This window comes from Leptosomus discolor, chromosome 21 (assembly GCF_034619465.1).
Source record: "Leptosomus discolor isolate bLepDis1 chromosome 21, bLepDis1.hap2, whole genome shotgun sequence".
NCBI classification, from domain to species: Eukaryota; Metazoa; Chordata; class Aves; order Leptosomiformes; family Leptosomidae; genus Leptosomus; species Leptosomus discolor.
The window spans coordinates 944,050-1,014,705 of NC_141411.1; the positions used below are offsets into that span (position 1 = coordinate 944,050).

Consider the following 70,656-nt stretch of genomic DNA (forward strand, 5'->3'; position numbering starts at 1 on the left):
AAGCAGGTTTTTTTTTTGTTTGAAGTGGGCAGAAATAGTGGGAAGTTTTCTTGGGTCTAGTCCGGGCTCCAGAAAAGCGGAGCCCTTGCTGCCGGGGAGGGGCTCCCACGGGCACTAACCCTGCGGCGGGCGCCGGGCGGCCCTTGGTGCTGGCACAGCCCCTGCCGAGCTCCGCGGGGGCGATTCGGGCTGATGTGAGCGTCAGAACGGGACGAGCTCCACAGGCAGAGTGACCTGCCCATGCCAGACCTCCCCACGGTGCTGGCGTTCACCCACCTGGGGCTTCCAGCGGTTCGGTTGCCTTTAGTAGCTGATAACGTGCCCGATTTCTTTAACTGCTTGTTGGGCAAAGTCAGCCCACATTTCGAACCGAAGTGCACCCAGAGCCCTTTGTTGCTGGCAGTGGAAATGTGGAGCAGCTGCTTTAATGAGGCATTGTTTTCCGAGTTGCACAGTTCGGTTGCCTGAAACAACAAGCGCTGGTGGCTGTTGGTGGTGGAACTGGCGTCATCCTCTGCCTGCCCAGTTGCTGCGCTGGCTGTTTGCATCAGGCTCACTCCTTGGCCTTAGAAAGCGAACTGGGGGGGGGGGGGTGCTGACGTGAGGCTGATGGTGCTGGTGGGAGCCAGGGTCTCTCCCGTCCCGCTCCTGTGCCGTGACATCCTGGGGATCACGGCTGTGCATGCTCCCCCGCCGTCTTCTGCCTCGCAGCCACAGGCGCTGGCACTGATTTATCGCCAGACGCGCTGGCAAGGGGTGAGCTGTGTCTGCCTACATTTAATCTCCATTTTGATGTTTCAGGGAGAACCTGATGTTAGTTCAGCTAATTGTCTACTAAAGACTCTGCTCCTTCCCTGCTTTCGTGCTGGACTCACCTTTTTTGCTTTCCTTTCCACAATGCCCTCAGGTAAAAGACAAGTTGCAACGTATAAAAAATGACCCCAGTCGCTTAATTTGAACCAGAGAAGATAATAACAGCCTGGATGTAGAGCTGGATTTATGCTTTTCTCTCCGAAGGAGCCCCCTCCTCCAATGACGGCCGTCGAACGGCGCGAGCAGCATCTGAAGCAAATTGCGGGTAACCTTTCGTACCGCACGGATCTTCCAGCAGGGCTTGCCGGTCCCGGGGACATCTGCAGGCCGCATGTTGGATTTTGGCAGCCGCCGAGCCCATTGTCAGCCAGTTCCATTGCATTAGCTGGTAACGGATGGCGCCGTCTGCCAAGTCGGCCCAGGCACGCGGAGCCACGTGTGGCCGGGAGCATCCCCGGCTCTGCCCACGGCAGCGGGTGTGGGACGGGGCTCCGGCAGCTCCCTGCCGGTGTGAAGCGTGCCTGCCTTCGGGCCTTCTCGGATGCTTTCGCAGCCTGTGTATCCCCCCCAACTGCAGCGCCTGTTCCTGTCTCACCTGTCGAGCTGCTGCTGGGCTGAGCAGGTCCCTGGGCAGCCATGTGGAGCTGACACAGGGGGGGAGCTGGGAAAGCAATTAGAACCTCTCCCTGCCTGCTAATTCAAAGGGACTTTTTTTCCCCCCTTTTTTTTTTTTTTTTTTTCATGTCCAACAACATGGAAAAATGTGAATGATGCAGATCAAAAAGAGGAACCGGGAAGCTTAACCTCTGGCTCGCAAGCTGTTGGAGCAGCAGCTCAGGGATGAGAAGCCAAATGCCAGACACATGATGCCTGCACTGCGCTTCGGGGTTTAGGGGGTTGTTAATTAGTTTTTCCAAGTTTTGAGATGTTTGTGCATCAGTAACGGCCGGGTCACTCTGACAAGCTCCCTCTTACAACTGGTCCGTGGTCCCAGGGGCGAGGACAGAGCGTCCCTGCTCCAGCGCCGGGTGCCAGGGCTGCAGGTTCCTCTCCGGCAGGACGGAGGCTGCAGGCGGAGAGGAGAGGCAGAGTCCGAGCGCCGGCCACGCCGTCGCCTGGGAGCAGGCAGCCCTGGGCCTCCGCTCCTGCGTGGCCGCCGCAGTTGGGAGGATCCGGTCCAGCCTGTTGCAATCAGCTCTTGGCCAGCTCTGCGGCGGCTGCGCCGGTCCCCGGTAAACACTGACCGGCGGCTGCTCCTTCCAGGGAGCCCTTGCGAGGCAGCGTGCTGCAGCCCTGAATCAGACCATAAATCACGGATTTCAATGTGGTTTCATTTTGATCCCTTGATGTTCGTTTCTCTTCTCTGGCCAACATTCCCTCGCCGCTCCCCAGGTGCCAGGGCCCGGCTGGCTGGTTCGTCCCACCTGCTCGCCCAGCCGTCACCGCGCCGGTGCCGTGGAGCTGCCACGGGTGATGGAGCCGCTGTGCTTGGTGCGTTCCTGCAGCTCTCTGTGCTGCACAGGGTCCCCCTGAAACACGGGGTGTGCAGCCCTGGGGGACGTGTTAGGGGGGTACCCTCCGCCCGGCAGTCCCTGCTCCCCCATCTGTGCCTTCACCCTCGCTGCATAATCTGCATATCATCAAAACAGTGCTGCATATTGAACAAGCAGCATCAGGCACGGTGGGGCTGCTGCCGGCGAGGCCGTGGGGCTGCTGAGCTGCAGAGAGCACCGGCACGTCGGGGGCGATTCCCTCCCACTTGGGACTAACAGTCCCTGTGGTGTTTCCCAAAGCGTGGCTGTCACAGCTGCAGAACCCCTGGCACAAGCAAGCGCTGAAGAAAACCTGCTGATATCCGTGTCGATCCGTTGTCCTCCTGGCCATCCCCTTCCCTTCGGTTCTCCAGCTCCAGCTCGTTTTCTGATTCATGATCAAAATCATGCAGTGACCGAGGAGCGCAATCAGGACACTTTATAAAACATTTAATTGCATTTCATAACCTCTTTCCATAAACCATCCGCGACATGTTTATAAACTTCCCATCTCTTGTTTCCTGGCTCTCGCAGCAAACGCCCGCAGAGCCGCGGCTGCTGTACCTGGGGCAGCACCGGCCGTTGCTGTGGCCATGGGAAAGCCTGGGCTGCTCCGCTGCGCCGGGACCTGGGCCGGGCTCTCCTGGGGGCAGGAGGGGCTTCAGGAGCTTGGATGACAAATTAACAAGATCCTCTAAGTCTTAATTCCTGTTTTCCAAAGATACAGATGAAGATGAAATAACCCCTTGGGAGCTGCAGAGGCATCAGCATCATTGCAGCCAAGTGGTGCTGCCAGGAGGGTTTTGAGAGCACCGATGCGGGCGAGTGCGATGCACCCATAGCCCGGCAGCGCGGAGGTGGCACGAGGGGTGCTCGGCAGGACGGGGGTGAGCACTTCCCTGGCTTCGCCAGCTGAAAATGACTCTGAGCAGGAACCTGCTGTCTTAGCGCTCGGGCAGTCAGTCCTGTCGGCTTTGCAGACCTTTCCGCGGAGCAACGCAGCCGTCCCGCGGCCTCGGTGCAGAGCCGTGCCCCGCGTCCCGCTCGGCAGCCTCGCGGAAGTTGTGCTGCGTCCCGTGCTGAGGCCCTGACAAATCCACGCTCCTTTTTTAGCTTAGCAGATGGCTGCAGCTCTCCAGTGCCTTTCAGGGTTGGTTTGTTTGTTTTTAGCACAATATAAGCAAACTGGAGATTGCAGTGTCCTCAGCAAAGCGCCTGACTCCTACGGAGGAGTTTTTCCACACAAAAAGTAATGACAAAGTAACGGTTTCATTCCTCGGAATGTGAAATGTGCACAGATAAGTTTTATCCAGAAGGTCAACAACTTTTAACTTTCAGCCATTCAAATCCAAGCTGCTTTCCCAGAAAGTTCAGCTGCAGGCAGCTCAGGAGGCTGCAAGCCCTTTGGCCAGGGAGCTGCAAGAGGCTGCTCCATGCTCCATGCTCCATCCTCCATGCTGCATTACTTCATCCTCCATGCTCAATTGCTCAATGCTCCATGCCCCATCGTCCATGCCCCATCCTCCATCCTCCATCCTCCATGCTCCATCCTCCATGCTCCATGCTCCATCCCCATTGCTCCCTGCTCCACTGCTGCCTGCCCACGGCTGCAGGGCTGATGCAACCAATGGGGCTGGGACCCCCTGGGTGCTGCACCCAGTGCTGCTGCTGCTGCTCTTGCTCCCTGCTCGGCAAGTGTCCCCTGCGCTGCCGGCTTCCCTGCAGCAGCCCCGGCTCAGGGCAGCGAGGACGGGTCGGTGGGATGGCCGGAGGGAGGGCAGCAGAAGCCTCAGCCCTGGGGGTCCGGGTGCTGGCGGTGGGTGCTGGTAAGGAGATGGCTTGCCCGGCTCAGCCTGAGCGCAGCGCGGTGCTGACGGCGCTGCAGTAACGCTGTAACTTTAGCAGCAGCAAATGGCCCTCAGTGTGTCGCTTATAGGAAGCAGAAAAACAAACAAACCCTGAATAATAGCCAAAACATCTTTTGTGGGACTTGCAGCTTTCGAACTTTATTTAAAAAAAGAAAGAAAAAAAAGTAAATTTTCCCTGTCAGAGAATTGCTATCATCACGCAATGGCACTTAGGAATATTATAAACAACAGTGTCAGTTTATAGGGCTGAAGACGTTTTCCCGTGGCTCGCACCGCTCTGCTCTCCTCGGCGGGCTGCGAGCCTGGCAGGGTGGCCAGGCTGCGCCATCCGCCCGCGCCTGGGGAAGAAGGGATCAGCGGAGGGGTTTGGGCAGACATCGGGGCTTTCCATCGGTGCCTCGATCCCCCCCAGAGCTCTTCGTGCAGTTGCCCTCTGCCCCCCTCCTCGGCCATGGGCATCGCTCTCCCCGGCTGGTGCACGCAGCCGGGGTGGGACGGCTCCTCACGCAGCTCTGAAACCTCCCCGGCAAAGTTCCCCTCCTCTCCCCCGTCTGGTCCTCATTTTCTCCCCGATCAGCACTTCCTCTGCCTGTAGCCCTGTCGGCTGGCAGGCTGTAAATCAGAGCCCAGGCCTCGCACCGCCAGGGCAGCCGTGGAAGACGTTGGTTTGGAGGGGTGGGGGGGAGTTAGCTCAGCAGCGAAGGAAAGCGCCCGGGTGCGTGCGGCTCTTGTCGTTGGCCCTCGCCGCACGCTCAGTCACGGTTTCCCGCACAGGCACGGCCACCGCGTGAAGGGTTTCCCCCTGCGGCAGAGCATCGCCGCGCCGGGCACCGCCGGCTCGGAGCCGTGTGTGCAACGTCGGAAGGTGGATGCCAGGGCGTCTGCCCCTCTTGCTCCTGTTGTGCTCAGGAAGGAACGGGTCTGCTCCAGGCCTGCTACACAATGCAAAAAAAAATAAATAACAATACCTACTTTAGTCTGCATGTCCGGGGCTGCAAAACACGTGCTCTGGCTGGATTGCTGGCGCTCGCTTCTGCCCCTGCGGTCCCTTACCTGGCAGATGGAGCGTGTAAGACACACCCTGCAATGCTCTCGCACCGCGCTGCGGCAGATTTATAAGATCAGTACGTGACTGACAGATAAGGGACTCCCACAGAGCAAAGACGAGAGCAGGGGAACCAGAAAGCTGTATGCTTGGACCCGATTCAAGGAATTTGCAGCCCCTCTTGTTCAGGCAGGTTCTAATAGAAAATTTGCCAATTCAACCTCACACCATAAAAACATTTCTCAAGGAAGGGTTGGGGCAGAGATGGGTTCATAAAAAACACCCACCAAAAGCCCTGTGTCCCACCCTGGTATTTATGAGATGCACACGGAGGGTGTTGATAGCAGAGACAGTTTTGTAAGTCAATAAAACGGAAAAAGAGATTCCACTTGGTTAGGAGGGTGGTGACTTTGAACACATCGAGGGCAATGAAGGAGATCATTCCATTGTTTTAAGATTTCCATAACTCACTGTGCTTAAGCACATAAAAATGTAGACATTTTGGCAATAAAGTTTGGGTAATTTTTGAGTATGAATCAAAAATCTCTCCCTCGTGCTCCTCTCCCCCTTCTGCCTTTTGTTGTTGCTGCAGGCAGCTGCCCCCCCCGCTCCGCCCGCTCCACCCCATGGCCTCATGAACGGAAAAATGTCTTCAACAGAAACCTCCCAGCTTTTAATTTTCTAATCTGCAGCATCTGTGCCCAGCCCAGGCGCTCCTGCGGGCTGCCACGGCGCGTCCTTCCCTGGGAGCTCACGCCCGCGGGCCCGTGCGGGTTGAGCCTCTCTTGCCGGGCCGCCCGGCCGGCGGAGGCGGCACCGGCACCCTCAGCCTCGCCGCGTTGCCGCGGTGCCACCCGTCACCTCCGTGCACGTGGCTCCCACCGCCGCGTGCCGTGCCTGGGCGAGGGCTTCGGCCGGTGGCTGGAGGCAGGGTGACGGTCGCCGAGGCCGACAGTGGAGCCGGGCATCCCGTCGCCAGCGCTGCTTGTCACAACCCAGGCACCTGCCCGCGGTTTGGTGTCCTTAACCGCACACCGAATTCCTGCCAGGGAGACCCGCTTTGGGCGGTACCGGTCGGTGTGTGTAACGCAAAACAGCGAGGTTTTAAAAACACGTGTGACTGAGAACAAACACCACCTCCACCCACCTCGCTGGCCCCAACACCACCCGAAAATGCTGGCGTGTGTTTGTTAGCGCTCACCAGGAGAAGCAGAGGGTGGCAGAGCCGGGAGTGCGCTGCCCATTAGTCACTTCGGACAATTAGTCACCAGCTTCAGCACCGTGAGGCCTCCCGAGATGAGCCCGGAGCGGCAGCACCTGCGCCCCTGGCAGGAAAACTGCAGGAACCCGGGCTGGACGCGAGGCAGGAGGGCCACGGGTGACAGAGGCGCATGGTGTGGCCGTTGCTCTGTCTTGCGCTGTGCTTCTATCCTGCTCCAGGGGTGAAACACCGCAGAGACGTCAGCTGCGGTGCAGGGCTGCCGCCGGCGGTGGCGGAGCCGTTGTGCCCGGCGCTGGGCATGTGGCAGTGACGGTGCGGAGCTGGGGCTCTCGTGGTGCTCCACGGCTGAATCACCCCGCTCCTGCCCGAGTGCTGGCAGCTCCCAGCAGGCCCTACCACTGCTCTGCTTGCGCTTTTTTCTTTTTCTTTCTTTCCCTTTTTCCTCCTTATTTTTTTTTTTTGCCGCGATGAACAACTTTATTTCCCACTTTGACGTTTTCCAGACCCACCTGGGAGCCTGCCTGCCAGAAGGAGAAATGGCACAAGAGGAAATACATCTTCACAGCCTCGAGAGAGGAGAGGGCTGGAATCCGAGTCCGTAAACAGCGTTGCTGCGCAGTGAGCAAAGGCAGAGCAGGTTGTGCTCTGGAGAGTGTAACACCCCCCTCCGCCACTCCTCTTCCGAGTGAAAAAGCGAGTAAGAGACGCAGAGCCTGTTTGTTTGCTGCTCTCTCACTGGGGAGCAAGCGCACCACCCCTGAAAGCCGGGGAGGAACCGCTGGGCTGCAAACCCGCCCCCCCTTTCACCGACTGTTTGGGGAGCTTTTGTCTTGTGAACACCTCGGGGACACATGCTGGCTCTGGCCTGGCTGGCTGGGACCCACTGGGGACCCGCTCGCCCAGTGGTACCTCGTGGTGCTGATCGCCGCGGCCTCCCGACAGCCAGGGAGCTGGCACTCACGGCTCCCAAAGGCCACCGTGGCGGGCACAGGGACAGCACTCTGTGGCAGGGAGGCGTCTGGGAAGAGCAAATCCGCAGGCAGGAGAGGGGGACCCGCTCCCTGGACTCCCAGCACCCTGCGGGGCGAGCAGGTCCCTGAGGCGAGGGCGCGCAGGATGCACAGGACCCGGCGCAGGTGCCTTGGAGCAAACCAGCTCCGGGAGCCGTGCCAGGACACGCATTTCGCTGCAGAGCCCCGTGCAAACGCCTGGTGGCCAAGGCGGCCATCTGCCCGGGAGGGGCTCTGCCGTCGGTGACATCCCGGCCACCAGCCGGCCAGCTGAGACCCAGCAGCTCACCGCCCAGCGCAGGGTGGGACGCGGGGCTCCTTGGGGGCTGGGGAGCTGCCTCCAGCGAGGACCCACAAGCAATGCCCATTTCTGCCCCAAACCATTGTCCCGACACCTTCCACCACCCTGAGCGTGGCCACCAGTGAGAGACCCCCGTGGCCCCCGGTTGTGAGCCGTGTTTTCCCCCTGCTGCCCGCACTGCTGCTGCCCTGGGTCGGCACCGCGCTGCCCTTTCGGCTGCCCACCAGCGCGGAGGTTTGCCTGAACAGGAGCAGCGCTGCAGCGGGGGTTTTCCTGTGACTGAGAGGGGTTTCCTCTGGCTTTGAAGAAGGCCGGTTAGAGCACTGGTTACCAGCGGATGGCAGGGAGCTGTCAAGAAGCGGCTCCCTTCAATGCATTTCCCTGGAGCTGTGTCCCCTCGGATCTCTCTGTTCGCCTCCCCCAGGCTCGCTGGGTCACTCTCCCGTGCATCAGGAGTGAACTTTCCGCGCTGGGGAAAACCACTTGAGGACAGGCTGGGCAACAACGTGTGCCTCCCCCACCCATCACATCAGGGGTGGTGGGGACGCTCCTCCATCCTGGGCCAGCACCCGCCCTTGGGGTGCCATCCCCAGAGCTGTGCCCGCAGGCAGGGTGGGCTGCGCTGCCCCGTCCCCTGTGGGATCCTCCAGCGCTCAGGGAGGTCTGCGCCATCCTGGGGACCCTGCACACGGGCACGGTGCTCCCACCATGGAGCTTTGTCACAGCATCATCCGAACTCATAGCCCAGAAAATGTGAAAACCCACCCTGCAAACACACTGGTGTTTTAGTTTATAATGGTCAAAGCCTGATCTTGATTAAAGCCCCTTCCCAGCGTTGCTGGTGCCGGCACCCGGTAACCCAGGGCTGTCCCCGCTGGTGAATCACACAGGTATGGAGCACAACTTACTCTCCCCACATCTTCACCTGCCAGAGCACAGCAGCATTTTCCTGTGCCTGAAATTGCCAGGATAACCCGTGCGTTTGTCACAGCCAGCACTGAAAAGATCAATGTGACACAGCCAGGGGGGAAGCGCTGGGGGGGCTCCTCGCAGCCAGACCCCACAGCCTGCGCCGTCCTGCCCCACTGCAACTTTTATCCCTTCACCTTTTTTTTCCGACTCACTGAGCAACAACTGTCATGTTTATACTCTCTCCCCCCCCCAGTCCTGCTCTACCTCAAGGATTAAGCTTTCATCCTTCATTATGAGCTTCTCCCCCAGGCAACATTTTCCACGAAGAAAAAGGAATTTCTGGGATTTTGCTTTTAAGAGATTATGTTACTAAGCATGTGTGTGTTTGTGCCGCAGCGAGGAGCTTGCCCCCACACACGGGCGATTTGTCACATCCTGGGGCAACACGGCGAGCGGGGCGGCTCTGCCGGCGGGGCGGTTTGGGGAGATGGGTCCCCGGGTGCCCATGGCCCATCCACTCCTTGCGTCCTCCTCTCCCCCCAGGGCAGTGCTGGCTGCAGGACACCCATGAGGCCATCCGTGGCCCCACGCTGGTGAGAGGGTCTGGCCCCGCAGCCCCAGGGATCAGGGTGGGGTCCCCACTGCTGCAGTGGTGTGGGGCCACCCCTCTGGGATGGGGATACAGGGTTGGGCATCGCTGGGGAGGTGGGAAAGGAGGGGGCTCAGCCTTGTTCACTGTTTTGGGGGTCACTGCTGTGGCTCCACCATTTGAGTCAGAACCACCAAATATCGGTGCTCTCCACCTGAGGCTGAGCTGCAGCATCTTCATGGCTTTCCCCAGTCCCAGCACTGTTGCGATGCTCCTGGGGGGGCTCATGCCCCGGCAGAGCTCGGAGCCCCCCCCTGCTCCTGCGGGGCAAGCACTGACCTCGCTGCGCTCTCGCCTGTCCTTACACGAAACCTCAGCTACTTACAAGGAGCTTACACCACGCCTGGAGGCTTGGCGTCAAAAATATTTGGCTGTACAGTAACTGTTGAACAAGGTTGTGCTTTCATTGGCAGCAGCTCTTGCTATTAAATCCTTTTCGGGAGCTCATCTGAACCCAACAAATTAACATAAGGGAAACACGATAGCTAATGTCAACCTACCAAAATAATCCAAACCTGTAGTTACAACAGGGAAGACATAAACACGGTCTAGGAAGAATAACTGCCGCATGTTTAGCTTTAGCATCTGGGCTGCTGCTGCTTAGAAAGCAGCCCTGTTTTGCTAGGAAATCACTAGGGGAAGGTCAGGTGCAGCCCGTGAAAGCTGGCAGCCCCTGCCAAACCCTCGGGCACCCAGGGGACGTCAACCCAGGGCTGCTCTGGGGACACCCCGGGACATGGGCACAGGGGGAGGAGAAAGAGAACCCCCGGAGAGCCCTGGTATCCCCACTCCTGCTCGCATCCCCGGGGCGCAGGCTGGGAGCCCCGGCGGGGCTGCAGCCCCGGGGGAGCACGGGGCAGAGCCCGCTCCGGCCGCCCGTGCCTCCCCGCCCAGCGCCGTGGAGCCTGGACCGGCCGCCGGCCGGCGAGCAACGGCTTCGCCCGGTGAGTCACAGCCTGAGTCAGACCCGGCTCAGCCTCTGCGCACGGAATAGCGCTCGGTGTACGTGTTCTGGGGGACAACACGGAGATCGTTCCTGCAGAGATAAGCAGCTTTCCTGTTGCTTCGACTGCAGCCACTACATGCAATAATTAAGCTGCGGTAATTGGCGATGGGTTACTCTGGAGGTTTGAGCGTGGCCAGCGCGCTGCCCGGCTGCCGGAGCAGCTGCCACGACCCTGCTGTTGGGAAATTAAACGGTTACCAGCTTGCCACTGCTTTTTGACAGGTTGTTTTCGATTTTCCTCTGGAAGTCCATAAATAAACCCAGTAGACTCTGCAGAGCTCAAACACAAACGGGAAGGCACGTTGACAAAAGGCTCCTAAATGCACAGGCAGCCCGAGCACACGCAACCCGCAGACCCCCCCTCGTCTCCCAAAACAGCGTAACAGTAGGTCTGTATCACACATGCAGACACACACTATTGTGGGTATTAAAGAGCCTAAATCTGATTAAAGCCTTTCTATCCCCACCAGTGGTCAATTCCAGAAACCAGCTCACCCAGGAGGCCAAATTCATTTCATCCCCAAAGTCTAATTAAAGCCATTAGTGTATTCCTTGTCTTTCTGATAAGATCAAAGCATTCCAAGAGGCAGTCATTACCTTATTTTCAAGACAATTATACAACGTATAGCATCGATTTATTCTGCCTCCAGCTGCATGCATTTATCTCTGTCTATCATCGGGTAATCGGTACCATCAGACACAGCCCAGCCCGGGCTCTCAGCTGACAAGGGCCCGTGCTTGCTGTCCTGGGTGTCTTTTCCACCCAAATTAGCATCCGAGGCAGCGCTGGGTGTCCAGACCCCAGTGCCCATGGCCACGGCGGGACAGGGGGCATATCCAGGCTATGGTGGCGGTGTTTAGGCAGCCAGAAATGACCGCTGCTACAGCACACGCTGGCGCCATGGAGAAGTGGGGATACCCACTCCCCCCCAAAATGCTCCCCCCAGGTCCCCCCGTCCCCACTGCCCCCGCACAGCCCCAGCTTCGGGCAGGGGGCTGTGGCTCTGCAGAGCCCCCGAGGCTGTCCTTGCAACAGGGACCCGTTACGAGCCGAAGGCGCTTTGCCCAGCCCCACGCCGCCGCGGCTCACCGGGAGCACAGGCTCAGCACCGGTGGGGGCCGGGCGGCGTGCACAGGGGTGCTTTCCCCTCGCATAAACACATCTCCAGCAGCTCACGGCCCCGGCAAGAGCAGAGCTGTGAATTTTCATCTCTCAGCTAATCAACTCGCCTGCTAGTCCAAACTTGTCAGGAGCTTTATCCCTGCCCTGCCAGCCTCCTCCCGGCCCACGAGTGACAGAAGACGTTCCCATCCCTCCCTGAGACACATCCAGCTGCTACAAAAACAAACATCCTCCCGATGGCGATTCCTCCTCGTCAGACAGCCCTGACCCCGGTCCCCGCGGGCAGCCCCTACAATAACATCTGCGCTGCGCCCGTGCCCGGCACTCGGCACATCCCGAGTCACCGTCAGTAAAAGGGCGATGTTTACGGCGGGGACGGCAGAGCCGTGTTACCGCTAAGCCGGGGGTTTATTAATCGCTGGTTCTCCCTCTTCCTCTGTGACAAAAGATTAATCACCCGGCCGAGGCTGCGCTGCCCGCGAGGCTCCTGCAGACGAGAGGCAGCTGTGGCAGAGCCGGGCTCCCACACCAGCCCAGCCGCCAGCCCCTCGCTGTGCCCGTGGAGGACGGGCTGCCCCCGTGCCGCGTTGGGCCATGATTTTGGGAGGCTCGGCAGGGTCTGGGCAGGTTGCACATCCAGGGGCTCCCGGAAACCTGCCTGGGAAGCTGATGTGGGCTGTAGGGGAGAAAGGGCGGCCAGTCCTGCCCCATGCTCACTCGTGACCAGGCCATGTGTCTGTCTTGGTCCATTTTGTCACCTTTATGGCACCACTAAATGCCCTGAGCGCTGTGCTCCTGCTTGGCCCAAAGCGTGGCCGTGGGCAGCTGTGGCTCCAGGTCCAGGATGCTCTGGAGACCCTGTTTGCCATCATCCAAGCCACCAGGATTTATTTGGGGCTTGCTGTAGGTGCTGGCGGCAGCAGATCCACCTCTGGCCCGGGGCAGGGGGCAGGTGGGGAGCACTGGGCGCTGCTGGGCAGCACAGGGGCTCCGAGGGGTCTCTGCCCATGGTGTGCGAATGCAAGGCGAGCTTGTGTCCAGGCCCAGCGAATGTGCTGCTCCTAAAGCTCTTCAGGAGCAGCACATGGAGCTGCTTCATTGACATGTAAACAGCTCTTGGACTCCACACAAAACAAATTCCCCCTCTTGCGTTCAGAGCAGGATGAAAACCATCAGAATCAGCTCTTCAGCTGGATTCCCTCTTCCTCGCAGCACTCAAGTGCCCTTCACCCCGTGGGAGGGCGGCACAGGGGACTGGAGCCTGTGACGGGGCGCTTAGCAGCCCCCTGCCCGGGGCCGAGCCCTGCCTGGCCTGAGCCCTGCCTGGCCCAGGAGCGAGCTGGGACCAGAGCAGCCAGCCCGGGCTTCACCTTCCAAAACCTCACCCAGGCGCGTCCAGCGTGGCTCTCCACAGGGCTCAGCAACCTGCCCAATCCACCACACGGGCATGCTTGGCGCAGAGCTGGCCCCTCGCCACCCCTTGCAGCCACGGGTCTTCCAGTCAGATCCCCGAGCAGACCCGAGGCAGGTGGTACGTGGGCATAGTGGCCCAGCAGAACTGAAATCATGCAGCCATGGGAGGACGTGGTTTCAGCTGGACACCCACCGATTCCTAATTATCTGAACCACTTTGGGCTGCAGTTACACCTCTACAAACACCGCTCCAGCCACGCACACCGATTTTACGAAGGCAGTTTGCAACCCTGCAGCTCAGGGCGGGAGCTGCCTGTGAGCACAGAGCAGGGACAGACACACAGGGCTGGGCAGAGGATCCAGCACAGGGCAGCACTGGGGGACACACACCAGCACGATGCACAGACTGGCAGCAGAGGACTGAAACTCAGGCATGTGGCATTTCCACCTCCGAATCTAGCCCTGCGTTTGCTGCTTTCTCTGTCCTCACCCCAAAAGAGAGGATTGCCCCAAAACTGATTTTCCCAGACACTTTAACCTGCTGCTCCGACTGCCGTGGGGGGTTGTTGCCCACGGCTGGCAGCTGGTGGGTGACGAGGCCGTGGTGGTGACGAGGCCGTGGCGGTGACTGCGGCGCCTGGACGGCGCCCAGGGGTTATCAGCAGTGGTGGCCGAGGCTGAAATAGCAGGGCAGGCAAGCGGGGTAAGCAGACCTCAGCTTCTTGGCATGTTTGCTTGTGCTAAACCTGCAGCATGAAAACTTTTCACAACAACACTCAGCGCTTGAAGCCTTCCTTGGCTGCGTGCGCCCCGGCGGAGGGCGAGAGCCAGGTTTGGCTCGTGGGCTGGATTGTGCAAACAAACCGTGTCCGCAGGCACCGCGGCTGGGACGGCCTGAAGCCCATGCTACAGGGTGAATGCACACCAAAGCAAAAGCTCTTTCTCCTGGCAGAATGGCAGGTCACAGCGTCTGGGGGACAGCCACGCTTCCCAAAGGATGCTCCTGGGATGTGCTCACCCCGGCCCTGCTCTCACCACCACCCAGCAGACCCTCACCAGCACCCTGTGTCTCCCACCACCCCGCCGCAGGCCCCCGGCAGGTTTCTCTCCCCAGCAGAGCGGTTCCTTGCCTCACTGTTGCTCCAGGGTTTTGCTCCCCCCTGGGCATTTCTCACCCCTAAGCTGCTCTGGAGCAGTGTGCTGAGCACCGCACACGCCTGTACGCTGGGGCTAGTGACCCACCCCGCAGGGCGAGCCCCAGCCCTGGGGAGAGGTGTGGACACAGAGCTGCCCCGAGCATCAGTGAGCTGGGCCCAAACAAATCCATCCCTCTTTTGCCAATTAATTTAGCAAACCTCCTGGCACTTGATGGGAGGACTGGATGGGTTTTGCTGAGCCAATTTAGTTACAGTTTCTCGTGGCGCTTCGGTGATTCTGATAACAGCAGGGCTGATGGGCTCAGCTGGGCGGCCATCACCCATCTTCCTTGGAGGAAAACTGCCAAGCGCAAGGCCGGTAGCGGCGCACAGCAGCTCTGCTGCCCTGGTAGCCCAGCCGGCATCGCTGCTCCCTGCCAAGCGGCCCGGAGCCATCCTGCCCCCACTGCCAGGCAGCCGTGGCCCTGCCAGCACTCGGCATCGCGGTGGTCCTGCAGCCCGTGCCCCCAGCCCTGCTCTCGGGCTCGTCCCGCGCTGTCTCAGCTGTGCTTGCAGGAGCAGCCCGGGCTGGGAGGGTGGGAGCTGGGACAGGAACCAGCGCCTCGGCAGGACTCACCGGGGCAGCCAGGAGCAGCCCTGGGGAGCCGGCACGTTTTCTTGGGCCAATGGCTGGGTGCTGGAGTCTCCCTCCAGGGCTGGGATCCTGCTGGGGATGGAGCTGGGAATACTGGGAAGAGCTGCCACGTCGTGACAGCACATTAAATTTATGGCTGTCCTGGCGAGATGGCCTGAGACAGGGCATGCCCTGCAATGGGGGTACCGTGTGATAGGGGTGTCCTGAGATGGGGTGTACCCTATGACAGGGGGTGCCTTGTGAGGGGGGGTGCCCTGTGACGGGGGTTGCCTTGGGGGGGGGGGGGGGGGGGCGTAGTGCCCTATGATGGGGGTGCCCTGCGATGGGGGTGCCCTGCGGCACGACCCGTTCCCCCTCCCCGGGCACGGCGCTGCCGCCGTCGAGCGGTGACTCGGGGCGGAGCGGCCGGACGCCGCCGGGCGGGAGGGAGCGTGTCCCGGCGCCTCCCGCCCGCTCCCGGCCCGTTCCCGGGCGCAGGCCTCCCTCTAGCGGCCCCGTCCCGCCGCGCCGCGCCCCGCGCCCGCTCCTCCCGCCGCCCCCGGAGCGCTGGGCCGGGGCTCCGGCGCCGCCCGCCCCCGCGGGGGACAACCCGCCGTTCGCGCCGCCCCGCTGCGGGGGTCGCTGGCGGAGGAGGCTCCGCGGCCCGGCTCTGCCCGGGTCCCGCAACGCCTGGCTGCGGGGCGGAGCGGGGCTGGGGCGGGCGGGCCCGCCCCGGGCCGGGCGCGGTGGCCGCGGCGCGGGGATGCTCTGCACGGCGCGGGGATGCTCTGCACGGCGCGGGGATGCTCTGCACGGCGCGGGGATGCTCTGCACGGCGCGGGGATGCTCTGCACGGCGCGGGGATGCTCTGCACGGCGCAGCGCTCCCCTGAGGAGCGCCGTGAAGGAGAGATGTCAAAAACCCCCGCAGCCCCCCTTCTCCGCCCCCACGGCCCCCACCTCAGCCCCTGCGCCCCGCTCACTGCCCCGCCATCCTGCAGTGACAGGTTTTGGGGGGCTGCCCGCCTCGTGCCCGGGGCCCTGCTCGCCCTCCCCTGCGCAGATGAGGGCTGGGAGCAGGGACAGGGGTCAGGTCACAGCCCTATAACTGGGCTTAAGCCTCACCCCCAGCTGGAGCTGGGATAACACCCGCATTCACCGCGCCCAGCCTGGTGCATCAGAGGGAAGAGAAAGGCGGGTGCTGTTCGGAACAGGCACTGCAGAGTGGGGCAAGGACCTTCCACCTCTGATGCTGTGAAAAGCAAGCAGGGCTGTGGCCGAGACACACACCAGTTCCAGTTCCCACCTGGGCTGAGCAGCTGGGCTTTGGCCTCGCTGGAGAAGATGGTGACAGGACAGAGGCAGCGCTTGCTCGGTGGCTGCTGCTGGCACTGAAGCAGGTGCCGTCGCTCCTCCGAAACGACATCAAGCCTGAAGAGATGAACAAAGAGCTTCTTCCCTGGTTGTTGCAAAACCTGTTCAACCAAACCACTGGAAAGATAAGAAAATCAGGTCACTATGGAGGCAGATGCCGGGGAGACAAAGTGGCTGTGGACTTTCCCCCAGCATTGGGCTGAGAGGCACCTGGAGCAGCCCCCAGCTCTCCAGGGAAGAGACATGCTGGTCCTCGCATGGGCATGCTGCGCCCCTCACCAAGGGGGCTTTTCTGCAGCCAGTGCCTTCACGGGTCACGCTCAGCTGTACCCTGTGACAGAACTGAGTCCTGCTCCTCCATGGCAGAGGAATCTCCATGAGAAAGCCTTCATGCTGCTCGAAAAAAATCAGCAGGGTGCTAGCACACCTAGCGTTTGCTAGTGTAATACCCCCAAAGTATTACCAGTTTAATAGTAGAACACTGGCAAAGAGGTACTCCAGGAAAACTGTTTTTCCTTGGCAATGCCTAAAAGCCACAGCTGCACGGAGCTGGCTGTGCCATGTCACCCAGAACCTCCCACGCGCCAGCACCGCCAGCGTGGGACGGGGGAGATGGACGAGCAGCACAGCCCCGCCTGCAGCCAGCCACGACTGCTCGTCACCTCCGGACCTTTCAGAGCCCACACTAAAGCTGCGGTTTCCACACGAACACGGTGCCCAGCTATCGCCTCCCGGGCTGCTTCCCCGCAGGCAGCCTCAGTCCACACACAGCCCTGACTCCAAACATTTTCTTAAGCAATTTGCACAACGTAAAAATAAAATCCTTTATTGATAATATGAATGTTTAACATGTTTAATGCCATCAGCTATAAAAACGATTAAAGACTTCAGCTTGGTACATTTGGCTTTACAAATTTACAAGTGTTAATGAATTAATACTAGTGTTGTACATTTTGCACTTCATTATACTCCATTAGCCAGTGACAAACTCTGCAACAATGTCTGCTTAGAACAGATGTGTTATAGAAGTATTTAGTTGCTTCCACACAGAATCTACATCAACAGTTAAATACTAACTCTACATGTCTTACTGCATTAGTTGGATCCATTTTAATATCTTGTGCTTAGTTTCTCTCAGAAGATAGGCTACTAGCAAAAATACATTCTTTTGCATACCCCCTTCCCATATTATATTTTAGAAGAAACAGTACTCAGTGCATTTCCTAATAGACTTCATCATAGTATCTCTCTCTCTCTAGAGCTATCAATAAAGAAAGGGGATAATACCATTTAGATTAATGTAAAAGCAAAGAAACACGTTAAAGCAGTGTATACAAAAGCCTCACTTTTGAATCGGGAGTCATACATGGGCCAAAATCCATCTGCCCATAAGGTTTTACCATTACTCCCATCAAGAGGAAAAATCTGCTGTGGATACTTAAAAATAAAGTCATAAATGTGCTTGCAAAAGAGTCACTGCCCGTTTATCTCCGGGCTGCCTCTGTCTCCCTACTGTTAGCACACAGCCCGTTCCACCGGATTAGGAACAATAGCGCTTCATACCACAATGTAAAAGGCTACTAAAAGGTCTGTAAAAACCTCTTGTTCTAATTAAATACCTGCCACGGCTGTGCGGGACAGAACAGCAGGGTCGCTTCAGACAACAGCCACTTCACAGCAGCACGAGAGCTCTGATGTCCTGCGAAACGAGACTCAAAGCCCGAAGGAGCCCATCGGGCCGTGTACAGCAGTGCGCCCTCCCAGCTGCCGCAGGGACCTTCCTGCAACGAAGGTGGATGTGTTTTGTCTAATTAAATACTGAAAGATGACAAAGGAGAATGTGTCTCCGGCAGCGGGAAGCTGTGCTCTGCCCAAACGCGGCTCTGCTGCAGAGGGAAATGCTCTCATCGAGCCGCGCCGAGCAGCCAGGCCAGTTTCTAAATTTAGGATCCGTTCACATCCAACACCCGAGATAACGAGCTCAGGGTCGTGCGCTCAGCCTCTGCGCCCACCCGGGGGGGTTTCTCTCGGACCTCGCGCCGCGGTGACTCAGGAAGGCGACCGCGCTGCGCGGCCGAGCGACGGGCAGCACCTGCAGCGCCTCCGCAGCGAGGACCGCGCTTCTTGGGGCAAACCCTTCTGCGCAGGAACCGGCTGCTTCTCCCCCTCCTGGGCCCGAATAACTTTTCACACAGGATTTGCCTCCAACTTAGGCAATGCCTCACTAAGTGATTTTTTTTTTTTTAATCTTGAATTCCCACATTTTCTTCGTATTAGGCAGAACATCAAGAGCAGATAAAAATTTTCCTAATACATTGCGTATTCAGTATATATGTGTGTGAAGCTACTCGCACATATACACATACCCAGTGACACCACAGTAATGATTTGGTTCCGTGTTGCAGCCAAGGAAAGCCAGCAAGATCCCACAGCTAACCAGTGGGCAAAATCCAGGTCAGCCGGGCACAGAGATGAGGAACAAAATTATTGCTTTCGTTTATAGTAGAAGATCCCATGCTACTGCTGCAAAAAACCTGTATCATATGGACTAGTGATTTTTTTCAAGTAATAGCGAGATCTTTGTCAAGTAACAGCAAGATCCTTTTCTCAGAAGTTCTACACACAACAGTAGAATGCTTGAAGAGCTCGAAAACTCGAGGTGACACACCAGAACCCAGAGTTTAGCCATTTTCAGCACGCAGGCACCCCTGCAGAACGTGTTACAGGAAAGCAAAAGGAACTACATGGACAATGAATACCGAGAAAAGGAATCTGGGTTGTATTCCTGCTCAGTTTTACTCCAAGAAACCCACGTGTGCTTCCTCAGGTAGCCAGGAGCCGCGTCCTGAAGGGCACAGTCCGGCTGGCTGCGTCAGCCTGGTGGTCACCTTACAGAATCTGCAGCACATTTGCTAACTTACTTTAGCAAATGGGAAGAATTAAAACCAGTGTTGGTTTCAACATTCAGGACTCACAGAAGAATTTGTTTCTGAAGCTAGATGGTCCCCGTCCTCACCTTTTTCAGAGAATCACATTCATATTGCAGGCTTAGTTCAGGCACTTTTTATAAAATGTTCATCTGGAGTACAAAGTCTGCAAAAGTTATTTCTGCATCATTTAAAAGTAGCGTTTCAGTTCCATTAGAGTTTGATAGTTAGGTCCCACCACGTGATTATGGTTCTTGTTATCTCTAATGATCTGACTGTTGCCATGAGACATTGAGGCTACTGTATAGCTGTAGTTAAGGTTTCTTCATAAACAAAAATATTTTCCTACCTATTAAAAAAGAAAAAAAAATATACTAAATGCTTTATACAGACAGAACCTGCTACTATGGAAATAAATAACATGGAGTGGAAAAACAGTGTCTCAGCTCTAGGATGCCAAGCCATGGAATGTCACATTCACATTTTCTGGAGACTAGCTGCTAGTTGGCAGGAGTATCTCAAGGTCTTTGCCATTGGACACTACAGCGTTGTTAGAGCAGCTACTCCCCACGTCCATGGGGGCACCCAGAGGGGATGCCTGGGAAGAGGTTTTGGTTAGTGGGGCAGGAGCAGCAGGCGACTGAGCGAGGCCGGGTTTCTTTGGAGGAATGGGTGGAGGGTTCCCTCTTTCTGCTCTAGGAATAGTTGGTGACTTAATTCCAGGAGACAATGGGCTTAGTGGACTGGAAACCTTGCCAGGGCTTGGAGAGTGACCAGATTCGCTTTTGGGGCTCGCAGCATTTGCCAGATTCCGATAGTCCGTGCCAAAAGGCGAGCTGTTAGGGGAGACGGGCTTAATGGGTCCCTGCTGGCTGGTAAATCTGGAAAGGACCTGAGTGACTGTATTGCGGGCCAACTGCTTGGCGGCAGAGTTGTCTGCTAGAGTAGGAGACAAATCCCGTGACGGCGGGCTCTGCAGCCCGCTTGACTGATGGTCCTGTTCAGCTTGAGACTGAAACTTGTGCCGAGCTGCATGGAAGCGCTGGTTGATCCCCACCTGGTAGGACGACTGGTAACCAGGGCTGCTCGCTGAAGCTCCCACTAAGCGTTTAGTCAGAACCGGCGAGGAGCAGGGAGAAGGTGTCAGAGAGGAGGCCGCTGTGCTGCTGGGAGACAGGGACACCCCACTAGAAGGGAGCTGGGACATCAGGTGCACCGGTGACTCTGTTCTCACAGGAGAGCTTCCGTTCTCAACCGCATTTTCTGAGGCCGCACCAGCGCATTTCTCCTTCTGAACCTGGTTCTCTGCTGCGCTTGTCGGCAGCAGCTCTCCGCCCGCCTGCACGTCGGAGTCACAATGACCGTTGGATTTTGCATAGGAGTGAGTAGGTGCAGTGGGGCTGGGGAACGTGGTGTGTGCGGCTCTGCTGGCGCTGGCAGCACCCGCGCGGTCTGCCTGCAGACACTCCGTCTGGCAAGACACCGACTTCACGGCGTGACTGTCGGTTGCGACACCTCTGGACACCACCGCGGGGCTCGGCTGCGAAGGCTCGGTAGGACTGTGCTCCTGGCAAGAAGCCTCCAGCTCTTTCAGGGCTTTCTTCAGACATTCCACCTCTTCTTTGAGTGCTTTTGTACGGTTTTCTTCTCTGTTCAGCTTGGCTTTCAGCTGTTCTCTTTCAATGTCAAACTCCGAGAGCTGCTTTTCTACTTGTGCTTCCATCTGCAAACCCCGCTTCCTCTTGGACGCCAGCTCCTCTTCCAGTTTACTCACCTTACTCTTCTCTTTTTCCAATTTCAAGCTCAATTCTGCTGTCTTCTGCCCCTCTTCAGCTGCTTTGGCAGTGGCTTTCTTGCACTCCACCACAAGCATGGAAGACAGTTGCTTGTGGCGTGCCCTTTCCTCCTCCAACTGGCTTGACAGCTTCTTCTGTTCTTTTTCAAACTTTTTCACTTGGGATTTTTCAAACTCCAGCTACAATATAAGACAAAAAGAAGACTGTAAGGGAACCACAAAGCCTTCTGAAAGTAAATGAAGTACAATGCCCCAAAAGGGAACGGGGTTACTGTGCATCTTGGAGAAATTACACGGTGAAAGATGGCAATGGCTAAGAAACCTGGGGCAAGAACCTCTATCTGCAAGGCGGTCTCGTATGACTCGGGTTACATGAATTAAGAATTATTACTTACCAGTAGTTTTATCACGTATAAAATTCAATTGCCTTTCATGAGATAGACACCCAGTCGGCCACGCACTGATTGAACAAGTGATCTGGAGCAAAGCTTCCTTCCACCTCATTTACTACTTTGTCGGTTTGCCTTTTAAAGGCATTTAGACTTTAAAATGCTGATGTGTTATGTATGTTTAATGAAGTCTACAGTGCTGGAGTAACAGAAAACAGTAGCCTAAATATTTATTATCATCTCTGAATAACCCCCGCAGGAGATTTTTCGTGACTTATTCTGAGTTTTGAGTACCAGAGAGCCCTGTCATTTGTACGTGCAGCCCTGTTGTTGGGAACTTTCCAGATTTCAGGCTGAAGTAACATTTCAAAGCATTTGATTGCCTATTGATAGCTTTTAGCACCGCTCAGCGACCAAAACACCCTGAAAAACTAACGTTCTTTTTCACATCGAAATGAGAAAAGCCGGGAACACCTTCCAGCGGAGGGAGGTCCCTGCCGCTCTTTCAACACAAGGTGCAATTAGGCATCACTACCGAGCTCCCCACCCAGGAGCCCGGGTTCCCGCGGGTTGGGTGATCACCTGCTGGGTGAGCCGCTCCCGCTCCTTCTCCAGCATGTAGGTGACATCATCCCCCTCCGCCGTGTCCTGGGCGTGCCGCTGCCTCTCCTCCTCCAGGTCCAGTATCACCTGCCAAAAACACACCCGTCACTGCGGTGCCCTGGCACACTTACAAGCCGGCGTGGCACAGGGAGAGATCAGCGCCTTCGCACACGGTCCAAAGCCAGACACAGGAGAGCAACCCCTGCAGCCTCAGACACCCGAATTCAGCCCCAAACCCCATACAAGGAGCTTTTGGACAGGTTACAGTACTACGTTATGACGGGGCATAGTCGAGTCAGTTTGCAAAAGAAGTCAGGGAAACCTCGCACTGGATGTACCTTCATTTTGTTATTAAATAGCTAAATTGCATGCTTGTCCTCCAGACTGCAGAACAGCCTTGAGAAGTTCACGTTATTCATCCTTGGTTGTACGGTGCCCTCAGCGGAGCTTCCCGGCAGGGCCACGAATACAAACCCCAGCAGGAGCGGAGGGGCTGCCCCAGAGCTGCACGTCCAGGAGCCACGGGGCGCCAACCATGACAAGACGACGATCCTCGCTACCGTTTCAGCAGTAATTCGCACACAGGCTTCTCCCTCAGGACTGCAGTGCAAAGTTTATTTTAAAGAACACTAATTTCTTCCACTTAAGAACAAGATGAGCTCTTGAAATGAAACTGCTTGCCATAAGGACCTAGTGAAGGAGCTCCTTCAGCTTTAACACTGAATTACATGAATAATTGAAATTCTATTAACTCAACAAAAAAGCCGGAATACAAACTTCCCAAGAGAGCCTGCCGTATCCCATCACCAAAACTCTAGGCTCTCCCAACACGTGCTCATCATGAATTTAGCAGCTCCTCAGTCTTCCTGAAATTTAAGCTTCCAAACAATGCTTAAATATCTTTAAGGACACAAGAGGAGACAGGAAGGACAGAGGACAAGGGGAAAAAACATCTGATGGCAATAGCATGATTTAGCTAGATACTTGGCTGACAAGTGAGACACACAGCCCTGCTGTTACTTCCAGTGACTCAGAGGACAACCCAAAAGCTAAAGACACCTCCAGCTGCCCACCCCAAGCACGGTGTCTGGGATGTTAAGCATCAAGCTGGCTGGTTGCTTGTGTCATAGTAAGGCTTCTGCAACAGAAATGCTTCAGGTTATTCACAGACTGAAAGGAACTTGCTCTGCCTTATGCTCATCAGAACAGATTATGGAAAATAAACTTTAACCCGCATGCTGATGAGCAACGAAACAGAGGTCTCAACTTTGAACCTTTTGATTAGAAACAGAACGCAACTGCTTGCACTTGAGGTCTTTGCACATGATTTAGTAAGTTTTAATCAAAGCAAGAGTGACAAACCTGAAAAAACACAGGATGGCATTGGCCCAGGCACTAGTCAAACGTACGCCGAGATCTGACATGGCAAAAGAGCTTCTAGACAGCAGTGTAACAGCACCACCTCACAGTCTGCCACTGGCTCAAGCAGAAGCAAAAATCCCAGCTATTTTTAAGATGGGAAAGGAGCATGTGAAGAGGTTAACATACAGTGCTGCAATGCAGGTGACTGCAGGGATGCTCCAGGGAGCTCCTCCCAGTCACAGATTTCAGTGATGTACTCTTGAGCAACGATTCTCTGTCCTGACTACACAGCAGGGACAAACACTTTAATCGTTTTGACTTGTTTAAATTTACAGCAGGACAAAACAAACATGTAAACATGGTGTTTTTTTTAAAAGCTAACTAGTCGCATAAAGAGACTATGTTGTAGCAAGACTCCAAGAAGCAGAGTTCAGTAGACTCCTGCTTTCAGACCTGCGTGCAGCTTCATGCTCCCCCAGTAAGCTACTGCTTGCCAGAGGAGCAAACCTCTGCAGAATTACTGTCCGACACGTGGACCAAGCACTTCATTGGTGTCAGCATATGTTAAAGCTACATGTGAAGAATAACAGGTGCTTTATTAAAGAGGCCAAATAGCACGAAAAATAGTTTTGGTCACACCATACTTTCTTCGAAAGCACGAGGAGGTGCACTCCCGTACGTACCTGGTACCGGCTCTTTGATAATCACTAAGAACAAGTCACAAGCAGAACAGTGACACGTCTGCTGAGAATTCAATCTTCCAGAAATCCTTTCTAACATTCTGATAAGCACTATACCTCCCAGCTGTGAATAAGCTAGTTCCTTTTTTGTGTGTCCTAACAAAAACATCTTGCATATATTTCAGATTTGGGAATGAAATTAATAAGCTTACCAGCTGCACCGTATTGAGTGAGAAGTTTAAACAAAGGTGCAAAGTCCTTCCTGTCACCAAAACTCAAGGCATTCAAGTGTTTTTGTTGAAGTTAACATATTATCAAAGTGCAACTATTAACTTCTGCACATCTTATTTGAAGCAAAACCCACCTTTCTGTGTCTGCTTTCTGCAGCAGCTAGTTGGGATAACATTCTTTCCTGCATATTCTTGCAGTGTTTCATCACCACTTTCAAAATAGATAAGGGATTGGAGCATACTGGTTGCTTTTCACCATGATTTCCCTCTTTCAGCGTCTCAAAATCTCTCTGCAAAGCCATTAATGGATCACTGATGTTGTACTTCCCATAGCGTTCTTCAATGAACGTGTCTCTATGCTGGGCCTGCAATACAAAAAACAAATTTGCATTTCAATATACTTAAAATACAAAAGTAGCTAAAGCAGAAAGTAATTTGCAGTTAGTATTCCTCTTCCCCAGTTTTCCACTTGGAAGTAAAGATATTAACACAGTCTGATTCATGTCCTGTTATCTGCTGTAAGAGTATTCAGATAGGAAAACACACGAGCGTGTCATGTTGGGGTCCTTGGTCAACAGACAACAGACAAGAAAGAGACTCTCGTTCGTAAGACAAGCTGGCCAAGGGACCTACCTGCCGCACAGCAGGGCAGTCCATGCCACCCAGGTGGCCTCCAAAGCCTGTCTGGACCTTGCCATTTCTGATCAGGCCCACAACAAGGGGACAGGCACTGTGTTTTTCATACACTCTTCCTCTAATGGCAGACTCTGATTAAGTAAGTTAGATGTATGCTGAGGACAATAATCCTTCTACCATCAGAAGGGAGTTTTGAACTGTTCATGTTTAAGGTTCCAGCTAAGCTCCAAGCTCATAAAACCGCTCATGAATACATTTAAAATGGGCGAAAGTGGACGGTCCCATTAATACAGACAATAAAATCCAGCTGGCTGTCCCCTTGCTCCACAACTGCTCCTACAGCCACCCGCTCTCCAGGTTAGACAAGCGAGTCTTGAAAAAAATTCGCAAAACCCACTTGTGTTTCCACAGCTGGAACAGAAGTGAATACAGACTGTTCACAGGCAGCCCGAAATAAGCAGGTGGGAGGTTATATGAGGCATGTGCTTGCTTGATTTCTCACTGTCCCTCCAGTTGAACAGTGTCTTTCAACCCTGCAGCCCCAAACGAACCAGAAAGGAAAGCCTTACTGAAAAACACAGCATCTCCACAACACATTCAGTCCACTAACATCCTCGTACCACAGCTACCTGCTGTCTACGTCCATGACTTACATTCCACAACGGTGCAAAAGGATAGAAGGTAAATATCAATTCTTGCTCAACAGAAGATTTAATCATTTACTGTTGTATCAGTGGGAGAGCAGTTGGGTGGTTTCCTTGACTATGTCACCATCAAAGAATTTCATGAGAGTTTTATTCTCGCAATAGCCTATAAATCCGTAAGTTGTTAATAAAAACCTCAATGTTCTCATCCAGACTAAACACAGTTTAGTTTCTGAAGCAGCAAGATAAGGATGATTAGGTTTCTTTTGGTGACATGTAAGAATTAAGGAAACTCACATGTACTAGGCTTTACATTTACAACATCAGCCATTCCAGCTGGCAATCTGTTTGTTAGGATACCAACAGCCTTATCCTACTGAATAACTACTAAAAAACAAAAACAAAACAAAACTTAATAAACACACAGATATTGAAATATTATCTACATGTTTACTGCCATGATAAGAAACCATATGAAAACAGATATCCATGAAATAAGAGGAAAAACCAGACCTAGACTCAGAAGAGCCCTCAGAGCTGATTATCTCAGCTCCAAGAAATTTAATCATTGATTTCAACTGAAACAGTTACAGGCTAAATGCGATGCAGTTGTGGAAACCCGTGACGGTGTCTCATTCCAGCGCCTATCACCGACAGCACAATCCCGTGCACGGCAGAGCTGATGCACCCTGCCAAGAAATAACACCTTCCAAATCTGAGGTTTAAATTTGATTCTTCTTGATTCACTATAGTCATGGTAACCAGCCCTTACAAGGTAACTCATACCTTTGCTTTCCTAGAGCATGGAAGCGATTACGGACCGCTCTGCACAGGCACGTTCTTAGCGAGGCCATAGAGACAGACGTGGGCTTTCCTCTGCCCCAGCCACCCACCCCACCTTCCTCTGCAGTGCAAGAGCCTCGGGACCTTTAACCACCACCACATTCTTCTTCCCCAGGGCGCTACCACCTTTAACGCAGCCTAGCGTAAAGCACACCTCAGCACCTTTAACTAGCGAAGCGCTGTGTCACCTACGGAGGGAAGCCCCTGTCAGAGCACACACACGACGAGCTTTTGCTCCAAAAACCGCTGCCCGCACACGGCCAGGCGTGCTCCGGCGTCCTGCGGCCGCGCTGCTCACCCCAGGCACCCCGTGAGCACCGGGGAAGCTGCCCCCCCGTCAGACACGGCAGCGCTTCGGAGCGGCGAAGGGCTCTTGGCACAAAGCCCCGGCTCCGCTGACGCTGTGAAATGGCTCTCGGCTGTCGCGGGGTGGAAAAGGAGCGACCTGCTCCGAATGCAGAGCGGAACCCTGCCAGCCTCGCTGCACGCCTCGGCCAAAACCCTGCCAGCTACCCCGAACGGCTGACTGCGGATGGCAAACGGTTCCCCACTTCTTACGGGTCTCCTGAGGACGTCTTTTAGACAGGAAAGACTGAGTCTGACTCAAGCGAAAGGACAACTCAGAAGCCAGTATTTATTGGAACGGCTCTTTTCTGACGGCCCAGTCAACGGTATCGAAAACGCAAACTCCTCCCTGAAGCACCAGCGATGCTCCAGACACCCCTCCACGCACTGCTTGGTACAGACACGCTGGCGCAGAAAAGCAAACTGCTCTAACTGAGCTGCATGGGTCAGAGGACTGAGATAAACCATAAAACTTTCCTTTATTCAAATAGCTGATGAGATTCGCTGGTCCCGCCTATGTTCCAAGATGCAATCATGTGATTAGCATGAAAAAAATTAATAAGAGTCAAATCTCTGCTCTCAGAGGGAGAAGTGTATGCATTACTTTGACAACAGGCATAAAAACCCCAAAAGGAAATACTTTTCCTTCCATGTCTGCTCCATGACCAAACCCAATTAGGGACACTCGTCCTATGACACTGGTGTGGAGCTGTATTTTAACCCCTGCAGTAAACACACACAGAGGAACAGCTCACACTCACAAACGCCCCCCCCCTCTTTATCAGTAATACCCACCAGGAACAGTGGATACCTCTGATCAGAACTTAAGATACTGTTCTAACTTTACATAAAAAAAAAAAAAAAAAGAAGAGGAAGGAAGAGATCAGCCCTGGAAATGGGAGGGTGGCCCTGGATAATGAGCCACCCCTGGTCTAATGAATCACAGGAAAAACTACAGCCTTTTTTTTTTTTGAGGGGCAGGAAATCTTCAGTTATTCTGAAGAATTTATAAAAATGACTCAACCAAACCTCCCTACAAGCGTGTAAGGAGCTCGTAAGTGACTCAAGCATTAAAAAGCCTGTAAATACAGATTGGGACATTCATCCAGCCTGACTGCTTTGACAGATGAGCTGCTCTTCCCTTAAACCCACCCCACCCCAGTGCCGGTCACTCGACAGCCACACACAGACCCTGGAGAAACCCTTCAGCAGGGCACCAGTGCTGTAACGGTGTAAGCAGACGGATGGACGTCTGCAAAGTTTACTTCTGGGCAAGGTCTTTCTAATAAAAGCTTCAAGAACGGGGACCAAGGTCCCACCCACTACCCATAACCTCCGATGTTTTGCAATGCTGAAGGTGTGACAAGAGCCGTGCTCTTCCTCTGCTCCTCACAACATCGGGCTCTGAGCTCTGTTGAATTTAGTGGGGTGGTTTGTTTCCTGCCTGGGAAAGAACAAGAAGTTCTTCCTTTCTACTTGGAGCAATTAAGTATTTTCCTGAACTAGCATGACAAACAGATGAGACTATCACAACATCAACAGCTCTCTGAAGTCCAGCTATTCTTCTTTAGTAGCCAGCAGAGCACAAACATTTAATTAAAGGTGTCTAGACTTGGAAAAGTCCCAAGCAGGTCCTCGTACACCGGCCACATCTAGTTTACAGAAACGAACCCGGTGTTTTGGCGTACGGGCCACCATGTGCTTGGAAATGCAAATACAGATTTCTCAGTCTGCTGCCCGTGACACCTCTGTGCTACGGGTCCCACTGAGCAGCACCTCAGTCACCAAAATCCTTGGGACAGCTCTTCTAAAATCAAGTCACAGTGCCATAACCTACACAGGTTATTTTATACAGGTATTGAACTGTCACACACAAGTGACTTCTCCTACGGCTTACGCTCCTCACTGAGGCAGCTCTTCAGCTCAACTTCTACCGTTGCTGGAGGTCACAAAAACATCTCCAATAGTTTTACTTTTGTCCTGTCTGAACTGGAATACAGTCTTAAACAGCTTTTGTTCAACTTCCAAAACAGAAGCAACTTGATGATAAGAAAGAAATATTCTATTAGTGAGCTCAAAGTGGAAAAATCAACTTAGATCTCAGATCCCAGATTCAACCTTTTACAACACCTAAAGTCCACAGGAAACCAAGCTTCAGTAATAAGGAAGTGAGGTTACAAAAAGCAGTGTTAACTTTGGAGTAGCAAATTTAATCTGGAAAACCAGAGGACATACATACTTCCAACAACATCAACTGCGCTTTGAAAGAAGATGTAATCTTCTGCAATCAGAAGATCTTCTGATTTAGTTCCTCCACCTGTACCACCTCAAATACGCAGACTTACGAATTTCCTATCAAAACATTCCAACTCCAAAAGCAACCAAATGGACTATTCCACAGTTCCAAAGACTATTAAATTGCCCTCCCCCAACAGGAAAAAAGATAACATTTAAGCTTGGGCTGCTCTTAAAAAAAAGGAAGCAGCTACTCACGTTAGCTACTCTCAAAAATCAAACTCCTGACGATCAGAAGAATTCGGCATATGCAGAGGGGGTACCCCTTTAAACTGGCTGGCTTTTAGCTCCAGTTCGGGTAATTGACCACTGCTGGTCCTTTGAAAAGGGACAATTCTGATTTTATGGAGCAGAAGCAATATCTGACAACACTGAAGAGATGTTTCCTGTGCAGGCAGGCAAAGCAAAGGCTTCGCTTTGTCAGGGAAAAGCTACTGTTTCCTCTTGGGATTTCTAGACTGTTTGGTCTATTTGTGTAATTTTTTATTTTTTATTTTTTTTTTTTTAGAAAAGATTTCCTTTTACTGAAACCTTGTTTATGTGACAGCATCTTCTCTCCGCCTTCAAGAATCTTTACAACTTGTTTTACTGGAACATGAAACAGGGAATTTCCAAGACTTGTTTCAAGTATTTTTTTGGACACAAAGTACAGCGTTACTCCGGCCTGTAATTTTCGAGTTTAGGTTTGAACCCTCGGCACAACACAAACACACTGGTAATTAACTGTAGCTACTGCGTATGCAGTTCCCCAGTAATAATGCGCACAGAAGTTCCTCCTTTATGTTGCAGAGTGGTATAATCTTTAAATAGCTTCTTACTGCCCTGAACTTCCTTATTAGCTTCTCTCCCCAGAGACAGATATTGGGAATAAAGACAAGCTGAGGTCACAGCAATTGCTGACAGGGAGAAGGGAAATGGGGGTGGGGACCACTTGCTCTGCACAAAAATAAATGTCAAAATGCTGGAGTGGGATTCTGAGTCTTGCTTTAGCTCCAGCTCCGAAGCAATGCCTAGCAGGGAGGCACACAGCAGAAATGAAATGGCTCAAATACTGCATCTGTCTTAATTGCCGTCATTACGTCAAGCGAACAAACCAGACTAACGACAGCTACTCAGATTTGCCCACGTAAGACCTGTTACCAGCTTTGAAAAATGTCAAGAAATTTTCTTAGGAAGCGTCAAGCAGCACAAAAGTGCAAGTTCTTTCCCTGGGAACTCCTGGCCCGCGGCGCAGGCAGTACAAACGCCAGCAGGAGCCCAGCAGTGCCCAGCACACTCGCGACGACGGCGCGGGGACTGTAGGTGCTCACGCGCTGCACTTCGGTCACGTTAGCACAGGGAGCCTGACCTCACCCGACGGCTGAAATCCAGAGCTGGAGCCATTCCAGCCTGGAAGCTGTTCCCACACCCCTCTGCTCCTTGTTCAACACCTACCTGGGTACCGAGAAGGTGAAGAGACTCGGTCTTTCCAAACAGGCTGGCAAGCAGTGCCACTTCAAGCAAGAAATAAATAAAAAATTCCCCAAACTTGCAGGAAAAGCTGTAAGGAAAGCCTGCATTCCAGCAGGACAGCACCCATGGGAACACTGCTAGATCTAAGCTGCTTTCTAAGTGATGCAAAAGCCCATTTTGCCCCATCTGTGAAAGATTTACTAGCATCTGCAGTAAGGTTTTATATTACTGAGCTTTTTTTTTTTATTTAAACAAGAGGTAGACTTAGCTTTTGAAACTGTAAACTTAATTCTAAATCCACTGACAAATGAACACTTAATTTTGCAATGCATTAATACTGCTTTATAGAGTGAATCACTGAATTCAGAAGCAAAGCAATGAACACCAGCTGCCAGTCATTAACACAAAATAGACAGTTTCTATTCCAGTGTAAATTGCCCAAGGCCATATTAATGTAAAAGAGTAAGCCAGAAAGCTGTTTCCCGTTTTCTAAAAGTAAACAGAACTTCATTTCTAATGTATGGAAAATCCTCATTTAAAGCAGAGGGGGCAGGGAACAAAGTGCTCTAACATAGCAAGAGAGACCCATCTAAACATCCAACTGTTTCCAGTCACGGTGCGCTGTTTCAGAGACGGACCTGTGGTTCACACACACAATCCTCTCTACGCGGCAGTAAGGAGTGAGGATCTAGCCCTTAGTATTATGTAACTCTCTGACAGCATCTGGTTTTTTGGATGAATTAAATGTGATTATAACTACAGGAAAAGGAGCACAATAAGTGAGACTTACGGTCTGTTCAGAGGAGAACATTGAGATTTATGTAGTGGCCAGGAAGCTACTTTCAGGCAAAAAAAGTGCTTTTTTTTTTTCCAAAGAGGTTTTAAAATAGAGGAAGCAAACTGAAGCACTGGAAAAGAATATTTTGAATACAGTAAATTTGTTCACTTCATCCTTTATACTAGTATCTTGTGTCTGGATCGAAGTAACACTGCAATCTGAAATGGAGGTGGCAAGTCAAGACCGGGTCCACTGCAGACACACAGGGAGAGGTGACAGTCCCCACCACAAACACCCACCACGCAATTAAAAACAACACATGAGAAATAAAGTGAACTGCAGAATAAACCAGTGAAGGACAGAAGTCAGGCAGGGCAAGCCGTGATACGCCAGAGGCCGCAGTCACAGGTGACCTAACAACGGCTCTGCGTCATACGGATCGGCCAGAGCTCGGGAGGGAAACCTTCCAGCCCAGCGTGCAGGGGAGGGAGGCTGCCTGCAGGCAGGGGGCAAAGGGATACCCAGGGAGACCACAGCCGGGAAGAAGGGGTGAAGATTTTGGGAGGGGAGGTGAAGGAAGGAAGGTGAAGGAGCAAACCAAGCAAGTGGTCTCTGGAAAGGCAGGCTCAGAAGCTCGATTTTGGCACAGCGAGGAACAGGGCCAGCGCCAGCCAACAAGTGGCCTGATATCATGAGGGAGAAGAAAACTATTTTAGGCTTTGTCATCTGCACACATGGATTCTCTCTGCTAAATGCCAGATGCTAAATGTTTTTCTCTGAGCATGCAGGAATATCCGTTATTGTAGACTGAACTATAATCACATTACAAGTTTACAAATCAAGGTACTTTCTCTGCAAGTGCTTGTTCTTTCCTGTAACGTACCAAAGGATCCGCTTCAAACATCCAGAGAGTTCAGAAGCATTTAAATCTGAATTAGAAGTCAAATTAGCCCATGATGGGAAATGCATTTTTCTTTACTATATGGGAAGCAAATAGACAGATAAACCTGATTTTTAACCACTTGTCCAATGGAGCTGCTGAAGAAAAGCACCGCCACTGTTTAAGATCATGCAATCCTCCAACAAAGCCCAGTTCCACTCCACCTCCTTCCAACATAAAAAACCACCACGGCTCCAGAGAAATCTGGCTGCAGAGGCAGAATACACTGTTGATCACGCTCAAGGAACAGGGCCAGCCCCTGAGCTGGACGATTCCTCTAAGCATGGAACGACCAACGCCGCCACCAGCCCTGGCTGTTTCGACCACCCTCAGCAAAAGTTACAGCTCAATTTCTCCAGTGCATGCAAGGCAAAGTTTCAATCTTTAGTTCAGTCTTAGAAGGCTTTTTCTTCAGGGCAGCGCTTTTATATGTACCGAACCACGAGCAAACACATGAGCAAGGTAGGTTTTCAACGCACAATAAAACCGTTTCAGCCGCTGAAGCACTGCAAAGCAGTTACTGCAGTTACTATCAGCAAACAAAAGAGAAAAGCACAGTAAGGCCAGAATTTCTCCAACTGTTTATTCCAAATAAATGGACAAAGCAAAGCTGGGAGTTTTCTGCTTCTGAAACTCTGCCCAGCCACCAGATTAAGTAGTTCCGTGACTTTTTTCCTTCCACATATCGAAAGGGCAACACAGCCTCCTGCCAGCAGGAAGCCGGCCTTGAGCCACGGCGTGGCTGAACGCAGCTTTGGGACCCGAGGAGGAGCCCAACTGGAGACCCAGAGCATCTCACCATTTGCTGCAGGCGAGGGGTTTCATTGTCCCGTGAGGTCGTGCTCAGGAGCAGGGCTGCGGGCAGCCAGGACCAACTCGGTTCAAAGCTTTTCCTGCCCTTTCCTACCTCCTTCAGCTTTCCCCACACTTTAAGATGAGACATTCCAGTGTATCCCCTTACAGAAGAAGGGGAAAATAGCACTAACCTTTGATTAGCGTGGTATTTCATGCTACCTAATTATCAAGTATAGGTTACAGCTTCATTTAATTTCCTCTCAGTTGTGAGTACTCGACAAATTATGTCAAAGGGTATTCTAACCACATTAATGTCCTCATGCAAGAGGGAACTGCAGGTTAAATTTGAACAGAAAAGATAATTGCTTTATACTATTGGAAGGTACATGAGAAAGCCTTCGAAATGGAGCTGCCGCATTCCCTCCCATTGGCCTTCCCGTAGCATTCCTCACTGCAATATTAAAGCGATGCCTCTCTGGGTAACACATGCTGAGCACACAGAATTAGAAGACTGATCCCAGGACAGAGAAGCCAAGCCTCTCACCCGATGGACAGTTTTGAGAGGGGAACGATAGTCCTCCAAAACAAAAAGATTGTCTAAATGCAAAAAGTTAACAATAAACACATAACCATCCCAACTGTTTTGGAGGAGGATCTCCCCCTGCCCCACCCCAAAGGTGTTAGTATTTGCAATCAAGCTACAGAAGCTTTTGCTGGAAAACCTGCAGCTCGCAGGCCTGCAAGCTGCCATCCCTCTTCTGAAACAGCTGAAATTTTAAACATTATGAGCAGTGACAGGTCAGCCTGAAAAAGCCTTCAATATTCAACCCTGTCACAACTCATTTCTTCAAAAATTGACCCCTTCCATCATTTACACCACTATTTTTCTTCCACCTTACTGAGGCCGTGCGCCAACTAGGCATCCTTCAAAAAGCAGCAGCATTACGCAGGGGCTGCACATTTGTAAAATATTTTCTAGGCTCACCATCAACACACCAACTGGCCCCAGAGCTCCCCAGCTCCCAGCAGCAGCACAGGGCGAACACCACGTGCGCTCGCAGCGCTTGGGCCAGTGCTCCTGCAGCAGGAGCTGGCTCCAGCACCACCCCTGCCTTGCCCCATCGCAACTGCTCACACAACCACGACGTCAGCTGCACCGGCACGGGGCGAAACGAACTTTTTTGATGGGTTGGTTCAGCTGGTATCCACCTCACTGGAAGGTTACACCAATGCTTGTGCCAGCAAAGGGAGAGAACCAGGAGCTGAGCACACCGGCCCGCCGCTCTCAGCGGCACTGCCAGCTCGCAGGGGCTCAGGACCGCACAAAGCCGCGGATGCTTTTTTCTTAGTGTGATGTTATTCTCGCTAAAAGACTAATCTGCGATCCCTCCTGGCGGGAAGAGTTTCTGCTTTGAGAAGCCCTCCTTGCTCAAGGAGAACAAAACCAACCAGGCAGGCTGACAGACCTTCGGCGTCTCTCACAGCAGCAGCAACACCCGGTTCTTTATCGGAGAGGACACAAGCACACGCACAACGCTGCTTCAACACCGAAATGCTTCTTGCAGCCAGCTTTCAATAATGAATTCCAAGATGTAGAATGATATACAGCATTTGCTATCTAATAGTGCTGACATTAAGATGGGATTCTGAACCAGTAATAAATCTTTGCCTCTGAACTTCACCTTGGATGCAAGCACTTTGCAGAACCCACAATAATACTGTTGTCATTTTTGTCTCTTATCACAGTACTTACAACATACCTTTAAGGCTTCTATGACAAGATCTCTTGCTTCTAATTCTCCCTCAAGAATGCTAAACAGCGTCAGTAGTTCTGGTTTGCTGAGTTTTTCCAGATTCATCCTGAAAACCTGAAAAAATGGAACATGATTTACTAGGTATTTCTTTGTACATTCAAATCAGTATTCTAGGCTATGACACAGCATCTCCATTTAACTTCAGCTTCCAGTTTTTCAGACTGCAAGTTGCCCTGGGGAGAAAGGGGACAATACACAAGGCAAACATTTTCTCTTTAACTTCCAAGACCAAGTGCAGAAGATGCGTTTTCCACCTTTTCCCAAGGGGTCAGGAACATATGCACACCCAGATGGCGTAGGCAGAACGTAGGGGCCAACGTGACAGTATAATATGGACCAAGAAGCAGCCAAAGGTAACAGCAGAGGGAAAGCCACGGATATTTAAAAGCCATACTAGTGTAAACTACACAGCTGGATCACACAGCTGCAAAATCACTGAAAGGAGGCCGAAGAGCTGGGATGAATGCCGTCCAAACTGGCCACCCACACAAACCTAACGGTAAAGTTAACATTTCAGAGCTACGATGTGTTCCTAGGAATGCCATTATGCACTACTAATGGAACGGGCCCAAACCACTTTACAAAAATCAATGCCACAAAAAACACACATTTAATTACTAGCCTTTCAGACCGTTTCAATATCACCATCATTTATTAAATATAATTTTACTGCCCACATAAGAAAAAAGGGTTTTTTCCCTTGCATCTTTGCTGATACACTTAACATTGCCAAGTAATAAGCCTTTTCATTACATTATTTCGTTAACAATGGAAACCATTTCACAGGCTACATCCTCGTCTCTGATGCAAATACACCCGTTGATAGTCTCGTGCTTTGCACAATAATCAAATATACTTTTCTGAGTCCAAGTCACATCCATCTCTTGCCCCCCTTTTATCAACCAGGAAATGCTACAGCACAAAGAAGCTACTCAAAGATACCAAACTCCCCTGAGAAGTGACAAAGGGTTAACTTAACCTTTACTAGAGAAGTCTACCCAGCTAAAACATCCAACTGAACTCTGATTTTTCTGAAGTCACTGCTACTTTACAAGTGATTTGCATAACTGTGCCTTGGAGAATTATGCACAAATGCAAGTTCTGTCTTGTTTGTGCCAAAGCAGTTTTCCAGTTGCTGGGAACAGAAAGTTCTGCTTACAGAGAGGAGCAGGTAGCCTCCATGCAGTACGAGAAATCAGAAATCTACTTTGTGCCCCCTCTGCTAAGCAGCCAAGTTTCTCATCGCGCCGTCACATTCTTGCTTCACGCAGCGTTTCACATGAAATTCCATCAAGCAGCAGCATTTCTTACAGAAACGTTTTTCTGGCTCGCCCTACCATCGGCATGGGCTGCTCCAGGAACCCTCAGTGGAAGTGACCATGACTGCCTGGGGTATCGCAGCTGTTCCGAAACCAATTCAGCTGGACACCGCAGACCCGTCAGCATTGCATTTATGTTCCCTATCGCAGATCCATTAACATATGTTCACGAGGAAAATGCACAAGTGGAGCGTTTGGCAAACCTGTTTGTATCTGTCATAATTTTAAAAAAGCCTGATCAGGTCTTGACACAAAAGTGTAGTTTAGGAAACTCACTATATTGACTCAAACCCCATTTCAGCGGGCCTGGCAGCGGTGGTCACCGCTCAGCAAGAGCTACACTTCCAGATTGGCTGGCAGACCTTTACAGAGAGCTGTCCGGGACGTGAGCCTGAGCAGCTCCCCCAGCTTTGGGTACGTCTGCCGATGGTTCTGTCACCGCGGGGAGCCTGGCTAGCTGGGATCGCACGGAAGGAGCACGACTGACAACTGGTTCATTGCATGTAAAAAGGGAGAGAGTGCAAGAGAAGCAGCAAATTAACGCTAAGCCATAAATAAGTAGCCATACAGGGTGAGAAAAGAGGGGACCTGGGTTTAGCCTTCAACATTTACCATGCTTATGTTGGTACTTAAGCCTGAGCTGCACCACTTCCCTGGGCAGGTCTTAAATCTGGAACATCTGAATGCCTGCTCGGGGGATGCAGGCTTAATTTCAAAACCATCTCAGTCCTTGCTCAGGCTAAATTCACAGGTGCTAAGACTGAATCAGTACTGAAATAGCAACAGCTTTTTTTGCCAGATTCTCATCACGTTATATCAGTTTGGTGGCATTACAAGCCAGAACCGAAAAGGAGAAGCTTCCTTTGAGATCTTAGAGCAAAGTGTATCATCTAACTCCATTACACCAGGACAGTGAATCTGAACGTGGACTTTCAATGTGACTGCGTCTGTGCTGCTCTCTTAAAAAGAGGCAACGTGGAAACGTGCAGCTGCATCTCTCCATTAGCTACAATGGCAGGCTCCTAAAGCGAGGACAGCCACCAACTGCAGTTTGGTATTTTAAAGCTGTTAGTCTGGGCAGTAATCGTTTCTATTCTATATTTGAAATACTCCCATTGTGACTCGTACTTCACAGTGTTACAGAAATAAGCCATGCTATTCTTAACATGCCTCTATGGCTGTAGTCTTTAATCAGCTTAATAACATAAACAAGCCTTGTCCTAAAATACACAGGTAAAAATACTTAGAGAAATAAAGAGCAGGAGCCAGTTTGCACAGCAATCATTTAAACCACAACAACAGGTAACATTAAAGATACGCAAGTGCTACAGCCTCAGCTTCCTCACGTGCAACCTGTTGCTGCAGAAGACCTTTAACCGCTCCGTTCGCACAGGTTATCCCGTGCTGCTGAGGCGACAGACTGGGTGCAGATGCCAGAAATAAAGTCCCTGCCCTGAAAACCCCACTAAATGGCACTTGTATTTTGTGCTGATTTACAGGGAACTTTTTAATGCATTAGCAGACACCTGGCCTGCTGAATCCATAGCAATCCCGAGCGCTCCCTTTCAGGGACACTCTGCACTAGGGAGCTGAAAAATGGAGAAGAGGCTCCATTCATTTTACATTATTATTTTACAAGAACAAGCCTCATCTCTGGATCAAAGAGCTAATAAGCACATACTCAAGCTCCTCCGCCCCTAATCCAAATCTGAATCCCTTCCCGGCCCTCCAGCGTCCTAGGCTCCTGAGATGACCTTTCCAAGACTGCTTCCCAGCTACATGTCCTCGTGCCTTCCCTTGTCCCACTTGTTAATGAAAGGTCCCAACAACCCTATTCAGTTACCCAGCTCTCCCTCTTGCAAACAGTCCCGTTCTGCCAAACAGATCGGTACTTGTCAGCTGAGGAAGATAGAGTTTCACAGCACTAGAAACCAGATCTAGAAATACCCAGGGCATGTTACCCCTCTACATTCAGTGAAATATGCTGGCGAGTCCAATCACACAGATCCCAAACCGCAAGGACCTCATTATTTAGTCTGATGGTATAAATATTTTCCCCAAGTCTGAGATATACCACCATTTTTGGACAATAAGCAAGAGCTCAGAGCATAAACAAAGATAATTACTTACTGCTTGCCTAAAGGTAAACTTCCTTTTAGCTATGCTACGGACCATTAAAGAGCCTCCTCAGCAGACCCACGCCTACCCTTGAAAGAGCTAAAACTCTTCTCTTAAAAAGTTATTTCCCAGTCTTTAACTGAAAAGAAGTGTCAAGACCAGTTTAAGCGTACGTACAACCATGCAAGCTAACAAACACGGCTAAGTTATCTTTGGCATGTGCCACTTCAGGAACAAGAGAGATAAGCTTCTAGACCGTGGCATCTCCTCTGCATACTGAATCACGCTACGATGATTATGAAACCATTAGAGGTTACATTTCACTTGGGCTCACACACATACGAGCACGAACCAGGTTAACCAACGCTGCCAGCACAAGGGAACTTCACCCACCGACTCCAGCGCAGGTTTGAGTCACTACGCAGCCGGCACAAGCCACAGAGAGCACAGCCCGAGGGACAGACAGGGGAGTTTGTCAAGGGGAAGCTTCAAGATACCCTGCAAGCGCTTGGCTCAAAACTCTTCTACTTTTTAAAAAAACCCCACCGTGAGGAACAGAGCTTGTCGTTCCTTTTTTCCTCCAAGGAGGGTATTTCCTTTCCTCTCATAAGCCATGGTTACAGCTATGCCAACACAACAATGCCTCTATGTCTATAATCCTGAATCAGCTTCATTTTTTTCCTGCCTGTCCCTGAAGAGGAACTGGTATTTTCCAGGAGCCTGCATGGACAGTCACATAATCGCATTCATATGAGAACCTCAATGGCTAGTTTGAAAACTCCTGATAGGCAAGTTTTTAAAAATGGTGCTACATGTACAGCGTGATGTTTGAGTTGTTAAAATAATTACATGATATGTTTGTATAATAAAAAAAGCTAACACATACTTTATAATTGTGCAAATGCTAGCTGGCATTGCATCAGAAGTGTAGAGAATTAGGGTAAAATGAGCTGTGTTTAACCCCCCACCTCTATATCTTAGAGCTAAAAGGAGAAAGGACATCCACCCCAAAAAACCCTCCTCACCCCTTTATTGATGAAAGTACCACTTTGGATGGAGCAAATACATAAAATTCATGTTCAAAGTCCTCGAACAATTGGCAACCGTACCTCCTTGAAAAAAAAATTAAATTCATCCCCTCGTTCCTCCAACCTCCCGACTCCGGCACAGCCCCACCAAGGGGGAACACGAACCGGCACCGTGCAGCCCAGTCTCGCCCTCTCCCGCCCCACGACCGTGCCTAACCCAACCACCGGAGACGTTCGTGCCCGGGGAGGGAGCGAACCCCGGGTCGCCCCGGGTCACGGGGCTCCCGGAGCCCGCACGCAGCGGGAGAGGAGGCGCTGCCTGGGAGCACCTGCACCGGCCGCCCCGGGAGAGGCAGGGGCTGGGCTCGGGCTGCGTCCGGTCGGTGACTCCCGAGCTGCCACGGGCCGGTGCGACCGCGGCCAACAAAGGGAAACACCGCACCGGAGCCGCGCCGCCCGCAGCCCGGGGCAGCCACCGGGTCGCAGCAGGGGTGGCGCGGCCCCCCGCTCTCCTTCGCACCCGGGGCCGCTGCGGGGCAAGACCGGGGGCCCCGGAGCGGCAACAGCCGACTCCGTCGTTCCGCTCCCCCGAGCCCCGCGGCAGCGCCCACCCGCCAGGCCCGGCCGCGGGCAGCGGCGACGCCAAGCTCCCGGTAACGCCCCCCGGCCTCCGCGCTCCCGCAGCCTCCGCGGCTCCCCGTGCCGCCCCCTCCCAGCTCCCGGCCGCGGCCGCCCCCGCCCGCAGCAGGGCTGGGCTCGGCCCCGCCACCGCCCCTCTCAGCCCCCGCCGGCCGCACCGCCCCGCACCTGCCGCGGCCCACCCGCGGAGGGCGGCTCCAGGCCGGACCGAGCCCGGCCGCACGCAGCGGGGCCCGGCCGCCACCGCACCGGACACCGCACCCCGCGCCCGCCATCACCGACCTGGCCCGCGCCCGCCGCCGCCACTATCGCGCCGCTCCGCTCCCCATCCAGCCGCTCCGCCCCTTACGCGCCCGCCTGCTGAGGGACGGCGCGACCACCAATCAGAGCCGCCACCGGGGGCGCCCGCGGCCCAATCCGCCGCGGGAAAGGCGGGGTGAGGGCATGGGCCGGCCGGCGGCGGCACTGGCAGCCAATCAGGCGGCGGAACCGGGGCGAGGAGGGCGGGGCGGGGTCTGAAAATCCCTTTTGTTCGCAGCGGCGGTGAAGGAGTGAGCGGGCTGCCGTGATTGGCGCGTCACTTCCGCCGCGGGCAGGGCGAGGGCGCGGCCGCCGGGGGCGAGGGCGCCTCGGCCGTGGGCAGTGCCCGGTGCCACCGCCCAAGGCGCCGTCCCGCGCGTCCTCCCTCGCCCGCAGCCCGGGCGCCGGCGGAAGGTGGTTGTGTATCCCCGGCGGGCGTGGCCTGTCCGGGCAGCGCAGCGAGGGGGAGCCCCCGCGGAGCCCGGCGCTGGGAGAGGGGCGGTGCCGGGCTGGAGGGGGCCCTCGGCCCGGGGTAGGCCCGGGCCCCTCACAGCACCTCGGCCCGGGGCAGGCCTGGGCCCCTCGCAGCGGTTCTGAGCCCTGTCCCCCTCCCGGGGTCCCGGGCAGGCCTGCGCCCCTCACAGCACCTCCCGGGCCTGCTCTCCTCGCCACGCCCCGGCCTGAACTTGGCCTCTCCAGACCGATGGTTTGCCCAAGGGTGTTGATACCGCTCGTGTTTCCCCCGTGAAGGAGCGTTCCGCAGCGTGACTCACCTGGGCAGGCCGTCGGGGCGGGCACGTTGGGGACCGGCTGTCACAACTTCCCCCTGATGCTGTTTCACAAGCGCTGGGCGAGGCTGTGAGGGCAGGAGCAGGCGCCGCACAGAGGTGCTGGGGGCAGCTCGGCGTGGTTAGGTTTATTTACCTGCTGTCAGCCGAGGAAAGAGCCAGGAATATGCTGGAGCCTGTTGCTGGAGGGGATGTCGCTCCCGGGTGCCTCAGCCCTAGCGGGCCGCGGCTGGGCGGCCGACAGTGTTGAGGGCAGCAGGTTTTTTCGCTTACCCAGCAGTCTGCGAAGCCGGCGTGGCAGCTGGAGCGAGAACTACCCCTTTCTGTGGAGAACACGGCAAATTGTTCTGTCGCTGACCTGCCTACGAGATGTGCTCAGTTCTGAAGGGCTGAAAACGGTTTTTAACGGCCTTTCCCGCTGTGAGGGGTCTGGCTGGGGCGGGCGCTGGGTTCGCAGGGAGCTGCAGCACAAGGCAGGCACTGTTGGACAGTGACATGTGCTACGAAACCAGCAGTTTCTGAAGCAGAAATGTCTGAATCCACTGCAAAAAGTAGCGTCACAGTGACAGGGCTTTACATGGTGACAGTGCCAGCAGTAAACCTCACCTCCAACCATTGCAGCTTCCTGTCCGGTCTGGTCAGAAGACGGTTTTGCCTAGACAGGGTTGTCTGAGCACTATTTCCCAGCCTTCATAAATAACTGGACCTTTTGCAGTGCCTCTGGTCTAGCAATCTCAGAGCCCAGGGGAAAAAAAAAGCCTGTGGGTTACCTCTCCCGAGCTGGGCTGAGCTGGAAGTGCCCCTGTGGCACTGCCAAGCAGCCGGTACGTTGAGACCTCGAATTGTGATTCCCTTCTCTTGCACGGCGCTTCTCCTGGCGCTCTGCTTTTCACCCGTTGTCCCTCCTTTCATCCTTGGGGTATGGTTTTAGGGCAGGTCCTTTCATCACGTACATGGAAAATGGCAGCAGCTCGTACCAAGGTTCCTGCTCGTGGGCTTTTCCTCTCTTCCTACGCGCCGTTTTCCACCCCCACTAGAGAGGTGCCAGTGCGGGGTGCAGCCCTTGGAAGAGCAAGGGTGGGCTGGAGAGGGTGTAAGTGGAGGGGGATTCCTCGAGAAACCCCTGGGGAGGAGCTGGCTGCTGGCAGAGGGGGACCTGCGGCTGGAGAGAAGGGGAAGAGGGCGAGCGGAGGGTCGCCCAGTGGGGCAAAGCAAAAGCTGGCTGAACTCGCCGCATCCTGCAAGGGCTGGGGCTGGCTGGGGACCCCGCACCCCGGCCGCGGGTGGGTTTGGGAGCCTCTTCCCCGTCCGCGGGGCTGCAGCTCCCCCGCGCGTCCGCAGCGCTCGCTGCACGGCGGGGCGCAGGGGTGGCGCGTTCGGGGAGCTGCCAAATCCCCCGAAACAGGCCTCTGAAAATAAACGTTACCCACGTTTTGCGTCTGCAAACGGCGAGGAAGGGTTTGCGCTTCGCGGCTGGCACAGACCCTCCGCCCGGTGGCCGCCGGCCGGGCAGCACCGCTCCGCTGGGAACATCCCAGCCCCGCTCCGGGGAACGCAGGAGAAAGGGGACCTTTGTGCGGGAGGAGCTTTGCGTGGGGCCGGTGGCGGACGGGCGGTGGATCGGGCGTGCAGAGGTCACAGATGCCGGAGTTCCACCAGGGACCATCTGGCACCAAAAGCTGCTCTGTGCTGGGGCCGGGCGATGAGCCCAGCGCGGCCGAGGAGCAAACAGCTGCAGGGACTGAGGGTCCCGGGCGGCCTCGGTGGTCTGGGGAGGGCAAACCGAACCGCTGCGGCCTGGAAACCCAGCGAATTAGCACGGGGGAGAGAAAAAGCATTTCTTAGCAGAGCCCGTATGCCCGTGCAGAAAGGATATATTCAGTTGCCCGCTGGTCTGCGTTTGGGGGGAGAAAAATCAGCTGCACAGGAGGAGGCTGTTCAGGTCTGGAAGACACCTCCCTCCAGGCTGTTTGGCCGCCTGCCTTCTGTTTATTGTTTTTAGCCCTCAGCTGGTTGCCAGGTGTGTCAGCGATGGGCAGAAAAATAGGGAACCTGCCCAAGAGTGTGTGCAGCGGGGATTTCTGGTTAAGGAGACGGCAGGGCGATGCCCAGGTGAGGGCAGGGACAGCTCCCCACAGCTCCTGCCCCTGGGTCGGGGTGAGCACAAGCGGGAGGTCTCAGCTCTGCAGGGAGCCCAGCGGAGGAGACGGGCCAGGGTGCAGCCGCCCTCACAGGGTGAGGCTCGTGTCACGCTGGGAAACGTCAGCAGCCAAAAAAGCTTCGAACCCCAAAGAGGAGGGAACACAACGGTTGGAGAGAGTAGATTTCTCCTAAAGTGTCACAAGCACGAGAGAGAAACCACAACTACAAACGATTAGAAACACACACATCTGTCATGTTTGTGACGCTGTCGGAACAAGAATCCATCTGGGAAAAGAGCCAGCCCTGCCTCCCTGGCAGTTATGTATTTTTTCTTTTTAAATATTGTATGACATCCATCTCTATAGCTGTGTGTTGTTTGTGCTGGCACGTGGGTGTGTATTTCTGAAGGCTCCCCGTATTAGCAGAAGATCTATAGTCTCATTCTAGAAATTTTGCCGCTATAAAAATATATTCTGTTTTTGACTGAGTATTTTTTCTTCTCTCCTGAAACTGTGGAGTCGTGTGAAATAGCTTCATAAACCTTGTAGGGCTTCTTAAAGTAGAAGTTACTGCCTTGCCTTGCTTTTAGAAATGCACCCTTGATTTTAAGCACTGGGATATTGTTCGCTTTGAACAAGTGAGTGCTGAAGAGATGCTGTAAACTCCTTATTTTATTTTGTTGCTTATTGAGAAAAATCCATTTATACCTAAGGGAATCAGGACTGAAACATGATATATAAGCAAAGCCTCAGTCTTCCAAAGTCAGCATGCAAAACCGGGAAAATCCTTTCCGAGTTATCTCTTAAGTAAATGCCCTCTCCTGGGACCGCTGGGGTACCCCAGTCACCAGCACGAGCCCTTCCTCAGCACCAGAAAGCCCTTTGACCAGCATCGGCCCGCTTGGGGTGAGCGATGGGCCACGGGAGCCCTGGCCCCAGCCCCTGGGCCCTGGTGGTGTCAGCAGCTCCTCACGGAGGAGCCTCAGCCCAAATGCTGCCCTGGCCCCCCCGTAGCACAGCCCCAGCGCCGGGGCTGCAGGGCACGGGGAGCACACGCCGTGGCTGCACCTGCAGGCCATGTCCTCGGTGCAAATGTCACTGGAAAACCCATGGGGGAGATCCCGGGGCTGCTCCCAGCCCCTGTCACGGCCACGCGAGAAAAGCCGCTCGGCTCCGTGGGAAGGTGCCTCTCGGCCAAGGCTGCCCTGCCGGCGAGGCCGGGCTGGCCCCGCTCATGCCTCGGAGTGCTCTGCCTTCCCACGAAGGGCGCGGCGTGCCGGAGCGAGCGTCTTAGAGCAGCCAAGCAGCAGCTCCAGCTCAAAGGATGTTTGGAAAAGCCCTTTTCCAATCAGGCAATTTGCAATTTCAATTGCCAAGTGTTCCCCTTTCGTGCCTTGGCACTCCAGCTCCGTCTGAATGGGCTTTCTCAGCACTTCAGAAAGGCTTATGTTACACGATGTAAGGTTTAACAGCCATCACTTCTCCAAAGGTAATACAGAAATATCTTTTCTACGACACAAGAGGGAGATTTCTCATTTGGGAAGCTGATTCTTTGTTGTTACCCAATGACTGCTTCGGTGCATCCTTCACGCAACTTTGATCTAATAACTGATTTTTTTTCTATGAAAAAAAAAAGAGAAATTTTGTTGGTGTTTCTGATAAATGGAAGCGCTGCTGAAAGGAAATAAAATTTGCTTCTTTGTCTGTACATATCATACACACATACGTAAATACAAAGACCCCTCAGGACACTGCCTGCACTCATGTGATTCCGCGGCTGAACAAACTGGTCGTTACGTCTCCAGTAACGATTTGTTCGCCCCCAGCTTTGCTCTGCACACGCTGTCTCACGGGAAGCTGACAGGGAAGCCCTCACCCAGCCCTGTCACAGACCCAGCCCAGCACCACCCCAGGCTCTCTGTAGTCTCTTCAGAGAGTTCCTCTTCCTCTCCATGAGCATTTATTCACCCACCGGCCTTTCGCGCAGCCCTAACGCCGCTTGGCTGGGCGCAGGGGCCAGGCTGGAGGGGCAGCGGGGGCAGCGCAGCGCCCATGGGCCTGTCCGTCCGTCCGTCCCACAGCCTTTGCTTCGGAGCACGTGGCACCAATGCCCTCCTGCAGCCGGCTCTCCCGCCTTGCTGGACGAGGACAGCCAGACCGGCCCAGGCAGGGAGCTTCTTGCTGCACCTAAAATATTGATTACAGGCAGCAAAAAGGAATGTCCCTTTGTTCTCCTCGACCTCTTCAGCTGTTTACCAGGAGAAAGCACTCCAGGGTTTGCAGGTTTAGTGGATGACTTTCCTGACAGTGATTGAAAGCTTTGATAAGAAGCAGGAGTTTGTTTGCCGCCTCATTTACCACGCTGGGCTCTTTCTGCAAAGCACATAATACTGTTCTGACCAGACTGGGGCATAAAAGAAGTGGAAAACAGAAATAGACTTGGAAATGACCCTCACCTAACACCACAGCCCATGGTCTCACTTCCCTTGAATTACTGTACACTCCGTGTGCTGGGAAATTGCTTTCTCTGACGGACAATTGCTTCCCAAAGCCCTGGGACCTGATTGATTTCTGCGCCTCTGCAGCTGGGAGAGCAGAGCCGAGGGGAGAGAGGTGTGAAGAGCTGGGCAAGAAACGGGAAGGACAAATTCTCTCTGAACTGGCCAAGCAGCGGGCTGGCTGGCTAATGTTCCCTAATCATCCTGCTAAGTGGAAAGGAGAGGGAAGCCCAGGAACTGTGTGGTGCTCATGGAGCTTCACGGGCAGCAGCGGTGCAGATTAGCCCTCGCTTTCAAAGCTCGCAGCAGTTCTGGGTCCTCCCAGCCCCCCCGTGCGATGGCCGGCATCTGCTGGGGGAATGCGGCCTTGGAGCTCATCTGTCAGGGCTGGCTCTTACGGAAATCCCAGGATTAGGATGGGTCACTTTGCCAAGGGACCACAGAGGAAAAAAACCTTCACCTTATATCCAGAACAGGCTTGTTAGCCAGCAGTGACAGTAAACCTACACAGAAGCTTGGCAGAGCCACAGTCCAGAAGCAGGTTGTCCTAAGAAAGGAATCCAGCAGTTCTGCCCAGTGACAGAGCTGGGAAGAGATAATTCTTCAGTGGACCTCCAGTTTACTTTCAGTTGATGTGAAAGACATTTGTTAAATCAAACTATTCCAAAAGGCAAAACAAGCTTACGAGCATCAGCTCCTCGGCCAGTCCGAAGTTCTTATTGTAACTAAAATACTTTGCATTTGAATCAGCTAGGGTTAGGGGTGACCGTGCCATACTGTGATTTTCTGGAGAGGTTTTCTGAACCTGAATTTGTGAATATTGAAGCTTCTTGCCCATTTCTATTGTATCTGCCTTGTCCAGCATCTCCTTCACAAGCTGAATGGTCATCATCTAGTTAGGACTTCTTCATACAGAAGTCTTGCCATAAATCTTATCTCTATTTTTGCCCTTCTCTGCCTCTTTTCTAATTCATCCCAGAGCTTTTCTTTGAGAAGGCGTGACTGATATCACGTACAGTATACGAGATGCCAGCCCTTCAGCTTACATGCAGCCCTCTCAGCTGATCCAGGGAACAGTCAGGTGCACAAGGCAATTGCTAACGGTAAAGCATTTGCAGAGGGGTTCTGCATCCTGTTTTCAGGCCAAACCAACACAAGATTGGATGTGGATATGGGCATGGATAAAGTCCGTGCTGGGACTTTCCCAGGGAGGGAAGTAGCTGAGCATTTTCCGTTTGGAGCTGGGCTTTTCCCAGAGTGAGGCAGCGCATCTGCACATTTAGGCGAGTTAATGGCAACTCCGTGGTGGTCGCAGAGCTCGTGTCCTTCGTGCGTTGGGAGGGCGTTGTGTCACGAAGAAACTTCCTTGTATGGGGCAGAACACAGGTTTTTCCAACCAGACGTGGGCGTTCTCCTGCCACCGCTTGCTTGGGGAGCAGCAGAGCTGGCTCGAGGAGCGTACCTGAGCCCAGGCAGACGCCCTGCCTAGCGCTGAGATCAGGCGGTGCCCGGATTTGCTCAGGGGGGACTTTTCCGGCAGGGCCTCAAATACAGAGCAGGAGGGACTTAGAGTGAAGAGCCCTGCCCAGCTAAAAGGCAGCAGCCTCCTGCCCCTGCCCTGCCGAGTACCTGCGCTATTGATGACGAACCTGATTCATGAGAGACACTAAAAATAATCTGTTCCAAAATGAGGCGTGCTTCATTAGGCAATTTCTACACCTAGATGAAAATCATCATCTTAAGATGCGCAGTTTGAAGTGTGGCAGTTTGTGTGTGTGTTTATCATCTCCTGATTTGTCATTTCTTTCTGAAGGATACAAACCAGAGCAAGTTCTGTTTGCTTTCACACAGCGATTGCCACCTTGTTACCCAGAACAGAGGATTTTATGGTTAAGTAGGTACCTGCAGGTCAGATTCAGTATTTACAGGTTATTCAAATCTGTATTTTGTTACTTTACTGAGTAAGTTTCGGGAAAAAAAATGTGTGTCTCTCTGTTTTGTAAAGTGTTGCCTTGCTGACCGGGGTCCTGGAATATTGATATTAGTTACTTCAGATAGTGAACACGGTCTGTTCTCTTTTTCAGGTCATTTTAAGTTTGAATATTTAAACCTAGTCAGTTTTTGGGTGATGTATTTCTGCATGGCCCCTATTCTTGCCATTGCTCCCAGGCTGTATTCCTCCTGTTTCCCAACTACCTGCCTTCACAGTGCGCCAGGGATGAAACACCCCAGGCATATTTAAAAAAAACCAAACTATTTATTATAACTTTTAAGCCACTGTGAACCTGCTTTATATGGAGGAGGTTTTGGAACTATTGAACATAATTTTTGCAGTTCTGGTAGCTGGATAGTGACGGCTTGAGTGTGCACGAGTACATTTGCTCAAGGACTGCCAAGAAAACATGTTTGTATTTTCCAGCGGCGTTTCTAAAGGTACTTTGCTACATCAACAGCTTCTCCAGTGAAGCACCAGAGCTCTCAGACTGTGTGATCTCAGGGAGGAACAGAGCTGAGCTTAATGAGTCAACAGCCTCAGTCACATCCAGGTTTCTGCTGTTCACCCGCTGCTGTTTCCAGGGCACGCCCGGGCTGGCTGCTGAGGACCGGCCTCAGCTGTCGCGGTGGTTTTGCCGGCTGGCGAGGCTCTGCCCGCCGAAGCACATGGCAAGCCAAACCGGGCTCTGGCGCACTGTAACACGAGAGACAGGTCTGGAGACCTTGCCGGGGGGTCTTTCTTTTTTCCCCTATTTTTCCAGTTCCGAGCCGCCCCCAGCCTGCCAGGCTCCGCGTCCTGCGACTGCCGCAGCTCCGTCCCAGGGATGCTGCCGCTTCGCCCCCTACGAGAACACTGGACACGAGGGCAACCAGCCCCAGGGCCCCTGCACCCCCGAGGAGGATTCTGCAAACAGCATCTCCCAACCGTCCTGGGAACAGTAAAATATTTCCAGAGTGTGTCAGCATTTACTGAGATGCTTTTATCTCTTCACCAAGGTAGGAAGAGCTGCTGTGTCCTGAAAACCTCTTACGGCTTTTTAATTAAAGTCTCCAAGCAAAACCTTTTCCTGCCTCCGCCAGCCTCCCTGCCCCAGCACCCTGCTTTCCATTTTTATTGGACTGATGTCCAGGCTGACCATATGTGACAACTGGACAGAGCAATCACAGTGATTTCTCCTCCTCTTTAATCAAGAGGCTTATGATGAGAAAATAACCTCAGTGTGTGCTGGGGGCCCCTGGCCTTTACACAAGAGCCCTGCAACACCCCCGAGACCAGTGCAGCGCTGCACTGGGGCACCATCTAGCTGGGATGAGCACTCGTTAACATTTTTCCTCATAAACATTCTATCCAAAGGTGTTTTTCAGCAATTAACAGCCAAGGTAACCTTTCAGGGCTTTGCCCCATTCATCCTCTGCAGACGGATGCTCCCTGGGGTAAGGACCCAGCCTAGATTTTTGTCTGGGGTACATCTGGAAATTCTCTTGGTTTGGGCTGTGCTCACTGGCCATCAGGCAGCCCGCTTGCCCAGCGGCACGGCCTTGCACCCCACCTTTGCCCCCGCCGAGGAGCACCAGCCCCGGGCGGGGGGGAGCTGCACCGCTGCCGCCTCTGGAGCAGCCGGGGCCGGCTGAGCCGCGCTGCGCCTGCAAGCCCGTTGGTTTTGGTTTATGTCTCCCTCATGGAAACCCATTTGTTATTTTACATCACTGTCTGAAGCCTTGGAGCGTCTCTTCCTGCATTTAAAATAGGAGGAAAAACCCTCCCTCGGCAATGTCCCCACGCAGGGGTAGCTCTCCCAGCCTCACTGCACCGCTCCGACGTTTGGGGTGGGGAGGCTTGGTCAGACCCATTGTGCTGAGCAAAGGGATCTCAGTTTACAGAGCAGTTAATAAAAGATGCCTGTACAAGGGCTGTGAGCGTCCTGACACTTGATTAATTGTACTACAGCACAGTACACCCAACAGCACTGAAACAAGCACACAAACATTCACAAGGAAGTAATTAACTCAGAACCTCAGCCGGCGGGTACCCGCTACGTGGAGGGCACTGCCAGCCCCTCGCGGGGAGCGTCAGCCCCCGTCGGAGCGCAGCTCTATTCTTCTTTGGACCTCGCTGTAGAGGAGCAACATTCACAGCAAGGGAGGTTTGGACCTGGGGCCTGGGCTGCTGAGTTTCCGAATCCCAAGAGGAGGCTCGGCCGGAGCGGCAGGCAGCGTCCTCCCCTCGCTCCGCGCACGGCTCTGGGCCCTGGCTCGGCTGAGACCCGCGCAAGGAGCTCTCGGGAGCAAACGCCAGCGCGGGCTGAAGGGCTTCGCTGGTCGCTTCACAAGCACTGAACGGGGATCACGGAGCCGAAAAGTTTCTAGAAAAGGAACCCGCCGAAGCACGCAGCTCACCTGCTGAAGTGCTGCCGCGGCGGAATCGGCACGGCAAAGCGCTGAATCGGGGCGTACAGGGGAAGTGCTTCACCTGCCGCAGCTGCTCTGGTAACCCAACAGACCCAGCGTGCAGTCACCGAGGGTGCAAACATGACAAGTTACGCTGCATCACAGGGCACAGAGGGAGTCAGTGGAAAACAGCTTTACTTTCTATGAGTATCACCTGAAAACCAGAAACTCTGGCTGCTCTGGGAACTTGGTACCTTTAGGGAGAACCCTGCACCTTTGGAGAGGGGGGAGCCTCTCCAGAGGAGGAGCAAACCTCGCAGCACAGACAGCCAGGGGCTCTGTGCTCCTTGCCCTGTGCCTACCTTGCTGCAGGAGCGCAGGGAGGACTCTGCGCTGCATCTTACTTCCTCTGGGAAAGAGAAAATGCTCCTGCAGACAGCTCGCAAAATGTGTTGAATCTATCACTGAAGGAAAAAAAATAAATGCTCATGCTAAGTCTTGGTTTATGCAGAAACACAACCAGACAAAGTAACACCCGGGATGGGAACTGCTCACATTTCAGCCCCCGTTGCAATGCAGATACAGCAGTATATTTTCTTTCTTTGCAGGACAGCAGCCAGCAGTTTCCATGCCTCACTGGCTTTTTTCATCAAAACGAGGGGATGAACAGCTGGTGCCGACAACAACAGCCTTATGTTTCAGTGACATTCGCACCCGCGGATAGCGGGGCGCTCGCCCTGCCAAGTGCCACTCACACTGATGGTGGAGAAGGTCACAGCCCCACGTCCCGCAGTGGAGGAGCCTGCCCAGGACAGCCAGCTCTGGCCACGCGTGGCCACCTGCGCCTTCCCCGGGGCAGGTCGGTTCAGAAGGACAGCTCTACAGATGGGCTGATGCTTTCAAATGCACAGGGAGATCGGTGAAGATGAACCAAACAGAGGAACCATAAACGGTAGCGTTTCACTGGAGACTGGCCCCAAACTCGGTCACGTTGCTCATCCCCAGCTCGGTTTGCCTCCTTTGCCTGTTCAGTCAGTTTGGTTTGTGTCTCTTTGGAGCAGGGACCGCACTGCACAGCGTGTTTGTTCAGCCCTGGCATAATGGGACCCTGATTTCATTTAGGGTTCCCTAGGCATTACTGTAATATAAATGTTAATTAATAATAAAGCCTCTTAAATTCCCACATCCTTAATGATATATGTGGCCTGACTTTAAATTTGTCTTTAAAATCCACCTCACTGCATCTCCACAAGACATAAATTCAGGATTCAGACCTCTCCTCTCAGCAGAAGAGTGCTGTAATCCCAGACTTGCCCTTGGAGGCGTATATTTATATCTCTTCCAAAAAAGGCATATTTGGGGCTTTATGAACCAAGCCTACGAGATCTAGACTTTCCTCTAGCCCCCTCCAAAAATCAGTTTTCCCCAGTCTTCCCCACACAAGTCCTTGGGAAACCACTGTCATGGGAGGGGGAAATAGTGCTGGGAACAGGCTGGATCCAGCTTTGCAAGAGCACGTGAGTCTGGGATCTTTCTGCTGCTTCTCCACCCTGGCTGGTGCTGTGCAAGACACAGGGTAGGATCCTGCTCAGCTCTGAACTCCTGCCACAGCCCAGGCAAAGCTGGGAGTCCAGGCTTTCCAAAGCTGGCCCCGTGTGTGACTCAGATCCTCGTGTCACGTTATCCCGATTATCCACTCGCACGTTCATGGAGTGTCCTCTGCCCTCAGAAATTCGGCCTTTGCCTCATCCCCAGCCTCTGCGTCGCTGAGCTCCCCACACTAAGTCTGCCAGCAGCAGCAAAATCCTCAAGCAGCTCCCTCTGACTCTGCGTTTCTTGGCTTTTGTCGGTTCTCCGTGAGCCAGCTTTGCTGTTATGGTAATGCGCTGAGAAGGGCTGCTCTCAGCAGGCAGCCCCGCACCGAGGGCTTTCCTAATGGGGCTCAATGGGGCAGAAAGAAAACAGCGAGGCAGCTCTGCAGCATCCATCCCCCGGCAGCCTCGCGACCGGCCGCCCCTGTGCTGAGCTCCTCCTCCCGCCCCCAAACTGGGAAAACTGTACCACGGCCAGAAATTCTGGGCTGATTCACTAGTGGCTACTTAAACCGAGGATGAGGGTGCCGCAAGGTGGGTTCTGCTCCTCTGTGGAGCGCTGTCGAGATGCGGCGTCGCTGGGGGTTGGGAGCAAGAGGCAGAGGGGATTTGGCAGACCCACAGCCCGGGAGCCAGCGAACTGCCTCCAAATTTGCAGCCCCCTCTCAAAGCCAAGACTTGCAAAAAACCTGAGAATAAATAAGCCCGGCGCTTTCAGCCTAACTCCTCGTAGCTGCGCAAAGCACGTCCTCTGCCTCCCTGCGAAACAGCTCCCTTTGCCCCCACCTCGCCTTTGCCCCCACCCCGTACCGTGAGCAGGAACGGCCACAGCACGAGTCCCAACCCCCCGGGATGGGCACCGCCAGGCCAGTGCAGCCCCAGCAAGGGCCAGACTGCTGCTGGTCCAACTTGCATACTGGTGGGCGAGAAACATTAACGCGTGACAAACCCATCCTGCAACACAGCAGACCTTGGACTGAACCGCGGAGCGGCTGCGAGCGCCTCGGGGCACAAAGAGCCCGGTGGCACAGCAGGGACCCAGCCCCCTCCTCCCGAGCCGTCTCTCTGTGAAACAGCAACTTCAGCCACAACACACAAAGTCTTCTGAAATGGAGAGAATATGAAAGACTATAAAGAAACTTTACTTCTGCCTGGAAGGATCTTCTGAATGTTTCTCAGCAGCATCCTTACAGGGATGGGGCGGGTGGGGAAGAGCTGCTGGCGCTGCGGGACTGAGGAAACATTTCCCTGAGACTTGGGCCAGAGAGCCTGAAGCAAACTTGGGGCATTTCCGAGCCATTTAACGTGCCAGGCTCCCTCCCCTCCCTTGCCCCTAGCAAATCCCTTACCCCAAGCACCTCAGAGAGATCCCTGGTTTTCCGAGGAACAAAACAGACGTCAGCAGCGCTAATGCGGCGCTGATGGAGGAGCAGAAGTCACCGAGAGCGTGAGTCCTGCTTTGATCATTTCTGAGCAGGCGAAGGGGGAATGGAAGAAGAGAAGGAAGAAGATGTGAAATGAACATTTTAAAGGCCACGGGCAATGAGGCAAGTCAGGAGGAATAATAAGAGCCCCAGTCTGTGTTAGGACTTCACTTACAAATAACTTATGGAAGGCAGCTATGAGATCAATGTGATTTCATACCCGATTAAACCGTAGTGCACAGAGTCCCAGAGGCTGCTTATAAGCACGATTTCTGCTATGCGCTGCTCACAGACGTAGCACCCGGGTAACATTTACTAATTACACGTTTACTCTGTTCAAGGGTTTTCTCGGTGTAACCAGGCTCGGGTGCGACCAGCAGGCAGTGAGGAGGGGGCACCCGGGTGCCCCAGCTCCTGTGTCCCCCAGCTCTCCCTGCCAGCATCCCAGCATGGCAAGGAGCCGTGCAGCAATTTTCACTGGTGGGGATTTTTTCCTGTTTTACAGAGCCCTCTACCAGCTCCGGCTGCCCCAGCCCGGCCGTCCTGGAGCCTGCAGGCGTGGGCTCCCGAGGGTGAGAGGCACTTAGGGGGTGCCTCGACACGAGCGTGGGGAAGCGTGATCGGAGCTGCTCATCTGACCTTTCTCCCCCTCCACCTCCCATTTCCAGGGGAGGCGCAGAGCAGACGCGTGTCTCGTTATTGACTTTCAGAAGCCTTTGACATTCACAGGCTCTGCCTTTCGCAGGGAAGGATTCCAGCAGCAGTTTATTCTAAAATTGCCAATATAGACAGTCTGCAACCCTTGCTCTTCACCTGACCTTGGAGCGATGCCCCAGCCCGGGCAGCCGCACGCTGCTGCTGCCTTCCCCTCCGGCCGACGTCCCCGTGTCCTCGTGCCTGGGTCCCCTGGACGCCCCAGCCACCTCCCAGCACTTCTGCACACCCCGAGAGCGGGGAGGGGGCCCAGGGCTGAGCTGTGCCCCTGAGCCGGGAGCTGAGTCCCACCAGCCCGAAGCGCAGCTGGAGGGTCTGGCCACCAGCCCTCCCCAGCACCGGCACTGCCGGGGGGAGGCGGCTTTGCCCACAGGGAGCCATGGCACGATGGATGTGCCGTAACGGACGGAGGCTTTTTAACACCGCGGCCTCTTGCTCTGCTCCTCACAAATGGGCTGTGCCCTCCTGAAACCTGTCAACCAGAGACGCTGCTTCCCCCAGAGATGAGCTCAGGTGGACACACACGGACATACCCCTTCCCAGGGAGCGGGGGCAGCAGCTCGTGTTTGAAAAGTGAGCAGCAACCCCACGTCCCCAGCACCTGCTGCTGGGAGTGACGTGCTGAGGACAAGCAAGCCGCTGGCTCTGTCCCCTGCAGCCTCCCCTCTGCAGAGGGGACATCACCGAGCTGTGCCAGGCTGCGAGGAGCCCATCCCGCTGCCAGCCGAGCTTCAGACCTGAACGTCATCAATAAATCGCGACAACCACAGTGAGCACGAGCTGCCTGGGGCAGGAAACGTCACCCACTTCTGCACCGGGGCGTTACGGCAGGACTGCTGACACGGTGCGCTGCGGTTGGTAAGGATCTGCGCTCGGCGTGCCCGTCCCCGCTCCTCGAGCCCCGGGTGTATCAGCTCGTCGTCCATCGGCAGCGCGGGCTGACGCGCTCAACCGTTTCCAGTTGGGAAAGGAGACCCTGCGAGCGTCACGCGGCGGGGCACGGGCGCTGTGAGGGGCTGTCGGACGCGGGCGGGAGGGAAAGCACGAGCCCCTCCCCGTGCGCGCTCCGCAAAGAGGTTGAAACGCAGGATAAACAACGGAGCCCAACCCCAGGAGCACGTTTGGTTTTCCTCTCTCAGGCACTGGCTGTTTTCACAATGGCAGTGGCAGAGAAGAATATTTCTGAAGACAGCCCAACCCAAACAAGATCTGGGCAGCGGTAAAACACAAAGGAAGCAGCAGGGCCAGACACTCAAGAATATTTCTTATTCTTCAGATTTAGGTCCTAAAAAATTAATACAGTGCCTGGTGAAGATTACTTTCCTTCTTCAGATAGAGGAGCAGAGGTGCAGCCGGGTGGCTCCAGCGAGATGTCAGTGCAGGAGATGGAACGCAAGGGCAAGTCCTTGTTTAAATATGAACACCGCAGGGAGCAGGCTAATGCATTACAGGTAGGCGTGAGAAACACCTGGGAAAGACATGGGGTGACTGCTTCAATCTGGTAGCTGTGAGGTTTAAAACTCTCTCATTAAATGCATATTCTTTTCCCAGAAAGCATAAATTACCCTGCACTTCAGAGAAGTCACAGTAGCAGTAAATCAGTGTGAGAGGAGTCAGGCTCGAGGCCTTTTACATGGATCAGGAAATCGCTGGTTCAGGGGGAAGCAACAACAGCATCAAACGCTGCCGTGCAAGAGGGAGCCGGAGCCTCTTCACGGGTGATGGATTTGGTCTTGGACGCTGCTCCAGAACTTGGTCAAGTTCTCATTTTATTACATCTGCTGAGACAATACAGCTGAGTTTTTATTACCCAGGAAGCCCTTTCTCTAGCACATATAATAGTTTATTGAAAAAATGACTCATTCAGTTTAATAACGAGAGGACACTTGTGTGGCCACCCCTATTAATTCCCGACCAGCCTGCCAGCATCCTGGAGTCCTTGCTAATTCAGTGCTGAAAGTCCCCGGGCCGGCTAGCGTGCACACAGAGTTATGCTGGCAGCTCCGCTGCAGCCGTGTGAAAGACCTTCCTGAAAAACCACGAGTGCAAAAGGGAGCTCAGAGGACAAATTTCCATAAAGCCAACGCAAGGAAATCTAAGGGCCGCTGTTGAGGCAGCCAGTGGTCCCTGCGAACCCGTGCACACTCTCCCCCACCGGTGCTGAACTGCTCTCCCCTCCCAGGCAGAGATCAGGGGGACAAGGAAATGCCCCAAAGGATGTATAATGTTGTTATAATACATCTAATATTGGAGGGAACTGAACTAAGAGCGGCTAATGGAGATTTTTGCTCCACCCAGCACGGAGGGAAGCAGTGGTGCTCTCCACTCCAGGTCCTTCATATTGCTGATGGGTGATTACTTTTGGAAGTGATGCTCCTCGTTTGTTGACCCGAGAGAGGAGCCAGAGCCCTTGGCTGGTACCAACCCGGCCTAGGTGAGTACCGCTTGAATACCGTGTCGTCCAGACACCGGTGCGTGCCCGGAGCGCAAGAGCTGCTGCCACTTCCCTGCTGCCCCAGGCGCAGCCAGCACCCCGCAGATGGAGCTTGCGGGCGCTCCGTGCTCCCCAACAGCCCAGGGCTGCGGTGGGAAAAGGAAGAAACTGGAAGGGAAAGCTGCCGTCGTTGATGACGTCACCGTTCCTGTTTTGTGGGATGAAGGAAGTTACTTTCCAGGCTTGGCTTTGTTGTCTCTGAAGTGACAGCAAGAAGAAAGGATGTCGGGAGCACGGAGGCTCCTCGATAAACCTCAGCAGCTGCTGCAAAACGCCGAACACCCATGCAGAGGGCGACGCTTAGGCCCTACAGCCCAGAGGGCCAAGGGAACTGGCCTGATATCATCATGCATGTCGGGCTTGCTCACATTTAGCAGATTACTTTAGAATTTGCATTCAGGCAACGCGAGTTGAAATAGCAACCACAAACTTTATCAGTATAATATATAAGGTGATTTGCATAATTTCCTATTTGCATGGGTCTCCTATTTAATTTTTTTCCCCCTCATATGATCAAATATACCTACTTCCAGATGAAACATATTTCAAGTTTAGAGGATTAACCTGCCTGCAAGAAGTGACAACGCTGACTGCTTGTTATCTGCAAAACACAACTCCAGGATCCCTGCAAGCTGGAGAAACCTCAGCTGTCTCCGTTCCTTGTCACAGGGCATCACATCACCACTCCTTCCAGGGGTTTGAGAAAGAAGTCTCATACAATGCCTGCCCAGGACCCCCTTTTCTCCCCTTCTTTTGGTGCCTGCGCAACACTCGGACGTAGATGGGGATGCTGTAGACCCCAGAAAGCACAAGCATGTCCACCCAGAGATCCCAGGTTTGATGTCCAAGGCTCCCAGTTCCCACAGGGGTGCAGCATTGCACCTTCTGCCCAGGGGAATGGAGCCTGTTTGTCTCTGCCAACGTTTCAGCTGCCTCTCGCATGGGCAGAAGTGGGATTCGATGCCACATCTGAGGAAAAGCAGCTACTGGGAAAAGAGCAGCTTTGTAGCTTGTCTGAACGACACCAGGCTTTAGAAGCAACGTGTGCTGAGTGAGTGGGTTGGTAACTAAGATAACATCATCTCTGCCAGCCTTGGAGGGCACAGAGGCGATGCGTCATCCCTGCCTGCCTCAGTTTCCCCACACCAAGTACGAGGATGACAGTGCAAGAGCAAGGGCACTGCCAAGGTTAATTCACATCAGCTTGCAAAACGCTTTGGGCTGAGCAGATTCGTACCCAGTGCCCTGCTCGAGAATACGCCATCGCCACCCACGTCTGTCCCTTAATCCATGGGCCCGTCACCAGCACGACTGAACGAGGCGTCCAGCTTCTCGCTTGCTTGAGGAGGGGGAACTCCTCCAAGACGGCCGTGCCTCACTGCTGCCAGGCCACCGAGGTGTCACCGCTGCCCTTGAGAGCCCACATGGATTTTCCATCTGCGTTGCCTGAGTGACAGAGACGAAATGGCCCTTTGTCTAACAGGAATTAATATTTAACGCAGGCTTCTTCACACCTGCCACGCGGGCTGGCCAGCCTGCCTTTCCTTCCCAGGCAGAAAAGCCTACATTGATCCGCTGCTAAAAATAGGCCCTCAAGGTTCAGAGGCAGCGCCACCAGCTCCCCCAGCGAGGCTGCAAAAGGTTTCTTGCATCTGTTGCCTGGCAGAGGCCCAAGGTATTTTTCTGGTACAAGGGGCTTTTTTCATGCATCACCAAAGAACAGAGCTGCTATTTTTAGCACTAATAAGCATATTTGATTTCCTACTGCCTCATTTCAACTGTTTTGTGCAACTAGCATTTCTGAGCACGTCCCTGGGGACCAGGTGAGGACCAGCCCCGCGCCGCTGGCCAGGCTGAGCTCGGAGCTTTGCAGCTGGTTTGTGTCCCTCGAGCACCCGAAATGATGCCGTTCCTCCCAGCACCACCGAACCCTGGGATTCAGTAAGGAGCAACGTGCCAGGGCCAGCCCCGCTGTAACCCCGAGGCTCCCACCTCAGCGGGGCTGCAGGGTCCTCTGGGCAGGGACCCCGACAACTCCCCCAGTGCCCCTATTACTTTCTGGGGCAGCAAAGCACTCCCGTTACACAAATAATTAATCAATCCAACATCAAAGGTCGCTCATTTGAAGGTATAAAATGCAGAGTAAGGCCGTTCAGAGTCATTCCCAATTAAAAAAAGCTGCGGTAAGAGCAGGAACAGCAGAGCCATTTCCCAGTTGGAAACGCGGCGGGGCAGGGGGAGCTGAGCCCGCGGAGCTGGTGCTGCCCTGGCTCCTGCCCCGGCTCCTGTACGCTTTGCTGTTCACCAGCACCGCTCCCAGACCACACAAGACAGACAAAGCCACGGGCCCCTTGGAGTCCAAGGCGAGCAGCCAGTGTAGCACAGACAGAAAATACAGAGGATTTTCAGAAGGTTGTTTTTTTTTTTTTTTTTCAAACTTGATTTTAGGGAGAAAAAGAAAACCAATGAAAAAAATAATCTCTTCAGTAGATGGTTGGCAAAAGCTCCACAGAGAAAACCTCCCACTTGTGAGGAGCTGCAGCGTTAGGAGGGACTGGGAGTTCTGTGCAGCTGCAGAGGTGGGAATCCAAGGGTGACGAACGAGAACAGCTTCACAGGAGCCGCATCTCTTATGGCAGAAAACTGACCCCTGGAGGAGGCATGTGGGTCCCCTTGGGCTGAGGGCACCATCCTGCCCCTGGTGCAGGAGTAGAGAAGGTGCCTCTGCCCCTGGGCCAAACCACCACTATGCAAACAGGGGATTTTGGAACGCTTTTGGGGAACAAGGTTCTGTGGCTAATGAATGCCGTTTCAGTACCAAGAGATGCTTTTGCCATCTTCCTGCTCCTGCATAGGCCTAGCAAAGAAGAGTTAATGCCTTCCAGTTAGCTTAAAAAAAAAAGTAATTTCCAGCACCACCAAATGTAGCATGCCTCCTTCAGAGCAGAGAGGCTGAACTATGCTGGATACAGAATGAAAAATGCATCTGTCTTGGTTTTGCAGGGATCGCCGTGCTCGGCTTCTCTCGGCAGAGCCGTGGCAGCCCCGACCGGTGCCCTCCAGCCCAGGCTGGCACGGTGCTAACGACTGCCAGGAGAAGAGGGAAAAAGTCCTGATCAGACCCCAAATGCTGAAGGAGCAAAACGTTCATAAGGTTTGATGGACTCATCAGAGCAAGGAAAATTAAAACCAAAATCCTATTGTGTTCAGAAGTACCAACAAGAAAGTAATGGGCATGGTGTGCTGTGCAGCGATCCCTTGGCTCCAAAAGTCACTGACTGGCAGCGACTGCAGCCCGAGAGCTGCCGTGAGCTGTTCCCATCACTCGGGGCACACGGAGGCTTTGGGGGAAGAGCAGGGGAACCAGCCGGGAACGGGTTAATCCAGGCTTCACACACACGGATGCACCGTGCCTCTGTTTTCAGAAAAGTGCTTTCTCCGCGCGGTTGCATGGGATGGCTGAGGGTACGATACCCCCGACCAGCGCGGAGCTGATGTCTGAGGGCTGGGCCGGGAGGTGCCAGAAGGTTCATGAAATGTGGCCAAAGAGGGAGGAGGCTCTCGCCTGGGCTCGCAGGAGGTGTCAGCAGCGCTGAGGCCAGGCAGGAGCTTTGTCTGGCACCGAGCAAACCTGCCCTGCCCAGGCGCCAGCGGGTCAGAGGAGAGGGGGTGCTACCCCGGGATGGAGCTGCTGGCTTGGGTGGGTGCCTCCAGGTGAAGATGTTGGTCCACACAGGGAATCTGGGCAGGGTGCAGCGGGAAGGATGGAAATATTTGGTAGTCGATTTGGATGCTCTCCTTTTGCTAGAAAAGCGTTAGTGTCTGACCACTGGAAGGGTTTAACTGGGAGCGCTGGATGGCCCTGGCCAGGCAGCCGCCCTGCAGCGTGAAATGGAGCAACTGGTTCGATGCCAAAGCCCGGCTGTGGAATTGAGGCGTGTGCTCTTCAGACAGGCTGAGCTGGACGGTTTTGATAATTGAACTAATTCCAATTCTCTACTCACTTATTTCCATCCTGAAAGCAGGCACCGGATCCCAAAGCAGGGACACACACCCACTCCCACCACAAACACCTCCTTCCACAGGCAGAGGCCGGCAGAGCCGCGCTGCACCGACAGACCTTCCTTTTGCAGGTGACCCTAAACGTGTCGTAACTCCTGAACCGCCGCTGTCAGCTCAGGAACACACCGGGCTGTGCTTCCCACCAGCGTCTTCTTCGGTGAAGGCAGCATCCAAAGCAGGGTCCGCACTCACTGCCCATCCGTTATCGGTTTTGGCTACGCGGGAAGGGGATGCAAACGCTTAACGGTGCCTTAGGTCAGAAGCAACGTAACAGCACGCAGCAGCCCCTCACTGTCAAGTCCGAGCTGCAAATACAGATCTAACCACCAGACAAATGAAGAATATGGGCTGTTTATAGCTCGGTCCTTATCCTCCAGTGATCAACATGGCTCATTAGGTTTATGAGACAATCATGTCTTCTGCTACCCTGGTCCAGAACCTCTGAGTAATGGCTTGCTGATGCCAAGTAATTATAACGATGTCTTGCAAGTGAAGCAGAAGCAACCAAGTAAACTGATTTAGAGCAGTTTAATCGGGCTGAGATTTCCTTGAGCTCCATGTCTCTCCAATGTTCTACCTCCAACTTTATGAGCCCAAACCTGCACTTTATTAGATATCCTTGTTGGGTTTCCATGCTGGGGACCTGGGGAGCGTTCTGCTTTCAGCTCCTGTGATACATCAGCCTGTTCCTCTTCCTCTCTCCGTTACCTGCCCTTTCTGCTGTGCCTTTGTTTCAGGCATCAGAGAAGGGGAAGCAAGGGCTGAATGAGTTACAAACTGGCCCCCAAATGACTGTGGGGCATTGACCCCAGACCTCCCCAGCCCAGGCTGCTCCTCAGCGATCTTCCCCGTGCCGCAGCTCGCTGCACTGGCCCTGCAGAAATGTGACAGAAGACCCCGACACCTCTCAACTGCCAAGAAGAGGCTCCCCTGCACGTGCTGCCAGCCTCCCCGGTGCTGCTGGAGGTACTTCTCCTTCCCAGCGCTCTGCTCATGGGCCGTCCCCTTACCCTTGGTGCAGGAGAGCAGCCGGTACCTCTTCACAGTGTCTTGTCACCCTTCCAGCCCAAGACAACAGTGTTCAGGTAAACACTTTTCTTACAACGGTGACCACGAAAGGTCAGTGGCACATGTTTTTGGATTAGGACATGGACCCCTTCGGAAAAAAGCCATTCCCCTGCCAGTGTCTTGGCAGTTCGATGGCTGGGCAATAAACGGGGGATGCTCTTGGGACCCAGGATAATGATTAATGCAATGGCAATTGCAAGAGCAACGCTATTAAGCGGGGGTAGAGAAACAGCGCTGCGAGTGAGCAATGCTCCTCTCGCCAGCAAGCTGCTCCTGCAGAGATGCTCCTCCACCGCACGCTCGTTTCTCACACCCCTCGCCCCGTTCCCCGTCCCTCTCGGCTGCCGCTGGGCACAGCTCCCGTCTCCCCCGGGCACCTCTCCCACCGCTTCAGAGAGACACCCAGCTCCTGCGGGGCTGAGAACTGCAAGCATTCTGCAGATTACTGCCTTGGCAGGGTTTAAATGTTTGCTGCAGACATAAGCCTTGTCATGGTTGATTTTATTTATTGTTGTATAAGTGTATTTTCAAATAAAACAGAAAGTGAACAAATAAACCGGGTGACAGAGCTGTAAACCCCATGCCTGCTCATTCACTTGAAGAAAAGCCTACCTCAACTAATTAACCTGTGCAAGCCTTGTGCTGTTCATAAAGAAGCCACAAATTAATATGGTTGGTTTTTTTTTTTTTTCAAACAGCCCAACATACATCACTAAATCTTTATTGGGCAGCAAAAAAGAAATAGCTCCCCTCTCTAGGTTAGGCACAACAACAAGGAGCTGAGCTCTTTAAACAGGAATGAAATATTAGAACAGGTTTTTTCCCCCCATTTTTGCTGCCTGCTCCGAGCACGTTTGGATTGTGCTGAAGGAGCGAGGTTTGTGCGTGTGGAAGGGGCTGAGCTTCCAAGGGGATTACGGAAGCAAGCACCAAAACAGTGGTTTTCTGCACCAAATCGCCTCACGCGCCCAGTGTGAGGGTGGGTTACGCTGTGCAACGGCCCGAGGAGCCGAGGGCTTCCCTCCTGCTCTGCAGGGACGAGCGTGAGAGACGGGTAAAGGGAGCTGCGGACCAGCAGGGAGGGGGGAGGCTGCTCAGAGACGGCGAGTGGTCTCTAGGAGAAACACACCACGGGAAAAGCTGGCAGAGGGCAGAGTTAGGGACACGAGCCTGCCAGCCCCGCACAAGCGCGGGCAGGAGATGTCTGCAGGCTTTTCTGTAAGACAAGCCCTGTGCATTTACTGATCATACACACATAATGGGAGACTTCAAGAAAAATAGAGAGGGGGCAGAAACACAAATCAAGGAGCAACATTTTTGAAGGAGAAATTACAAATTGCAATTTAATCACATAATCACTTTGACACTCTCAAGCAAGCTAATTTCTTCCCTTGCCTCATTTCACCCACTTGGCAAGATGAATCTTAATGAATAATGTCCTATGAATATTTAATTTTTTGATCAATCTGAATTTTTTTTTTTGCCTCCTATCCCTACCTGCTGGATGGATAAATCAGTTTGCTTTTCCTCTCGCAAACACACAGAGAACAACAGCTTCTCCTTCAACTCCCATCCTCTTCTGGGTTTTTCCTTTTTTTTCCCCTCCCGTTTCGGCCAAGCAGCAGTCATTGCCGTCACCCCTCCCCCATCCTCTGGGAGCTCCCGGGGGCTCACCCAGCAGGCGAAGAGCCCCTCACTGGGGGACTGAGGCCAACACCACCAACTTATTTCACCCCCTAAATCATCCACCGGCTCCAGGGAACTTCCTCAAACTGGGAAAACTTTGCAGACAGACAAGTACATTGATTGCCGAGAACTGCAGATCTTTAATGTGAATTGATTATCTCTAATGGTTTTAAAGCAATTTAAATATAACTGGATTGTTTGGGCAAGAATTTGGCGTCTAAGGAGAGGGCAATAACAATCTCCCTGCTAACGAGTATCGACTGGCAGCATCCCTGCGCGCAGGCGGTGGCTGCTCTCGGCTGCGGGGGCCCCGTGGGTCGCCTCTGCCAGCCCTGCAGCGCTCATGGCCAGCTCAAGCCACCGCAGCTCGCCCCTCCACTGGTCACAGACCAGCTGGTGCTGGGGAGCCGTGGGGTCCTTGCCAGCGCAGGCTTTTAGGAACGAGCTGGACATGTCTGCTAGGGCTCCCCTAAGAACGGCTGACCACCTCTCCGAGCAGGAGGGCAGGATAAATGGTCCACCCTAAGACCTGCCTATTTTATTTGCTGTTTTCTTTGTCTCTCCAGACTGTTTAATCAATCTCTGCCTATTTACCGAATTAGAGAAATCTTTCCAAAGCTAACGCTGGTTTCAAGCTGAAAATTGGTGCCCTTGACTTCATGGTACAACCCATCCACACCTGACCAGCTGCAGTGAATAACCAGACTGTGCTGAGGCAATGAGAAATACAGAACAGACTTTACCCTGGAAGCCATCAGATTTGGGTTTCTTCATGTTTGTGCTGAGGACTGCCGAAATCTCCAGTCTGGAGGAAAAGCTGCACCTCTAGCTCAGCCTGACGGTATTTTCTAAGCTTGCTAAGGAAATGTGGCACCCAAGGACTGGAAAAGCTGTTGCAGCTGCACCCTGGGACAGTGCGATTCTGCCTATAAACAGGTTTACACGAGAGAAGCGTGCTGAGCAGGCTGGGACTCGAAGCCTTGTTTGGAAGTGGTGAAGATGGTTTGTAGAAGCCAGGATGCTCTGCTGGGTCTGTGCTGTGCACGGCAGGATGGGGCAGAGCAAGAAATCACCACCTCCGGGTGAAATCCCCGAGCTCTTTATACGTAATCCTGACACACCGGCTCCCTGCTGGCTTTAACAGTGCCCTCGAATCCCTTCCCCTGCCATCACCCTTCCCCAAACACCGACCCTCACCTTGCAGCGGCGTGCAGCAGAGCTGTAACAGGGGCACAGCACATCCCACAGCCTCCCACACCGACTGCCACAAATCAGTAAAACCAGTCCCAGTCTTCGTGGGGATCCATCGCTGGGGGTCCCTGCAGATTTGCATTATTGATTGCAGCTGATGAGGCAGAGGAACTGAGCTGCACAGCCTGTCTGCAAAGGGCAAAGCACCCGAGAGCACCAGCCACGGCTGGAGGAGCCCTCGCATCCTCTGCCCTGCCTGCTGCTCCAGCCCACAAGCAATGGGGCTTACTAAGTCAGCAGAAATGCTCCACTTGCATCCATCGCCTAATATTCAAATCCACCAACTGCTTGAGCAAGTGAGAGGCTTTAAGGGTGGCTGGCACGTGCCTGTTTGTTTAATCTGTTTATTAAACGGACAGTCAAATCTCTAGAAATACAGCTGAAATGCCCCCACAAATTTAAGGGAGGAGTAGAAAGCCCGAACGCTGTGGCACAGAGGGTTTCTAGGCTCTCAGACTGCGCACAGCAGAGGGAGAGCGGAGGACAGCAACGTCTTGGGAAGCTGCAGACTCCAAACCGCTGTGATCTGTTCCTGCCTCTGCCCCATGCTCCTGCTGTGCTTTCAGGAGGTTGTTCGCTAGGAGCCCCCCTTTCCCTTTGATGTAACGCGACTGCTGAGAGCTCAGTCCTGCCCTCAAGATCCTACAGGGTAAAGTGACTCCGTGCATGGAGCAGCCCTGCCAGGACATGCTGATCCGGCCCAAGCTGCCAGGCTGTGCTGAACCCAGCAGCGAGTGCTCGTGGCACGCTGTGGAGCACCATGAGGTTTCCTCGTTCCCCATTTTTCTCTTTTTGTTTTAGAAACAGGCATTTGTTTACTAGGCCCAAATTCATCCCCGCATTAAAAGCGGCCAAGCTATTGGCTTCCCACATTCTTCATCTCTCTGGTGGCACCTCCAGGCTTTTCATCAGGGAAGCCAGTGACAGTTTATAAACAGAGTTCAGTCCCTTTAAGATGATCAAAGGGAGAGACAACAGCATTTTATCTCTCTCAGATGTACTTCAGCACAGTTTGTCTATGATGATGAAGATCCTAAAGCTGCTTTCTGGAGTGGGCACCGGCGGAAAACGGATTGCATGGAAAAGCCAGACTGAGCTGGAAGACAGAAGTACTCCCAGGGCTCGAGCGGTCGCTGGGGGCAGTGACCGGGGCTTGGTGCATCTGGGGATGGTCACTGCAGCTCTGGAGTTCGTGCTGCAGCCAGGGGAGAAGCAGAACAGCCTGGAAGGAGCGTGGTCAGCCAAGGCACATCGCCTTCTGGCTCCGAACTGCTGCTGTCAGCTCAATGACCCTGTCTTGTCAGTGCGTGAAAACGAATCCAAAGGAAGTGTGTTTTAAACAACTCGTGACACGGCACTTTCTAAGGCTATTGTCATGTTCGATTACTCTGCAGGCAGTATGAATCAAGGTGACACAGTCCCTGGTGGCTCAGCCCATCTGACACCGGGTGCAGTCCTGCACAGAGCCCGCAACAGCAGGGTGAGCCGCAGAGAAGCGCCTGCAGACACTTCCCATCGTTGAGGAAACAAAGAAGTCCACAAGCTGTGCCAATTCCCTGCATTTCCACATTTTCCAGGCATAGAGGCAGCCAGGCGGGTTTGAAGTTATTACAGATCCTGTTTGCAATAAACCTGCTCTGAACTTTGAAAGGCCAAGAAGGGACCTGAACCCCATCGGCTGGGTGATGATGCTTTCCCTGCCCTAGAAACAGTCACCGTCACACGCAGAAGCCTTTGGGAGATCACTGCCATGTACGGGAGGGCAGAACAGCCCCAAAGGCATTTCTGATGAGCAAGCCGAGAAAGGAGCGGGTGGCCGGGGATGAGCGGAGTGAATGAGGACAGAGAACCGTGGGAACAGGAATGAAGAGGGAAAGAGGGAAAGAGATGTCTGTGCAAGGAAGGGTGAGATTTAAATCACAGCGCAATTCGACAAGCCATGCCTGCTGGAAATGAACACAGCAATACAGCAGCCCAGGCACAATCTACCGCAAATTTGGCCAAAGATACCTAAATCTGGCAACAGGAGAAAGTCTCATTGTAAATGACTCACTTCAAACAACTCTAATATTAGAGAACAAGAGGAGAGGCCGCCCTGGAATAATTTTCAATTCTCAGACATTTTCTAATTATCTGGAGCTGGTTTCTGTGTTATTTCCACACCGCTCGTGTTGGTGACAGAAACCTCCTTTTTTGATCAATTGGGTTCCATGTCTGAGGCCACCTTTGGGCCCCACTGTCAGGAACTTTTGAGCAGCTCCTCTCCCAGAGCGGCCCAGCCCTGGGTGATGGAGCGTCAGGCAGCGGGGGCACCGCACGAGAGACTTGCCCTTTCGCACACCCGCATCGCGGGGCCGTTTGTTCTGGTCAAAGGGGAGCAGGGTCACGTCTGGACACAACCGGCGCTTACAAAAGGTCACCCTCGCTTTGGCATTTTCCTAGTGGAAGTGGCAAGACAAGTACCTGAAGTTCACAGCCAAGCTGCAGAATTAACACCTGGCTGCAGCTGCCAGTTTGTTCCCTCGATAGACATGAACGGCTGGGGATGGAGCACAAACCCGCTGGAAAAGCCTCCCCACTCACCCGCTCTCGGATCACCCCACGGGGAGCTGCTGACAGGGAGGGTCCACCTTCACGCACTGCACATTGAAAAACTTCACCGCACCAGCACGCAGGACGGGTTTAGACTGGGCTCTCAGGGGGCACCGACCCTCGAACAGGCTCACCGCAGCGCCTCCGCCCTGGCTCCCCACCACCGCACCATTTCCAGAGCATCTTTAAAGTCTGCCTCGCTGGGCCAAAAAAGTCTGACAAAAACCCTACATCATCGACCAAGCCTTCTGTTCCTAAACGCAGCTGCTGGAAAGCCATTCCAGGCAAACCAACACATTATTAATAATTAAATAACTCAGCACATTCTACAAGCTGATACAACAGAGGAGGCTCATCTCCCCATATCCCTTGAATCCCAGGGCCCTCCTGTTAGTAACCTGGGGACATCCTGGCTGCTTCCTCCCCTCCAGACCACCTCGGCAGCACTGGTGTAAACCCTCCTCTGCCCACAGCATCTCATCAGAGCCGGCTGTCGGCTTCCCCTCCTCCTCCTTCAATTATCCTCACAGTTCATATCTCAGAGCTCTTCCCCGTGGCCTCTGCCTCTCAACGTCTATCTTTCTCTGAAGCTTAGACTAACATTGAGTCCTGCACAGACTTTGGGGGTGAGAAATACTGCCCATCTATGAAAATTCCAGCACAAATTTATCTCTGTGTTACTTCAAAGCCTCATCAGCATAGTTCCTGCGTGCTGCTGCACGGAATTGCATTTCTCTGAAGTCATCTTAACTTTGGCACCTTTGCCGCGCGCCTCCTCCCCGTGCCTGGTTACACCCCGTCTAAAGCATTTTTCTTCATTTGCAGGAGCAGCGGTTCTGCTTAACGAGGGATGCTGCGCGCTGCCGTCCCCTGCTAATGGGAGTCACTTCATTAGGCGAAGGGCTCTTCTTTAAACCACAGCTTCGTGCTACGCCAAAACCTAAGTCTTACCACAAGGATTTTAATTTGGGATTAACCGATCGGGAAATTAGATCACTCGTTCCATCAATCATCCTGCACTCCCTGTTCCTTCACGCTCCAGATAGCTCTGCTGCAGCGGGGCGGCAGGAGCTGGGCACCAGGAACTGGGAGGCTGCCGAGGGGACGGCGCTGCCGAGCGGAGCAGGGGTGGCTGGAACAGATAACCTGAACCCTGAAGTTTTCTCTTCAGAGACCACCTGCCAACAGCCACTGCTTCCCTCTAGCTTTGCCTTTGGTTTTTTAGTGATCTCAATGCCCGAGCCTTTTCTATGACTTGCACACTATTGCTTAGCTCAGTCTTTAGGTTTTTTGGTAAGAACCACTCCCATTTTGTGACTGTGCCTTTTCCCTAGGGGATAGGTTAATCCCTTAGGGTTGGGTTTTCTTACTTATGCAGGTAAATTTTACTCAGAAAAGTAAATCCTTGAGACTCAACGAAGACACCTGCACGTGCAACGGCTTACAAGTAACCCCTACCCATAAAACAACCTCTGTTTCCACAAATGCTCCTGCCAGCAAACTGGCTCCCTGGTGCATCCTTCAGACAGAAATGCAAAAGCCAAGTAGACCAAGATGAAACCATTTTGTAAGACTTAATCACAGACAAGTTTTTTCATACTTTCAGTACAGGTAAAGACTCAACATAAAACTTTCTTGGAAAGCTTTTGATTCCAGAACTTACTTTTCTGCAGTCCGAACCAGCTCGGAGCCCAGCAGAGCTGCTGCAGCCTGACGGCCCCCCCGTAGCCCCCAGGGCCCAGCCCCACATCACCAGGTGCTGCTGTTGCCCTTAGATTTATTGACCCTCCCGCCACGTTTGGCAGCTGGTTTCAATCGAAAGCAACAACGCTCAGTGTTCTGCCATGGTTTGGTGTGTGGGTATCTTAGATTGTGGGGCTGCTCTTTAGTTTAAAAGTCAGGACATCCTCTGTCTGTGGAAGAAAAGTGTCTTGTGCTTCCACTGTGAGTCCCAGATGCACAGTCTGATTTCTGTGGCGAGTCAGCCTGGCAAGCAGGAGTGGATGTTCTGTTACTTGTAGACAGGAATTCTTCTGGACTGCAAGCTACTTCCAAAAGAAATCCAAGCGAAATATTTACATGCTATAAGCAGTATGTGGGAAAGCCTTGCCCAAGGTCAAAGTCAATCCGTTACCCTGGTATATACATAAATATTTCTGTGTATGTCCCTGCACGTACAGGCACATGCACACACACATACACCCCCTATCTTGTAAATTCTTGCTTTTTGCTTTCATTTCTAGGGCAACACTTAATAGAAGTTGCAACGTAATAGAAGGCCCAGCTGGGGAAGCCATGATACAGCCAAGGTCCCAGAAAGTCAATTACTCTGTAGGAGCGGGTGATGATAACTAATGAGATTTGCATGGAAATAACTGATATCCTGATACAAAGGATCACACAGCCTGTGCTGGCAGACAGTACTGAAGGGAAAGGTAAAGCAGAGGATCAGAACACATCAGACATGGCTGTCGTAATAAGCATTTCTTTGTGCCTTTGTTAGAAACAGCCAAGCAGGAGACTGAACTGGTGGAGATCTGGCTGCATTCTTGCAAAAGCCATTCATTGAAAATTAATGACAGCTTAAGTTTTCAATTAAATTTTAATTTAAAATCTGTGACTGGTGCAAATCAGCATAGTTCCACTGGTGTCAGTGATTTATGTCAGCTGAGGATTTGGCCCGACTTCTCGAGTGAAAGCCCTGCCAAAATATGCTGCAACAGAGATCCTCCGGCCAGATTCTTAAATGTGTTTAAGCCCTGAAAGGTGTAGATAGGCATGAAATCAATGCGAGTCAGGCACTTCAGAAAACTCCATTAGGTGCCTGTCTGAATCTTCTGATGTTTGAAAAACTGACCCCAGGCAATACTTTGCCATAAAGGAAAAAATCCTGCACCTCCCAAATCCTCTTTCATTTTCCAGGCAGGAGCTGTTCAGGGCACTGCCCAGGTTCCGGCTGACGGTCTCTGAAGCGTGAGGGTCTCTGCTCAGGACATCCCTTGTGTGCTGAGGGACGGTGACATCGTCAGCAGAGCACAAGCCCCTGACCTGAGTCTATCTCAAACACAAACCCTGGGCTGAGCTGGTGCCTGGTACAGCCCCGGTTCCGGCAGCCGGCTCTGCCCGTGCCCAGGCGTCTGCCCCCCCACCGCCGCGGCAGGATCGGGCCCAGGGCGTGCTTTTTTTGGTCGGGATCACTGGGAGGTCAGAGGCAGGAAAGGCAGACGGGGACTGCTGGGTTTCACCTCTCTGTGTCTCTGCAAAATCGCACCATCTCAAAGCACACCTAATCGGCCGCTGGCATTTGATTTTGCAGAGTCTTTTAGTTATGAAGGATTTAACTGGCTTTTCTGCAGCCCCACTCCCATTTTTGCAAGTTCTGCCTGTTTGGGCATTAACCTTTTAAAACCTAAATGAACAATGGGGTAAAATCAGGAATCAGACTTTTTAATGTTGAAACACCTCCCCCACTTTGGACAGGGTGTAAAATAATTACCCATTGAGAGACATTATATATAATTAATAAGCCATTGCTGCTAGATTTTAGGTAAATAATGCATTTTAATTAACACATTAATAGTAATTGCAGAGGAGACAAATGGCTGAGGCGCTGGCAAGGGTGCTGGGGGAGCGCACTGTGCACCCCCTCTGCTGTACCACCCCGGGGCTGGGGCAGCACCACAGCTGCCCGGTGAGCGGTGGAGAAACCAACCCCACGGGTGCCTTACGCGGGAGAACATCTCCTCGTGCCCACGGCAGCGGGCTCCCGCGCGAGGCTGGCCGGTGCCAGAGCCCGCAGCGCTGCCCACCGTGCAGAAGGGCGCGGGGGCACCGGGTTGGGGTGCCCGGCTTGTGCCGGGTCCCGGCTGGCTGCTCCTCCGGCAAGCACACGCCGTGGGAGGGCGTGCACAGCCCTGAAATACGCTGTGGGTTTTGAACGGCGCTCCCGTTGTACGTCATGCACTCCTCGTGTTAACTAAATATAGCGGGTAGA

At 53.4% G+C, this 70,656-nt stretch overlaps 1 protein-coding gene across 1 annotated transcript; it reads right to left on the reverse strand.

The window, feature by feature from the left end:
- Positions 1–19,457: 19,457 nt before the first annotated feature.
- Positions 19,458–34,613, reverse strand: CTTNBP2NL (CTTNBP2 N-terminal like). Its single transcript, XM_009954342.2, has 4 exons — positions 34,512–34,613; positions 24,158–24,388; positions 21,731–21,838; positions 19,458–20,939 (listed from the first exon to the last, which is right to left on the reverse strand). The coding sequence occupies exons 1-4, from the start codon at positions 34,608–34,610 to the stop codon at positions 19,458–19,460; spliced, it is 1,920 nt and encodes a 639-aa protein (XP_009952644.1). The 5' UTR covers positions 34,611–34,613.
- Positions 34,614–70,656: the final 36,043 nt, after the last annotated feature.

Coding starts and splice junctions, on each gene's coding strand:
- CTTNBP2NL (XM_009954342.2), bottom strand. CDS start 34,610: ATGAATCTGGAAAAACTCAGCAAACCAGAACTACTGACGCTGTTTAGC. Junction 24,389..34,511: donor TTGTCATAGAAGCCTTAAAG/GTATGTTGTAAG, acceptor TTTGTATTGCAG/GCCCAGCATAGAGACACGTT. Junction 20,940..21,730: donor GGGAGCGGCTCACCCAGCAG/GTGATCACCCAA, acceptor CTTATATTGTAG/CTGGAGTTTGAAAAATCCCA.